At 46.6% G+C, this 72,089-nt stretch overlaps 2 protein-coding genes across 2 annotated transcripts; one reads left to right on the plus strand and one right to left on the minus strand.

The window, feature by feature from the left end:
* Positions 1-2,415: 2,415 nt before the first annotated feature.
* On the minus strand, positions 2,416-54,767 carry mib2 (MIB E3 ubiquitin protein ligase 2). The gene is made up of 19 exons (XM_083638630.1): positions 54,671-54,767; positions 35,621-36,010; positions 33,102-33,273; positions 29,457-29,563; positions 24,677-24,871; positions 22,601-22,743; positions 20,792-20,899; positions 20,586-20,690; positions 18,733-18,895; positions 17,409-17,542; positions 16,599-16,747; positions 15,794-15,950; positions 13,463-13,617; positions 11,548-11,674; positions 8,512-8,796; positions 7,909-8,087; positions 6,234-6,418; positions 4,929-4,994; positions 2,416-4,559 (listed from the first exon to the last, which is right to left on the minus strand). Exons 2-19 carry the CDS (start codon positions 35,841-35,843, stop codon positions 4,318-4,320), a joined length of 2,895 nt encoding a protein of 964 aa, XP_083494756.1. The 5' UTR covers positions 35,844-36,010; positions 54,671-54,767; the 3' UTR covers positions 2,416-4,317.
* Positions 54,768-65,575: 10,808 nt separating this feature from the next.
* Positions 65,576-70,908, plus strand: lhfpl4b (LHFPL tetraspan subfamily member 4b; the record flags this gene model as incomplete). Its single annotated transcript, XM_083639148.1, has 8 exons — positions 65,576-65,695; positions 65,923-66,021; positions 66,262-66,410; positions 66,588-66,643; positions 67,774-67,853; positions 68,118-68,265; positions 70,394-70,440; positions 70,800-70,908. The coding sequence occupies 7 exons, from the start codon at positions 65,576-65,578 to the stop codon at positions 70,420-70,422; spliced, it is 681 nt and encodes a 226-aa protein (XP_083495274.1). The 3' UTR covers positions 70,423-70,440; positions 70,800-70,908.
* Positions 70,909-72,089: the final 1,181 nt, after the last annotated feature.

Consider the following 72,089-nt stretch of genomic DNA (forward strand, 5'->3'; position numbering starts at 1 on the left):
CAGAAGATAAGGAGATTCAGTACAGCTAGGACGGTTATGAGACTAGTCTCATGACATTGTCTTACATGCTGAACTTCTAGGACCAGTAACTCCCATCTTTTTGCAACTAAACAAACTAGGTTATGAATATAACCTCTGTTTTATGAATAATATGAATGAGGTGACTCACTTTTGGGAGCGCATCCCTCCGCGACCCTGACAGAAGCGCTATATCACTACGCCCAATCCTGATTGGCTATCGTCCACCACTCAAATATGGGGGTACCCGGCCCATAGCAAGGTGGAGTCTTTCTCATTTTGATAAGCCATTCTTCTTGCCCGCCCAGCAACAATGGTTGTCTGGTGAGTCACCCCATTCATAAAACCGGGGTTATATTCATAACCTAAAGATTTTTTAAATAATATTCGTTGAGGTGACTCTGTAATGCCAGACAAGCTTATCGCACCGACCGAGGAAAAGTCATACTGTTCTTACTGTGACCCCAGAACCCTCTATGCGCCATGACGCAGCGGGTTCAGGCAGAGTGCAGAACCTCAAAGCTCCTTCATGCCGAGGCGGGTTAGGATGACGGAGGCCACCTGACCCTGTAAATGCAGACACCACCTGATTTGAACAGAGGCAGGTCACGAATGATTCATTCTCTGTCGATAGGCCGGCTATGAAGGAACCAGCTGCAGAGACAACCCCGAAAGTCTACGCTTTCCTCCACGCTTATCACAAAGTCTACAGCCACATGTCGACGGGAAGCATTTTCTTCAGGTCAGAGTGCTTCAGATATCATGTCCAGATAAGCAGGGCGCCTCTCCAAAAGTTGCACTTTTCTCTGCTTGAGGCGCCAAGAGCACTCCGCCCCAAAAACACTAGCTGTCGAGAGCCAGGTGTGGTGCTGGGAACAGCAGTGCTCTTAGCGCAGAAAGGCGCTGGCAGCTCAATGAAACGCCTCCTGTCGACACAGCCGCTCCGCTAAACAACTCGCTTAACAAAATATCCCCGGGAGCGCCTTCTGTGAAGTCTCCTCTCCCCTAGGTCTGCTCTGGAGCATTCCCAGGCGGCCGGGGAAGGCCCGTTTGGAAGCTGACAGGAGGGGCTGGTGAATGAGCAGTGTCTCCCCTGAGCGGCAGCTGGGGCTTACAGAGCCAGCCAGCTGGAGGGGGGAGGGGGGCCTCAGTTGCCTGAGACTGTTTTTATACTGCAGCTGCCATCTTCTCCCTTGCCTTTCGGACTCACAGCGTCGTGCACGTTGACACCCGGCTGGGCGTTGCTAGTTCAACCAAGAAAACTGTTCTGTTAACTCGATGGTTAAGTTGTCAGTCACAGGCAGCCAATTAGCATCTGGAACCAGAGGACAATGCAGTTATCCAGCCCCGGTCCCACAGGCTGGAGGGAGGGGCTCCTGGAGGGTTTCCCGGGGGAAGGTGTGCTGTCACCAGTGTCTCCTTCAGAGAGTGAGAGGGAGACTTCCTCTCCCTCGGCTCCTGGACAGGCTGGGTAAGAGAGGAGTCTGCCTGTATGAGTCGGTGTTCTCCACCCGTCTACGACTTGATGGTTGCCGGTGGAGAGGGGGCTGAGTTTGTCGTCTAGCATGAGGTTATTAGTCGTGGGAAAAAACTAGCCGATACAGGAAAATATGCTCGACACTAAAGCTGCACGGGTAGCTCGGCAACCCAAGTGTCGGTTAACCGAGAACTAAGCTAATCCGATTGTGTAGGCGATAGTACTAGTAAAGCTTCCGACTAGCAACGCCATTAGCTGCCGCTAAAGCTACGAAGTCGTTGAGTTAGTTCAGTAAAACTGGGAGGACTGACTAACTGGGTGTTAGCAGAGCAGAGATGGCCGATGCTAGCTCATTTGGCATCGTCATAGGGACATCAACCTCAGGCTGGACTTCATCTTTCCCCCAGACTCAGAATCTACTGGTTGGGGTCTGCCACTGAACCCCTAGCCTGGGGTAGCTAGGAGATAGGGCTCTAAGGGCGAGAAGAATATGAGCTCTCTTAAATGGGGTGCTCGCCCCCTAGTGAGGCAGAGTGATATGATATGCTTTCAGCAGCCAATCAGGATTGGGCATATTGATATAGTGCTTCTGTCAGGGATGAGCTCCAGTAAGTGAGTCACCGAAATGAAAATGATGAAATAAAACCGATATTTATGTGCAACGTTTTGAACGTAACTACAGTAGGGCGTGCATTCCCCATGCACATCCTCATGCGATTTTGGCACTGATGTAGTCGTACTTTCCTCAAAGTAAACCTCGCCATAAAGAAACTCCTCCATCTCTTTAAATATCTTGTACGACCTCTCCCACATTAAAAAAGGCAGAGTGAGACAGGATTATTACATTTACCCCCCCCCCCCCCCCGACATTCAAATGTACATCTCCACATTGGTTCATCCCAAAATTTGGGATCTACAAAAAAAAAAAAAAAAAAAAAATTGTTTATATTATAGAAAAAAATTAAATAAAGATTAAAATAGATCAGATGTTTTTTCCTCATATGCAGAAGCCCTTCAAGAAAACACACCAACACATTACAAAGGATGGAAGATGAGTCCAGATGAGAAGAAGGAGGGCATCTTGTGAACGGGCTCAACGATGACGGCAGACAGTAGCCTGCTAAACCAGACAGGGGGACTACAGGTGCCACAACGATATTTTTTTTGCCCTTTATAATTCAACATGGTACAATACATCTGTTGGCTAAATAACAGAATGTGAGTATCTTCCTTTAGGCTGGTGAACCCTCGCCTGGTATCCAGCCCCTATGAATCGTTCTCATATACAGTAGGTCTGGAAGCCAGCCTATCCACTGGCTGTTGTTCCGGACAAATACTGTCCGAGATGCCCGATTGGCTGGTCATAGGCTGCGGGACTAATCTACTGATGATGCGTTACAGAGCGCAACAATAACGCGTGTGTACAGTATAATCTATGTTAACAACCAACGTGTTTGTCAGGTCCGCGGCTTTTCCCGGAATTGCGCTACTTTTGTAATGTTGCCACATGTTCAATTCCAGTGGGCTAGTTTTGCTCACACAGACCTGGCAACCCCGACCAACATGGCGGCAGCACTGGGCGTCGCCGGTTGGATGAGAGCAGAGAGCAAAGAGTTTGATGACTGACAGCTAACAGCAACAACAGAAATACATGACAGAATGAGTGGCGGATAGGCTTGAGTCCAGACCCTAATGAAGGATTCAGAGGGATGGGTTACCAGGCGAGGTGAACCCGGCGTTAGTGAATCAAATCACTTTTCTTTTTGTAACAGAGGAAAAGTTTTGTGCGATGATTCCTTATTCAATTTTCCTTATTATTAATAATTCCTTATTAATGAACCTCCTTTTCAGTGAACATCCAGCAACACAGCCTGACAGCTCTAAAATAGGGGAGACCGGGGTGCTCTTCAACATTTTGTGGATATCACACAAGTGCTTTCAATGATTTGATACCCTGAGTAGAGGACGTAGGCTTGGGGTGAAGTTCAGTAGAAACAAAAGCCGTTTTGCCAAGCAAAATACCAAAGTGAAAAAAGAAAGAACAAAGTCAAAACACCTTTCACACATAAATAAAACTCTGTACTAATTACTGGTACGTTAAAAACCACAAATGTAACCGAAAAGAAAACGAATCACCCATGACAACACAAGTCACTTTCAGCTTCACAATATGCATATACTCATGCATATATATAGTGTGTTTTTCTCTTTGCATACAAGCCAGTGGTTGGGGGACGATATAGAGCCTTTAGTTACCAGAGACTAACACTGATTACAAAGATCAACACAAATGAGAGAGAGCAAAGAGAATTCACAGGATATACCGCGGGAGGGAGGGACACACCGGACTGTTTCTGCAGCCTCGCAAAACAGGCAGAAAAGGATGGAGAAGGGGTAACAGACATCCACTTAAAGCAGCAAAGATAGGAGGGGTAAGAAGGTGGTTTTTTTCGGGGGTGTGGGGAAGGGTATGCTGGGGTCAGCCCCCCCTTTTCCCTTCACAGACACTTCCTTCCTCCAGGCGGCGACACTGTTTGCCTCGCAACTTTCGACGGCGTCCCGTGGAAATGAGATGCCACAAAAATAACGAGAGGCTCAACAATGTAACGTAGAAGCAAATGCTGTAACGCGGGCTCTCTCGCAACGTAACGGTGACGCAGCAATGTAACGGTGATGCGGCGGTGTGTGGCGAAGCAACCGATGGGTCGAGCGAGCGCGGGGGGGGGGGGGGGGGGGGGGGGGGACAAGCATGCCACTAAGTCATTCAACGGTACCGGCGACCCCGGCCTCCCCCGTTCCCCTCACCGGGATGCTCTCAGAGGTCAGACGAACAGCTGTATGCGCTCGCGGATGGTCTGGCGGCAGAGGGGGCAGGTCTTGAGTGCTTGGCTGCAGTCGATGCAGGAGGCGTGGCCACACTGGAACACCAGCTTGATGTGGTTGTCGATGCAGATGGGGCAGGTGATGCGCTCCTCCATCTGACGGTACCGCGACTGCAGCTGCTCCAGCAGGTTGTGCTGCTCCGAGTTCTCGGTGCCGGGGCTGCAGTCCACCTCCGTCTGGTCTGGGGGGGGGGGGGGGGGGGGATCATGCATGTGAATATAATTAATCAAAGCTACATAATATTATATTGATGTCGAATTGACAAGAAGACATCTCTACATATCTTGTGTTTCTTTTTAGATTATTTTCTGGGGATTTCTTTGCCTAAACAGCCCTCATATTGTCCTCGGGTCAATTTGACCAGAAATGAAAAGTGTTTCCATCAGAAATCTGATGGATTTTCTTCAATCAAACTGCCCGAAAATCACATGGGTGGTTCAATACTGTGCCCTTCACATATAACATTAATTTGAACTAATTTTGCGTAGCGCGCGAGATGCCTAGTAGTAATAATAATAATAATAATAATAATAATAATAGGTGCTGTTACCTTGTCTGATCTTCTTGGTGATTGTGACCTGGCATTTGATGCATTTCTTCATTCGATGGGCACACTCTGTTAGGAGAAGGCTCAGGTCACAAACACAAACTGGACACATTTCCTTCTAAAGTATTGCAGCATGCAGATCCAACACACCTCCATATAAGCCACACCCACCTCCTGGATACACATAGAAAAAGAGAAAAGCCAGCACTCCAAATGTCTTTTCTGTTGATTTATTTCCTCATGTACCTGGGCAGCAGCAACGAACGTTTCAGTCAAAGACCTTCCTCAGCGTTGTCGCTGAGGAAGGTCTTTGACTGAAACGTTCGTTGCTGCTGCCCAGGTACATGAGGAAATAAATCAACAGAAAAGACATTTGGAGTGCTGGCTTTTCTCTTTTTCATATCTCGTGCTTGCCCTGCACCCAGTGAGTTTTTAAATATTTTCGAGTGTGCTTGCAACCTGACTTTCTACTTTGGATACACATAGAAACACACCTCCATATAAGCCACACCCACCTCCCATGTCTCTGGATACACATAGAAACATACCTCCATATAAGCCACACCCACCTCCCATGTCTCTGGATACACATAGAAACACTTGCACAATTGTGAAAAGTGTCTAGTAGAGCAGTGATTAATCGATAGGTTGTCAACTATTAATCAATTGCTAACTATATTGATAGTGATTGATTGATCATAGATTATTTGATCAATATTTGATCAAGCTAAAACAACAAAAACAAAACAAACAAAACAAAAATTCTCTTATCCCAGCTTTTTAAACGTGAATATTTTCTGGTGTCTTTACTCATCTATGACAGTCAACTGAATATCTTTGGGTTGTGGACAAAACAAGACATTTGAGGACGTCATCTTCGGCAACACTGAACAACATTTTCCGACATTTTCTGACATTTCATAGACCAAACAACTAATCGATTAATCGAGAAGATAATCAACAGATCACATCGACAATGAAAATAAGCGTTAGTTGCAGCCCTAGAGTCGAGCGATTTTATTGATTTATTTTTGTCGCTGCCCACCTTTATTTTTGGAGCAGAGGCAGAACATGTGCCTCCCAATTTAAACCAATGCCAGACAGAATATAAAACATGGAACCAGAATAGAATGCGCACAATGAAAACTGCCCCCAAGGTTGGTTCCGCCTTTATTTTTGGCATAATGTGTCACTTCAAAAATCTCTGCTGCTTTTTTCAATCCCTATTTTGGTTCTCTTTTCTTTCTGCACACTCACACACCTGTAAACATTCTATTTGCCTACTGATAAGTGTTGGAGCGGACCCACCTTCGCAGGCCACGCTGTGCTGGCAGGGACAGAAGAGGACGAGCAGGGCGAGTTCAGAGCAGATGAGACACTCGCCCGGCCCGGGGAGGGCCAGGTTGGTCATGGTGTTGGGCGTGGTGTGGACCCGCCGCAGGCTGGAGCTGCTCAGGCCCTGCCCGGACGTGATGGCCTTGAGACGCTGCAACCTGACGGGAGAAACCACACAGCTGAGACCTCAGTAACAGTAGCAGTACCATCATGGAAAGATACTCTATTAAAGGGGCACGGTGGCGCAGTGGTAAGCGCTGTCGCCTCACAGCTAGAAGGTCCTGGGTTCGATTCCCACCTGGGACGCTGTGAGCGCTGAAGGAGTGTGTGCCCGTCCGCATGTCCTCGAGTGCCCACCGCCCGGGTGGGGTCGTCAAAAAGGGCCTTTCTGTGTGGAGTTTGCATGTTCTCCCCGTGCCTCCCGGGGGTTTCCTTCATATAGGAACCCCTTCACCAAAACATGCAATATCCTGGTCGCTGAAGTGGTGCCTCCTCTGGTCATTAGGGGAGCCTGTTCGGAAGGAGGGGAACTTGTTGGAATAGCGTGATCCTCCCACGTGCTATGTCCTCCTGAAGCTTCCCCTGTCAGGTGAAAAGAAGTGGCTGGCTAACTGCCCATGTCTCGGAGGAAGCATGGGGCCAGTTTTGGCTCTCCCCAGATCGGCAGAGGGTGGAGCAGCAACCAGGACAAATAAATTAAAATTGGCACTAAGAATGGGATAAAAAATCGGGGGGGGGTTACTCTATTACAAGTTAAAAAGAAAAGAAGTCCTCCTTTTCAAAGTTTAGAGCTTGGTGCAATTTTTTTTTAATTCATTAATATTTTGGGCTCATGATTAGTACCCCAGACTCGCAGACGCACCTCGCCCGCTCAACTGTTGAGCAATTGTGGGCCACGCCAATCTTCACCTTATTATAGTAGTGAGATGTGGTCTCCAACCTGCACCGCGCTCTGTAAAAGTATAGAAGTATTATCAGTAACATGTACTTAAGTATGAAAAGTTAAAGTGGTCATTCTGTCTGAGTGTTAAATCAGTCAAGCATTGGCAGATAAGAGAACAAGATTTCCCATTGAAACGTATTGGAGGAAAAGTAGAAAATGGAAATATCAGTACCTCAGAATTCCTTACCACTAACACAAGTCATGAAGGACTTCGTTATGGCATTTGTGCCTTTATTGACCAAAGACTGCATGGCAAAGCTGAGACGTTTCTAATGAGCCAGTATCTAGCAACAATAGATGATGCCCACATGAAGATCATGTATGACAGGTCCAGTACAGCTGATGCTGTTGATGATGCAAGGCTGGACATATTTGCTCCTCGAGGGCAAAACAATGAGGCATGGTAGGTAGAACTGAGCACTGCCAGTTGAACGGGTGAGCACGCTCAGCGGGTGAGGACAGGCGAGCACGCGCAGCGGGTGAGGCAGTGAGGGATGAGCACACGCAGCGGGTGAGGCAGTGAGGGACACTAGAATGGAGAACACGAGATTTCTAGTTGCATCAACTCTCAACTTCAAAAAGCTCTCTGCTCTGCCTAAACAGACACCAGGTGTAACATTGTTTCCAGCCACTATAAGAACAGAGCTGGCGGTTGGAAAACAGAATGGTGTGGTATCACCGAACAGAAAACCCAGCCAGCCTTACCTGTGCTTCTCAGAGAAGCTCTTGAGGAGCTGCAGCACGCTGCTGTCTGACACCAGGTCCAGGGGACTCTTGCCCTTGTGGTTGGCGTAGTTGACGTCAGCCCCTTCCTGCGCCAGGAAGCAGGCGATGGCCGCGCCCACGCTCAGCTCTGTGTTCCCCAGGAGACCAGAGCTGCTCAGCTGTGAGGGGAGAGACGACCGCCACCATGAAGAAAGGGAGATGAAGTCAGGGGTTAGGACAAACAAGATTAGTGACAATTGGTTAAGGTGAGAGTAAAATATCAGGGTAAGCCAATCAGAGGCGGACTAGGGCGGGTCCTGCCCCTGCATTTCGGAAATTGCGGGAGGGGAATGTGAGAATCGATGGGGCAGTTTTGTTTGGTCGCATTGAGGCCTTATAAATCTGGATTTACTTCAACTTCCCACCTTCATTTTGTAAGTACGCCCCTTCCCTCATTATTCTGCCCCCTCTTCCAGTTGAGCATTTTATTTCTACTTGAGTCATTCAATCCCACCAATACCCAGAATGTGGTAGAAATGGCTTCCTCTGCCTGGAGGTCAGGGTTCTCCACACCTTCTTAAACAGAAACACCTCGCTCCTCACCCTGCAGTAGAGCGTGGACGGCTCGGAGGAGGAGCCCTCTCCGCTCTCTGTCTCGGTGCTCGCGGTGGCGGTGGGGGGCGGGGGCGGGGCCGGGCTGAGCGTGGCGTTGGCCAGCTGGGCGCGGCTGAGGGCCGTGTGCATGGCCGTGTCGCCGTCCTCGTCCTCCATGTTGACGTCGGCGCCAGCAGACACCAGCAGCTGCACCAGCTCCACGTGGCCCTGCGTCACCGCCAGCTGCAGCGCCGTCTGGTTGCGGTTGTTGCGGATGTTGAGCTCGCAGCGTCCCTGTGTGATGAGAGGGGAGGGAGAGCGAGGGCAGGAGGGAGAGAAGTGAGGGGAGGGAGAGGGAGAGCGAGGGCAGGAGGGAGAGAAGTGTGTGAGGGGAGGGAGAGGGAGAGCGAGGACAGGAGGGAGAGAAGTGTGTGATGAGAGGGGAGGGAGAGGGAGAGCGAGGGCAGGAGGGAGAGAAGTGAGGGGAGGGAGAGCGAGGGCAGGAGGGAGAGAAGTGAGGGGAGGGAGAGCGAGGGCAGGAGGGAGAGAAGTGAGGGGAGGGAGAGCGAGGGCAGGAGGGAGAGAAGTGAGGGGAGGGAGAGCGAGGACAGGAGGGAGAGAAGTGAGGAGAGGGAGAGCGAGGGCAGGAGGGAGAGAAGTGTGTGAGGGGAGGGAGAGGCAGAGCGAGGGCAGGAGGGAGAGAAGTGAGGGGAGGGAGAGCGAGGGCAGGAGGGAGAGAAGTGAGGGGAGGGAGAGCGAGGGCAGGAGGGAGAGAAGTGTGTGAGGGGAGGGAGAGGGAGAGGGAGAGCGAGGGCAGGAGGGAGAGAAGTGGGGAAACAGTGTTTTCATTTATTTAACCAGATAAAACAATTGAGATTTGATTTGATTTATTAGAATCTCCATTAGCTTATGCAAAGCATAAGCTACTCTTCCTGGGGTCCACATAGAACATTAAACATCATACATTTACAAACAAGACAATCATATAGGCAAAAATAATACAACACAAAAAAAAAAAATAGAGAGTTCCGCTCTATATCCAAGATACAAAATGTCTTTTACAATTGTGACCAGAAGGCAGCAAAGTTGCATGTCGAGTTATACACGTTGGTAACAGCAGTGTTTCCTCAAGGATTTGTTACTTCAGTTACATAATTACTCTCCTAGGAGGACATTTGCATATCCATCTTAACACATTAAGTGCCAGAGACGACCTAACTCGTCTTACATAATCCAGCGCTTAAGTGCCAAGGACGAGCTAACTCGTCTTACATAAACATTTTTTTTTTTGACGGTGGGACATCAATCAACCCCTTTTACATCTTCGAGATAACTATTTGGAGCAAGAGCATGTGTGTAATCTATTTTACCGACCACTAAGTGGCGACAGATACAGAGAGAAGCCACAGCCACGGGACCCGTAGCAGCCGCCTCCCGCGGAAATGGCTTGGCGATTTTACAGTCAGAAGCCCGGACACACACACAGAACGGACAGAGATCTCTTCCCCCCAGAGCCGCGCAGCAACGCGCGAACACACACACACACACACACACACACACACACACACACACACACACACACACACACACACACCGCGGGAGCAAGCCATTCAAGGAAATGGCTTGGCGATTTTACAGTAATCCATTTCAGACTCGTCCCCGCACGCAGGCAAGCAGGCAGGCAGGCACGCAGACAGACAGGCAGGCAGCACAACGCGCTTCTGACACGCCCGCTGTTAGGAGGAAGGAGGAGAAGACACACGGAGGGAGGAGTTTGAATGAGAGGGGTGTTTCCTGTTGTTATGGAGGAAATTACTGTTCAAAACTATTGTTTAGAATGTCTGACGGTCTTACTGATGCCAAAAATGAATGGTTAAAGTGACTGTTTCACAAAAAGCCATTTATCTCTGAATAAATTTCCAGACGCTGAAACCATGCTGTACTCAACGGCTAATATCTACATAACTACTAACTCTGCAAACTAACTCTTTTAGACAGAGAAAGCACACATTCTATTAGTTATTTTTAGATGATTGGTGTTCATGAATTCTTAACAGAAAAGAATCCTCGGGCTGTTCTAAAATGAGCCAGAATCGTCAAAAACACCCCTGGCACAACTTACCTACAGGAATGAAAACATGGCTGGCATTCAATGTGTTAAGATACACTACCAGTCAAAAGGTTTGACACCATATATCTCTTCCCTTTTTACCAAATAGTAAAGACATCAAAACTACAAAATAACACAGCATTGACTTATGCTGTGACCAAAAGAGTTAAACAAATCAAAGCTATTTTATATTTTATATTATTTAATTAAAGTAGTGATGCTTTGGAAAGAAATTCATAGGCAATAACTTCACTATTTATATTTGTCCAATTTCAAGTATTTAAGTATAAGCCATTAGGTAAAAATTGCTTTGAGGGAATGAAAAACAAAGTACATTCAAACAGGTGTCCAAACCTTTGAATGGTAACGTTTATTGTAACATTACGGGTCCCCATTCCTTGGTATAAGGCATTTTCAAATCAAACCAGTCAACTGTTAGTCAGTCTCATCAACACTTAAGCTCTCAGACTCGTGTAATAGTGACTTAATGCCATTTTTCATGACATTTCATCTTATTTTGAAGCAGCGGCGGCCAGGATTTAGCCGCTACTAAATGCATTTAGTGGAAACAGTGGAAACCAAGACCAATTTGAGACGAGTCTGCAGGTCATTCCAAGACCAAGGCCCGAAATAAAATAGACTCCTTTTTCCAGCCTCAGTCCGCACAGGTGGCACCTGTTGGATCTGAGGTTGTATGAGTTATTAACAGATACAAACTTACCATAATGTACAAAGGCAACCTACCCAAAATGGCCTTGTACTTTAAAATATACCAATGTTGTTTCGTTGTTATATAAAGTACACAAAATATAAATAATATAAATACAAAATGCAGGGTGTCCAAATCACAGAGATAATTCGTGTTTTTTGTTGCAATTTCTAAGCAGCCAGCCAGACATCAACAGACTGACTGCCCTGTCCTGTCCTGGGCTCACCTCCTTGACGAGGAGCTCGGCCACGTGGCGGTGGTTGTTGAGGGCGGCCAGGTGCAGCGCTGAGAAGCCATCCTCCTTCTTAACGTCCACCAGCTGCCGCGCCCGGCCCAGGATCTTCTCTGTGGCCCTGCCATCAGGACAAGCAACACAGTCTGAGTGAACAACTCTTCATCTCATGGCTCAGATCAACAAGTAATAAAATTAGCTTAGTTTTTTTGTTATTATCGATGATTGTCATTCTTGCTTTTACTTTATTTATTTTTATTTTATTTAAAAAAATGTTAAACTATCAATCAAAAAGATTATAGTGGACCCAAAGCTTATTACCATCTGAAACAGTTCACTGGCAAATGCTGATGAATGCAGCCCAGTGTAATATTGATCAATTCTACACTAAATCAATGAAAGATAATGCAATCAATCAAACTGAATCCTATCTGAGGTGGAAAATTGACTGGTCTGTATCTTATTTTTAAGCAGTGTAACCGCTTCTATAAACAACTTTGTGTGTAGGAGCACAAGAATGATAATATATAAATATATATTTTTTGATAACTTTGGATGGAAACCTAACTACTAGCCGGTAGTCCTCATTCAAACATATGGGAGAGACTCCCACACACACGCCCATAACAACTGTTTCAGATGCACACATACTTAGACAGTGTGTGATAGAGAAAATTTACATCACATTAGCCTTTATTTGGACAATCACTAGTTATTAATATATTCATATACATTTCCATTTTAGTTACATATAGTTATGACACAGACAGACTTCATATTTAGATGACCTGTGTACATACACAGATAGACATCATATTTGGATGACCTGTGTACATACACAGACGGACATATTTAGATAACTTGTACCTTACATTTGCAGCTCCTCTCTATCTCACACTGTGCCCTGTCACCGTGCCACGGTGCCCTCTACAGCAGTGGTTCTCAAATGGGGGTCCGCGGACCCCCAGGGGTCCGTGGCACTTTGCCAGGGGGTCCGCAAAAAGTTTTCAGGTAAAAAAATAAATAATAATAATAATAAATTAATAAAAAAAAAAAAAAAACGTATTCCTTCTCAAACTACTTCCTACATGGTGCTAGTCTATCAAAATATCTTGGCTGTCATTGGTTGTGTTGCATAGTGGTTTTCTGTAGGCTACTGTTGACAAATTGTGATATTGTAAGTCGCTTTGGACAAAACAAAAGCGTCTGCTAAATGACGTAATGTAAATGTAATGTAATAAAAATAAAAAATAAATGTTTGTGTGCAAAATCTTCATAGTTCAACGAAAAGTTTATGCTTTAAATCTAAAATGGTTCATGGATTACATTCTAATAACAAACCTACTGTATCAAATTAAAAGTCAAGCACGTTACCGTGGAAACAATTAAGCTTAGCCCAAAATCACAAATCAGAATGAGGGGGTCCCCGGTATATTTTCTATCTTGTAAGGGGTCCTTGGCTGAAAAACATTTGAGAACCTCTGCTCTACAGGGCCAGAATAACAGATAGGTTGAGTCTACAGAGTAGCCTTCAAGTGTGCATCAAGACTGATGTAATCTGATGTGTGTCCTATAAGTATCATTGATTTTCCGTTCAATGTATGTAAGCCTGTGCATCCATCCGTGAATATACAAGAGTGCATCTCTTGGCCAAGATCTATGTCAAATACATCATATCAGACGACTTCTTCTGACTCCTGGCTCCATCATTTAATTTCAACTGGTTTCCTTCAAGTGGTTCACTGTTTACCTTTTGGCTGTGGAATTTCATTCTCTAACAGTGTGCAAACTGTCACAAAACCCTGGAGATTGGACGAGAGATTGGACTATGGGCGCTTGGCGAGCAGTTGGATGTGGGGAAGACACCTGTGGCAGCCATGGCTATGGGCCGTGTGTGAAGCCCACTCACAGTTTGTTGCCTTTGAGCGAGGCATGGTGCAGCAGGTTGAAGCCACGGTTGTTCTGCTGGGTGAAGTCGATGTTGGGCACGGCCGTCAGGATCTCCATGATGTTACGGAAGTCTTTGGCGATGGCGTCGTGGAGCGGCGTGTCCCCGTACGAGTCCTAACGGGGTGGGGGAGAGGAAACAGAGAGGGAGGGGTTAAGTTATAGCCTGGGTAGTCTCGGTTTCCAGATGTTTGGTGAGCGGCGCCAACAGCGCCACCTAACCACCAAACGTCTGGGAATTTACTGTTCCAAATCTGGTTCAGAGCCCGGCGAGAGCGGCCGGCAGCAGACACGCCTACATTTATTATTAGAATTTTATTTGGTAGCGGCAATGCAATGTTTCATAGTTCCAATATAGAGCAAGACACTGATGTGCTGCAAAGAGAGTTTATACCTGTTGTTTATTTTACAATAATCTTTCCTACCCGGAAGTGGTCCGCTTGCTACTGTGAGTCATCAGCAGGCTCTGTAAATTAGCCTCGGGAGTCAAGCTTATCGCTGGGGGAAAGACCTCTAGCCGCCGGGGCCGGATGAAACACGTCCTATTAACAGGTTATGTTTGTTTCTAAGTGATTAATATGTTTCTCCGCAAACGCGACAGCACCGGTTCTGCATGAGCGTCACTGCTCCCAGAAAGCGGGAGTGAAACGGATTAAGACTGAGAGCTGAGTCTATCTCACATTTTGTTTCATTCTGCGGGACCGTCTGGCCTTCAGAAATTACAAAGTGCACCGGCCAATCAGGGACCTGCCTCGTAACCGGCCAATCAGGGACGCCAAATAGTAATGGCTGCTCCCATGGCTCTCCGTCTCGAGCAGTAATGTCAACGTTTGTCAAGTTTACACTGACATAAGTGCAGTTATTGCAGAAATAGACCCAATAACAATGAAACAAGAACAGGAGTATGTACCAGTGGAGTGTCTTGGCGGAAAAGATATTTTCACCGTTCTTCCGAGTGGATTTGGGACACTGATTGGCTGAAGGACTGGATTAGGCGACGCTGATTGGCTGAAGGAGTTGTCTGTCAGGGCATGTACTCGCACCCATTGAAATTACTGTGGACTGATATGTAGAGCGAAACATAATGTGAGATCACGAATCAGGATGGTTTGAACCAGACTAGGTCAGTTCTACCACAACAGTCTGATGATGGTAGAGCCATGGAATGGCCTTAATGGGGCTGAGAGCTGAACTCAAGTAAGCAGAACACTCACAGTCCAAACACTCACAGTCCAAACACTCACAGTACAAACGCTCACAGTCCAAACACTCACAGTCCAAACACTCACAGTACAATCACTATAGTGTTTGGAGTGTTTGTACTGTGAGTGTTCTGCACAAAGTCAAATATGTGACTGCTTGAGCGGACAGTGTTTTAGTTGCGTATGACATAGCCAATGACTGTGAATTATTAGGCTGATGTATGAGTTTGGACCTGATTACCAATAGAGGTCTTCATGGGTCTACTCGGACCCAGGACCCAGCAGGGCCCTACCCATTACATTACATTACATTACATTACGGCATTTGACAGATGCTTTTATCCAAAGCGACTTACAATAACACATTTTTGTCAGCAATAGAGCAATCAACTATGCGACACAGTCTATGACAACTACAACTTCTGAAGGAACAGTGGTACAAGTTTAGTTCAGGTTAGTTTTAGTTTTTTTAGTTTTTTAATATAGAGAGAAAGAAGTACCCGAGACCCATCCACATTTTTTATGGTCAATTGGGTCCAGATCAGGTCCTATTCTCTCACCATGGGCCCCAGGTCTGTTTATCATTATGTGTAATACCCGAGTGGATCAGAAAAGACCCGTGAGCAGTGCTGATCACCAGCGAAATGCATGAAAACACAGCGCGTGCTGCACAGACCTGTGTCCAGGCCAATTAGCTGCTTGTTTGTGTTGTGAGGCTTGTCACAAACTGCACCGCAAAGTGCATTTGTTGCCACAAGATGGCACTAAATGAATGGATCATTGAATCTGATAATGTCAATGAGGTGAAGGGTCAAAAGCGAAAGGGTAGAGGTCGCTCATAGGCTGCTATAGACTAACGTAACGTTATACTAAAGTAATGCTACCGTTATAATTTAAAATGGCAAACAATGAAGTTATCATCGCGTCTCTTATGCTAACGCTTCATGGCAACAAAACTGCTAATCTGATTTAATTAATTAAAAGTACATGCATCATTTATGTGATCTGCGACAGCAAAGGATGAGTGGATTAACCGCCATGTTAGCCATGGCTTTTCTATCAGCGCTCTCACCAGGAGGGGGCGCTCTCACCTGGAGGTTGACATCGGCGGAGTATTCGGACAGCACTCGCACGACGTCTGTGAAGCCCTTGTTGACGGCGATGTGGAGAGCCGTGCACATGGAGTTGTTCAGCAGGTTGACGTTGGCCCCTTTGCTCAAAAGTAGCCGGGCAATCTCTGCCTGATTGCTACACACACACACACACACACACACACACACACACACACACACGCACACACACACACGCACGCATACACACACACACACACACACACACACACACACACACACACACACACACACACACACACACACACACACACACACATCATCCTCATTGTCTCTCTTTCCGACTGTTTGAACCTCTTGATTGACAGCACAGCGGTGTTTTGAATCACGTCAATTTAAACCAGTATGTGAAATGAGCTAAAAGTATTTTGCATGCTAAAGCTGGGAAGCTAACCGGTGGGAACTACACACAGCTCTAGGGGTTGCGCGACAACTTGATGCGCACAATTTTTTTTTTTTTTTTTTTGTAATAGGCCCTAATAATTTGGCATAAGATAATAGCTATATTAATACTGTGACATCATTCAAGTTGGTGCACGGGCAGCAGGCACGTGTGCTGAGCTCCACCTACATGTTCAGTAACTCTGGACTCAGACTCAGGTAATGGGGACTTGTCTCGGATTCTTCTTTGGTGACTCAGACTCAAACACTGGGGAATCTAGACTCGAGATATACTGACTTAACTACAACACTGGTGTGTGTTTGTGTGTGCGTATGCGTAGGGGTGTGTATGTGTGTGTGTGTGTGTGTGTGTGTGTGTTCTGACCCGAAGGCGGTGTAGTGCAGAGCTGTGTCTCCGTCCTCGTCCTTGGCCTGGACGGAGCTGTTGGCCTGCAGCAGAGCCTTCACCACCTCCATGTGCCCCTGGTGAGCCGCCACCTGCAGCGCCGTCTTACCCTGGTTCTTTATATCCACCTGCCACACACACACACACACACACACACACACACACACTTGCCTAGGTCCACACCTTTGACTCCGCCCACTCTGCCGAGTGGACTGCGTCTGCTCTGGCATCGTGACACGCAACAGCAATTTCTCGGTTGAAAAAAGAAACGTTCAGCCCAATGAGCGCAGAGGGTGGCTAACGATTAGCCAATCAGCACCACGGGCGGGACTAATGCCGTTGTCAAGCGTTTGTTTCTTTATAACGGTGTGTCCCGTGATGTGCGGTGTTTTACTGCCCGTTTTACACAGACCTTGTAAGCAGAGGACGTACCAGCGTTAGCTAGTTTGCTTGCTAGCTGGTGATAGCGGTGCTGTGTTTGTGTTTACCCTTGTCAGGTAACGTTAGTGTTAGTGTAACAGCATATTTGTGTTCACGTGTGGAAGGAAAGATCTTCTAAAGCAGTGCTTGTGTGGACGCAATTATTATGGAGGGGAAAAAAAACGTTTTCAAAAATACGTGTGTGTAAAGTACGTGTGGACTAGGCCTGAGATTGTGCATTATCTCCGTCTTGACCTTGTCTTCAAAATTTGAAATTGCCAAAATGTGGGCCAGCAGGCAGACAGGCAGCAGACTGCGGCAGGCAGGCAGGCAGGCAGGCAGGCACAGGGAGGGCAGGGCTGCACTCACCTTGTCGGGATACTTCTGCACCAGCTCGCGCACTTTGCTGGCACTGCCGTGAGCCGCCTCGATCACCAGCCGGCTGGGGTTATCCTGCTCTGTGGACTGAGACAGCAGCTTCTCCAGCACAGAGATCACCGTGCCTGGACAGAGGGACAGATAGGCAGACAGACAGACAGGCAGGCAGGCAGACAGAGGGACAGACAAGAGGGACAGACAGGCAGGCAGACAGAGGGACAGACAAGAGGAACAGACAGAGGGACAGACAGGCAGGCAGACAGAGGGACAGACAAGAGGAGCAGGCAGACAGAGGGACAGACAAGAGGAACAGACAGAGGGACAGACAGAGGGGCAGACAGACAGAGGGACAGACAGGCAGGCAGACAGAGGGACAGACAAGAGGAACAGACAGAGGGACAGACAGACAGACAGACAGAGGGGCAGACAGACAGACAGACAGACAGAGGGACAGACAGGCAGGCAGACAGAGGGACAGACAAGAGGAACAGACAGGCAGGCAGACAGACAGAGGGACAGACAGAGAGAGGGACAGACAGGCAGGCAGACAGGCAGAGGGACAGATAGGCAGACAGAGAGAGGGACAGACAGGCAGAGGGACAGACAGAGGGACAGACAGGCAGAGGGACAGACAGACAGAGGGATAGACAGGCAGGCAGACAGAGGGACAGACAGACAGACAGAGTGAGAGTGAGGGGGGAAAGAGGAGAGAGAGAAAATAAGATAGATTTAGTTGATGCTAACAACATGCATGGAAATGGTGTTGCAGAGCCTTCCCACGCAGCACCACCACGGCTCCCACACCTTCTCAAACATCAAACATCAAGGAGTTTTCAAGGACTTTCCAGCAGCCACACAAACCCTGCTAGCTCAATGCAGAACAAGTGGAATGAGTCAAAATGTCCCCCCAACACAGTCACCCACCCACACAGCCCTGAGATGAATAGAATGCATGACATGACATGAGAAAGCATCATGACAAACACCCGCTGAGCTGCTGAAGACTCACTGCCAACATGCAGGTGCCATGCTAAAGGAAGAGCAGCATGCAGGATGGTGCCATGCTAAACTTCCATTTCTATTCTTGCACAAAATATATAAATTCAAGCACTTTGAATGACCCGTGTTTTATTTATGTCTATTTTCAAAAAGTTTCAAGGCTTTAATTTCTCTCACTCAAATTCACAAAGTTTCAAGGAAACTCTGAAAAATGTTGTTTTTTACATGCGTGCACGGCAGAGACAGAGGGCAGAAGGGAAAGCAGAATAGTCCGGCCGGAGTGCGAGTGAGCCCTCCCTGATCCGAGAGGCCTTACTTCCGGACTCGTTGGGGTTCTCGGCCGTCATGAGGTTGGCGTCCACCTCCAGCTGCTGGACCGAGAGGCAGGCCGGGTTGAACGTCCACGTCTGGCCGCCGAACGCCACCCGCAGGTCACCGTCAGCATACACCTTCAGCACCTTCCCCACCTGGCCCAGGGCCTGAGCACACAGGGAGGAGAGTTAAAGAGCACCATGCAGGTTGGAGACCACATGGCATCAATATGTGGGAGTGGCATACAGCAATGGGCTTTTTTTGGGGGGGGAGGGGGCTAGGGTGAATCGCTTGATCCTCCCACGTGCTATGCCCTGCCGGTGAAACTCCTCGCTGTCAGGTGAAAAGAAGTGGCTGGTGACTGCACATGTATCGGAGGGAGCAACCGGCGGAGTAGAGGTGGAGCAACGACCATGACAGCAGGGGGAACTGGCCAAGTCCAATTCCCCCTGCTGTTCTCTCCAAAACAGCTGAAAACAGCAAGGAGACTGGCTTTATTTCAGAAGAGGCTGAAGGCAGCAAGACAAAAGACTGCTGAAAATAACAGGAGTGTTTGGGAAATCCTAACATTACACACAAGAGGGTAAGCTAACCTTAGCTAACCTAAGTCAGTTTATATAGACTAAGTCTGCACCTTGACCTTTTGATTTGAACCCTTGAACAAGTCTAATATGCACTTGGATTGTATTGACTGAATTTAATTTGTATTGATCTGACGCCTATATTCCTTTGTGGTGTTGGATACATTGTAATCAGGGATCTTGCTTTATCAGTGTCATTTATTGTATTTATTGTCTTGTTTTTTGTATTGTTTTTGGATGTGTACAAAGTACAGCTTGTTTGCAGTATTCATGCCTTAAATTGCCCCTTGCGGGACTAATAAAGTTTTTTGAATTGAATTGAATTGAATTAACCTGGTACTGTAGGTACATCAAAATGATGTCATCAAAATCTTAAATTTGGAAGCCTTATCTAAAATATGCCCGGTAAAAATAATGAAATTCGTGGCTGGAGGCCCAAAAATGGCACCTTTTTTTTGCTGTGTTTCAATGGGAAATTGCGTTTAATTAATAATTAATTAAATGGCTGAAAAGCTGTAAAGTTAAAAACTATAACTTTAACTAAAATGTCCATGACTTAAGTCCAAAATATCTGGAGGAAGTAATAAAAAAAAGCTTTTTGTAAAAAGTGGATGGGGGTCCAAAACACTTTTTTGCAGTTTCTAATAGGAAATTTAATTTACCATTTTGGTCCCTAAGATGTTGACAGTGCAATGTTTTTTTCCCCGGGCCAGAAATGACCTATAGGTACTCAAGTGTGCAAATCCTTGACATAAGCCCAAACCCCCCTTCCCCGCCCCCACAGCCATTTATGACCGTTTATAACACGTTTATAACAATATGAACAAATGGTCAAGACCCAAAATGGTCTAAGGATCCACAAGGGTATAGATAAGTAATCAGGGCACATTCACGGAAATGGCCCTAAAGGGCTCATTATACTCGAGCAAGCTCCGTGGGGTGGAGCTCCGCGAGTCTCCGTGAGTCACCGTGCGGACATCGCGCTGGGGCAGATGCTTTTATACTCAGAAGTGATCAGCCAAGTGATCAGCATGTATTGTACAATGGTAAAATAGTGAGAACAGGCCGTGAAAAGTCGCCCGTGTGGCTCTTAATTCAGTGGGACGACTGCTAAATTAAGGCGAGTGACACACTTAACAAGAAGATAACCTGAAGATAATCAGAGCTTGGCATGAGTTGAGGTGTAACTTGCACCAAAACTAGGGGAAAGGTTTGATAACCATGGAGAGTTAGCATCGTCAGGCTACCAGCTAGCGTCAGACTAAGATGAGCATACAGGAGCCATGCTGTCTGTCCACTCTCCATGGCCAGTCTGCAGTCTCTTGACACTCTCCACGTCCTCCAATACGCGTACTAGTTCGCCCACTCCAAAACTGTTCACCTAGAGGGGAAAAGAGACAGATTGAATGTTTTAACAGTATCCGACTAATGCTAATAAACCTCAGGCTATGCTACGGCAGTGAAGTATCTGGAGCTGCGTACCTTGGTGAGGGCCCCAGGGTGGAAAGTCCAGCGGATGTTGTTGCTGTACTGGACTCTGACATCGCCCCGGTCAGTGATTCTGTGGACCGTCCCAATCCGACAGATGTACTGCAAACACAAAGAGGCCATTTAGCCGGGGCCGATGTCCATCTGAGCCCGTTACATAAAGCTACTGTTAGCATAAAGTTACTGTTAACCAGGTTCAACAGGCAATAGGGTGTGTGTGTGATGAATGTGAGGCCATGTTTGTCTGCAAAAAGAGTTTGCAGTCACTCAAACAAGAGGCAAACTTAATGTGGTTCTCAACGGTCTGTCTCTTATAAAAGCCACTTTCAGATATGGACTCAGGATGATCTCAGGGTAGCTCAGGAAAATCATTCCCTGGGAAATACCTGGAGGCATTGTTGCTTTCACACATGTGGAACACCTCCGGTGTAGAGTAGAGAGGGGGGCGGGGCTGGGGCATGACGTAGTGTGCTGTGGGGTTTATGTGAGAGTCGAGACAGACTTTTAATTAAAAAAATCAATGTAGACGACATCAGAGAGATAGAAAGCAATTCTCCACTCCATGAAAAAAAAAACTTTAGCGCTTTATTCTAGTGATAGGTCCAGATATCCAGCAGGACGACCCTCGCCAAAAAGGCTCTATTTTGAAGGTGTGGTGCGTGAAGATTTGCAGAAATTGAGCAAAGCCAGCGTTTCAATCAAGCAACACGTCGCCTGTTGGCTGACACACGGAGCAGGTTCCAGCTTCATTTGGAAAAACTGAAACTGCATGTCTGTTTCTCAGACAGGCTCCGTAGTGAGGAGGGGCAGGGGCAGACACACACACAAGCTATGGTGCTCCAACCTGGCACTATGACTACCCCTAGCCTATAGGGGTGTCAAAATTTATCGTATAATCGATGCATCACGATGCGGACGTGTGAATCGAATCGAAGACAGATGAATCGTTGAATCGTTTACGTTTAAATTTCTGTTGAGATTCAGATTTTAAAGCACTTTCTAAGTAAAAAAGGGCCTTCATATTTATCTGACTGCTTGTATTAATTGATGAAAAAGGAGCCATGTGCAGTAATAATACAGAAAATTGAGGATTTGATACTTGGAGCTGCAATACTTTGAGCTGTATCGAGATGCATCCTGATGCATCGTGGAATCAAATTAAATCAAATCTTTGACAGATGAATCGTAATCGAATCGAATCGTGAGGCCAGTGAAGATTCACAGCCCTACTAACCTAGTCACAGATCCGGGTCAAAGCAGTGTCGCGGGAGTGCGCATACCACGGCCAATTGTGTTCATACATACACCTCCACCTGGGCACCATCTAGATGAGGGGTTTTCAAAGTGTCCCTCCAGGGGAGGAAACCTGATCTAGAGAACTCCAGGGCATGTCTGAAAGGGGCTACACATGGCTAATCTATAGAGACACTGCATGAAATAGGCCACACCCATCACGGGGGAAATCGCTCCGTTCACTCCCATAGACCAGCATCATTTTCCTTGAATTAAACATAGCTAAAAGCTGTTGTGTGTGTGTGCTGCGCAGACAACAAATGTAAAAAATCGCCAGTTAAAGTTTTTTTGTACTCCTGAGCAAAACAAGGAAGCCATTGAGAATTGGCGAGAAGAAAAATGTGGATCTAGCTGTCAACACGTAACCATGCACGCGACATAGGAGAACGCCAGGATTGGAGGGGGGGTTTCTGTTTCCCCCCGTTTTGGGCGTGGTTTCTGAATGATGACACGCTCCGCAGTGTCTCTATGCTGTGCTTCATCTAAGAGGGGAGGAGTTCAATTCAATACCTCTGCCATTTTGGGGTTCCACCCTCCATGGCCTTCCTGCATCTGTCGGAGAATGTCCACCTCCAGGAGACACTTGACCTTGTCGCCCTGCTGGAACGAGTGGCTCTCGGCGCTCTCCTGCCGCTGCAGCTCGGCGTGTTCTCCTGGACGGACAGAAGGTCACGCATACATCAGCTTCAACAACCAGGTCCAACTGAGATGCTTTCAGCCACACATGGAGCACGAACCAACAGAGTGTCTTAGGGCGTGTGTGTGTGTGTGTGTGTGTGTGTGTGTGTGTGTGTGTGTGTGTCGACATAGCGTTTGTCAGCGTCTTTTTGGAGTGGAAAAGGTGCTGCTGCCTGGAGCGCTTTTTGTGAGGAGAAGCAGATGATAACGCCTGCTGCTAGCTTACCAGCTGACCAGCCGCACTAACCACCTGGGGCCGGTTGCACCAACTGGTCTTACACTGGTCTTAAGCTAAGTTGGTCGTAACTTTACGACCTACAGCTACGCCGGTTGCACCAAGACGACTTAAGCCTTATTTTCACTAAGACCAGGCGTAACTCCTACGCCTCGTCAGGAGGAGGCGTAGAGCCTGCCTGTAACAGAGATCTCCGCGGAGACCTTTTTGACCGTCATCGTCGTAACATCGCCAGTTCGCCGTCTTTGAAAGCACGACGTTAGATTATAACTAACTACTTGTGTGGCTTAGCCTTCCCAAATGTTGGCGTTAATTCTTTTAGAATTTAATACATAGAATTGGGAACGTTACATTCAATTTCATTCAGACTCCCTGACACTAATGGCCGCCGCCATTTTCCCCCGGGGCTTCCACAGGAGGAGGGGGGTGGGAGGAGGGAGGGTGTAGTGACGCACATACAGTAGTGGGTGACGGCGCGAGGCACATGTGGGCCAATCAGAGGGCATTCCCCGACAATTCACATGAACGCGCATTGCTATGACCAGCGTAGTTAAGACCAGAGTAAGCCGTGTTGGTGCAACAGGCGTAAGTCCATGGTCTTAACTAAGACCGACGTAGGAGTTACGACCAGGCATAGTTAAGACCAGTTGGTGCAACCGGCCCCTGGTTAACGGAACGTTACATCGTTATCGCTTCTAGCAGTAACGTTACTAACAATACAGTGTTGTAGGACAAGCAAGGCTTACCAGATGGCAGATATTTACAATACATGTCCGGTATAATCCATACTGCCTTATTATATATATATATATATATATATATATATATATATATATATATATATATATATATATATATATATATATATACTGTGTATGTATATATATATATATATATATATATATATATATATATATATATATATTATATATATAATCCATACTGCCTTTATGATCAGTGTTACAGTAACGTATAATCCATACTGCCTTTATGATCAGTGTTACAGTAACGTTAATTCAATGATTAGCCTACAACGTCCTATTTCTCCATCGCCCGGCTGGAAAAAGTGGTTCACAGCAGCCAGCGCTTTTCTGAACAGTTTAAAGAAAAATTCCGTTTTTTTATAAGCTACCCAAGTCAACCCAGAACAGCAATTTCTCAGACTGATGCAGTTGAAGCGTTTTCTGAAAATCGTGTTACACACACACGCGCGCGCACACACACACACACACACACACACACACACACACACACACACACACACACACACTTATGCTTCAAAAGTCATAACAGTGTTCCTCATTTTTGAAGATTATCCTGCTGAACACAAACTTCGCAGTTTCATAACAATTTGTTACCCACCACAGACCTTATTTCATGCATTTAACCGAAATTCCCATACAGAAATGCCATTGCCTTTTCCCCCTACGAACCAGCAGCACAGGGACTTCTGGGTAAGCTTACAAAAATACGTCATCCCCGCGGTACTCTATGGTCATGTGACATGCATTTTCAGGCGTGTTAGTATGGACAGAGATTTTTTTATCTGGACCGCAGCTGAAACGTGCGGATGGAGATCTCTTTCCTTTTTAAAACACCGGTTTAGAAGGAAAACAAGATGTGGGTGTAGCCTTAGGAACGTGTGCTTTGAAACAGGAATCGTGTCCTCTTACCGAGCTTTGGCAGGTGGTCTTTGTAGTAGAAGCCTCCTTGGACGTCCGACACGTATTTGAGGTCCACCTTGCCCTTGTGGCCCATTCGGTAGACGTTGGTGGTGCCGTTGGACCAGGTGACACTTGCCACGCTGCGACCTGACTCGGTGTCCCAGCCACGAATGTCCACTACCTTCCCAACCTTACCCTCCCCGCCTACGCACACACATAATGCAAGAGGACACAATGCAGGAATACTGAAGAAAGGAACATCATCAGGAAGAAATATCAGTTAATTTTGTGAATGAATCCATAGTCCCATAGTAAAAAAAACAAAACAAAAAACATCACATGCACAAGATGGAGGTCTGAATGAATGGAAGACAGTGAATATGAGATATGAGACAAGCAAGATGACAGAAACAGAAGTGTGTGTGAGAGAGGAGAAGATTTCCCTGCAGGCACACAGGCTGCAAAGTGTCAATGTCATCCAATTACATTTTCTAGAGCTACTTAAAGCCCCAATATGTAACAATTTGACTGTAATATAACAGCTTCTAAATGATTTTGATGCTACCCTGACTTTTAATAGGGTCTATCATTCCCAATCTCTGCCCCCAAATTCCTGTTCCTGCACGATGTAACTTGGACGGAACATCAAAGTTACCTGGATGTAACTCCTTTTCCTGTTGCAGCTCTAAACTAATTTGGTGCTTTTATTGTGAAGAATGTATAGGAAGTGAAATGTGTTTGATCTGAGTGCATCGCTCTGAGTTAGCAATATTGATTATCGATGCTATTCTTCAATAAAACAAGTCGACGCAATAACATTTGGGGATATTTGGAGCTATTTTCCCTCCAGTGAATCAGGTAACAGCGCAGGAAGATTAGCAAAGTAGAGCGTACAAGCAGAAACAGTCAAATAAGGCTGTTATCTGAACATACAAATAGGGAACTAAGTACCATAATTAGCACCCTGTAATTACCACTTCTGGCAGCAGAGGCCGCTGTTGCTGCTGCTCAGCAGATTTCCACGTCGGGGCTTTAAGTCACTCTACAAATTCAATGCTGAAACCACAAAACAAGTGAAACTGAAATAGCTCTGTGCTTTATTATACACAGAGCTGAGGTGGGTTGGAGGATTTATCTCTGAGTCAAAACACCAAACAAAACACACTTCCCCAAGTGTTCAACTATAACAATTAAAGTACAAAATAAGCATCATTGTTCACTAAACATTCGCAAACCACCTTACTACCGTGCATATCCCAAGATGGCTTCAAGTTGGCACCAATTTGTAGTGAATATCAATCAGCTGAGAAAACCTTGGTTATCAGAACATGACAACGTTTCCTCAGTGCCCGACCACACCAACTAAATGAGTGACCCACAAGAGCAGAGGGTGGGCTGGGGGTTTCTGAGCATGCCCAGAACGTCTCGTGTGCACTTACCGCATACAGTACCCCATTCAGGCCCGATGAGACTTTAACAAACCCCAGGGCCTTCATTTCAAAGACACCAAAAGGACATTTTGACTCATTCACTCTAGCCCAGAAAAGGGAGTGATGCTATTCTCAGAGACAACGATGACCCAGGACACAACACACAACATTTTATCCTTCCCTTGAGCAAACGTTCAAGGGCTTTTATTTAGCCCACTGATGTGTCAAAATTGTTTTCAACATCGGGGAAGACTATTTGTATCAGACAGAAGGCTATTTGCATCTGACAGAAGACTATTTGTATCAGACAGAAGGCTATTTGTATCTGACAGAAGACTATTTGTATCTGACAGAAGGCTATTTGTATCTGACAGAAGGCTATTTGTATCTGACAGAAGGCTATTTGTATCTGACAGAGGGCTATTTGTATCTGACAGAAGGCTATTTGTATCTGACAGAAGGCTCAGAAGGCTATTTGTATCTGACAGAAGGCTCAGAAGGCTATTTGTATCTGACAGAAGACTATTTGTATCTGACAGAAGGCTATTTTATCTGACAGAAGGCTATTTGTGCCTGACAGAAGACTATTTGCATCTGACAGAAGACTATTTGCATCTGACAGAAGGCTATTTGTATCTGACAGAAGACTATTTGCATCTGACAGAAGGCTATTTGTATCTGACAGAAGGCTATTTTGTATCTGACAGAAGGCTATTTGTATCTGACAGAAGGCTATTTGTATCTGACAGAAGACTATTTGCATCTGACAGAAGGCTATTTGTATCTGACAGAAGACTATTTGTATCTGACAGAAGGCTATCTGACAGAAGACTATTTGTATCTGACAGAAGGCTATTTGTATCTGACAGAAGGCTATTTGTGCCTGACAGAAGACTATTTGCATCTGACAGAAGGCTATTTGCGTCTGACAGAAGACTATTTGTATCTGACAGAAGACTATTTGTATCTGACAGAAGGCTATTTGTATCTGACAGAAGGCTATTTGTATCTGACAGAAGGCTCAGAAGGCTATTTGTATCTGACAGAAGGCTCAGAAGGCTATTTGTATCTGACAGAAGACTATTTGTATATGACAGAAGGCTATTTGTATCTGACAGAAGGCTATTTGTATCTGACAGAAGGCTATTTGTATCTGACAGAAGGTTCAGAAGGCTATTTGTATCTGACAGAAGACTATTTGTATCTGACAGAAGGCTATTTGTATCTGACAGATGGCTATTTGTGCCTGACAGAAGACTATTTGCATCTGGCAGAAGACTATTTGCGTCTGACAGAAGACTATTTGCATCTGACAGAAGGCTATTTGTATCTGACAGAAGACTATTTGCATCTGACAGAAGGCTATTTGTATCTGACAGAAGGCTATTTGTATCTGACAGAAGGCTATTTGTATCTGACAGAAGGCTATTTGTATCTGACAGAAGGTTATTTGTATCTGACAGAAGACTATTTGTATCTGACAGAAGGCTATTTGTATCTGACAGAAGACTATTTGCATCTGACAGAAGGCTATTTGCATCTGACAGAAGGCTATTTGTATCTGACAGAAGGCTATTTGTATCTGACAGAAGACTATTTGTATCTGACAGAAGGCTATTTGTATCTGACAGAAGGCTATCTGACAGAAGACTATTTGTATCTGACAGAAGGCTATTTGTATCTAACAGAAGGCTATTTGTGCCTGACAGAAGACTATTTGCATCTGACAGAAGGCTATTTATGTCTGACAGAAGACTATTTGTATCTGACAGAAGACTATTTGTATCTGACAGAAGGCTATTTGTATCTGACAGAAGGCTATCTGACAGAAGACTATTTGCATCGGACAGAAGGCTATTTGTATCTGACAGAAGGCTATTTGTATCTGACAGAAGGCTATTTGTATCTGACAGAAGGCTATTTGTATCTGACAGAAGGGGCATGTTTCAAAACAGCAACATTGTAAAAAATGTATTGCCATTTAGTTCCTGATGATTTGCAATAGTGAAACAGATTCCCTTGACCGTTGGTTTGTAACGTAACGTGAACCTGTCTATCTTTGCTTATGCAGTTTTGCGAAGCTGTTCTGTAATTTAAGCTGTTCTGAAATTGTTTTGTTTCTGCTTTTTTTTAACCCTAACACTTTTACTGTAATTGATATGTCTAATGACATTATTGTTGTTTTAAACGTCTTGTTTCTTGATTTTAGGCTGAACAAAGTCACTTTGAAAACACACATACATACATGCACACACACACACACACACACACACACACACACACACACATCTGTGGAACAGACTCAAGTGAGTCACTGGCAATGTAAGTGCATGCAGACACACCAATTAACAGGACGTTTGACGGGTTAACGAGATGTGAGGTTGGAGTGTTCTGGGTGGTGAATGCAGTGCACTTTGAAGAGGTAACGAAGGTAGGGGGGGGAGATGTGAGGTTGGAGTGTTCTGGGTGGTGAATGCAGTGCACCTTGAAGAGGTAAAGAAGGTAGGGGGGGCTGAGATGTGAGGTTGGAGTGTTCTGGGTGGTGAATGCAGTGCACCTTGAAGAGGTAAAGAAGGTGGGGGGGGGGGGGATGTGAGGTTGGAGTGTTCTGGGTGGTGAATGCAGTGCACCTTGAAGAGGTAAAGAAGGTAGGGGGGGGGGGATGTGAGGTTGGAGTGTTCTGGGTGGTGAATGCAGTGCACTTTGAAGAGGTAAAGAAGGTAGGGGGGGAGATGTGAGGTTGGAGTGTTCTGGGTGGTGAATGCAGTGCACTTTGAAGAGGTAAAGAAGGTAGGGGGGGAGATGTGAGGTTGGAGTGTTCTGGGTGGTGAATGCAGTGCACCTTGAAGAGGTAAAGAAGGTAGGGGGGGCTGAGATGTGAGGTTGGAGTGTTCTGGGTGGTGAATGCAGTGCACTTTGAAGAGGTAACGAAGGTAGGGGGGGGGAGATGTGAGGTTGGAGTGTTCTGGGTGGTGAATGCAGTGCACCTTGAAGAGGTAAAGAAGGTAGGAGGGGCTGAGATGTGAGGTTGGAGTGTTCTGGCTGGTGAATGCAGTGCACTTTGAAGAGGTAAAGAAGGTAGGGGGGGGGATGTGAGGTTGGAGTGTTCTGGGTGGTGAATGCAGTGCACCTTGAAGAGGTAAAGAAGGTAGGGGGGGGAGATGTGAGGTTGGAGTGTTCTGGGTGGTGAATGCAGTGCACCTTGAAGAGGTAAAGAAGGTAGGGGGGGGGGAGATGTGAGGTTGGAGTGTTCTGGGTGGTGAATGCAGTGCACCTTGAAGAGGTAAAGAAGGTAGGGGGGGCTGAGTTGGCAGCTAGCCAGGTTAGTGTTCTGAACAGTCCCCCTCTCCCCAACTCACCATCTTGGTTGCCCCAGTCCCAGTCAGGTCCACGGACCACTTTTACCCCCTGGTAGATGCCTTTGAGGATGATGCGTGGGAGGTTCTGCCTCGGTGCCAAGCTCACTCTGTGATGCAAAAACATGGCAATTTTTTTTATTGATGTATCATGATTCTTACTCTCACGATTCTGAATCAATTTACAACTGGCCCGCGATGGAATTGAGTTTGACACCCCTGCTTTAGAATGTCCTAGACAAAATAACAAAGATACACACCTGCTTTAGAATGTCCTAGAGACAAAATAACAAAGATACACACCTGCTCTAGAATGTCCTAGACCAAATAACACAGATATGTAAAACAGTGATGGAATTGAATGTGACACCCTTGGTCTAGGACATTTGAGCCTAGAATGTCCTAGACCAAATAACACAGATATGTAAAACAGTGATGGAATTGAGTTTGACACCCCTGCTTTAGAATGTCCTAGAGACAAAATAACAAAGATACACACCTGCTCTAGAATGTCCTAGACAAAATAACAAAGATACACACCTGCTCTAGAATGTCCTAGACAAAATAACAACAATTATGTAAACAGTGATGGAATTGAATGTGACACCCTTGGTTCTAGGACATTTGAGTCTAGAATGTCCTAGACCAAATAACACAGATAATGTATGTAAAACAGTGATGGAATTGAGTTTGACACCCCTGCTTTAGAATGTCCTAGACAAAATAACAAAGATACACACCTGCTTTAGAATGTCCTAGAGACAAAATAACAAAGATACACACCTGCTCTAAAATGTCCTAGACCAAATAACACAGATATGTAAAACAGTGATGGAATTGAGTTTGACACCCCTCTTTATGTTATTTTGTCTAGACAAAATAGCACAACATAAATAACATACAGATAAGTAAACAGTGATTGAAAACCAGTCAGTGCAGATTCTTCTCTGGAAAAGCACAAGAAAACAAAGTAAACGTTGAGGATCCAGTGAATCAGTAAACACACAGCCTGGCCTACATTAGCCACTAAGTGGCACACAGGAAAACACTTAACAGCTTTGGCTCTGAGACATGTAAAGCCATCCACATGGCCCTAAGGCTGGAGAAAACACAAGTGTAAAACACAGCCTGGCAGTAGAACCTGAGGAGCTGAGAGGAGTCTCTTAAGAGGTGGAGAGATGGCCTACATGTGATTGTGTACTCGACTCGTCGAAATTAGGACAAGGTCTTTCTTCTGAAAGGATTTCAGAGCCGTGAGCAGCTTGGAATATCTCCAAACAGAAAACACATGGAGGAGACCATCTATGCTTGGCCACTGTTATCAATCTACTGTCAAAGCTTAAACCACACCGACACCCCAGCAGCCCAGACTCCAACCACAGTCAGACAATCCATCCTCAGATGCCGACGTGCCTTATGGTAAAGATTTGATCAGAACTCAGAAGCAGACGTGCCTTATGGTAAAGATTTGATCAGAACTCAGAAGCAGACGTGCCTTATGGTAAAGATTTGATCAGACCTCAGAAGCGGAGCGGACGTACCTTATGGTAAAGATTTGAACAGACCTTGGTGGTGCAAAGGAGCTGCCTATTCCCATGCTCTCTCCATGAAGTCAAACCCCAGCTTCCATTTGGACCGGATGTCTTTTTTCGTCTCAACTGAAAATGGTCTCAGCTCCAGGGCGATCCAAAGAGAAGGGGCCTGGCGTGAGCACTCTTCCTCGGGGAGCCTCCGATCGGCTTTGCTACTCCCACACGTCTCTCTAGCGGCCGGGGGCTTTGCCTAGCTGTCCAGAAACGCGTGATGCTAGGCCTGGCTATGATCCTCTGTCATCGGTCAGACATTTGTCACGTTCCTGGGTTCGTACCGCGGGGAACCGGCGGTGCCCTTGCATCTTAGTGACTTAGCCGACTAGTGGTAAATCCCGACGCAGGACTGTCTGAGCTGAGCAAGGAGCGTGTGGAGGTCAGGTGTGTGTCTAAAAACAGGGCTTTGGGGCTAATCCCTCGACAGTAGAGTGATCAGAAAGCAGGCCGTCAGAGGGCAAAGCTAAGAGTGTGTGTGTGTGTGTGTGTGTGTGTCTGTGTGTGTGTGTGCGTGTGTGTGCTATGTGTGTGAGTGTGTGTGTGTGTGTGTGTGTGTGTGTGTGTTATGTGTGTCTGTGTGTGTGTGTGTGCGTGTGTGTGCTATGTGTGTGTGTGTGTGTGTGTGTGTGTGTGTGTGTTATGTGTGTCTGTGTGTGTGTGTGTGTGTGTGTGTGTGTGTGTGTGTGTGTGTGTGTGTCTGTGTGTGTCTGTGTGTGTCTGTATGTGTGTGTGTGTGTGTGTGTGTGTGTGTGTGTGTGTGTGTGTGTGTGTCTGTGTGTGTGTGTGTGTGTGTGTGTGTGTGTGTGTGTGTGTGTGTGTGTGCGTGTGCGTGTGTGTGTGTGTATGTGTGTATATCCCTGCCTGCAGGTATGCGTGACCGTAGGCACACATTCAATATGTCCTTATCTGCCGGTGCCTGCTCCTGTGAGGATAAGGGTATAAACAGGCCTAGAACCTGACACACATAAATGATATATATACAGTCGCTACATACAGTCGCTACATACAGCTCATATCAGTTTTCAGTGTGTGTCAATGCATTCAGCACGCAGTCATCACACTTTAGAGAGGAAACAAGATGATGGCGTTGTGATAAGGTCGATGAGAACAATGCTGTCTAGAGCGTGGAGGCGCAGGTTTCTCGGATATCATGAAGGGGACGCCTGGGTTTGTGGCGTGTTGTTGTTGTTGTTGTTGTTGTTGTTGGGTCCAGCTACTCGGAGCACGAGAGCCACAACAGTTTTTTTGAGAGATCAAGAGTTCCTAATCCTGCCTGAACCAAATGTCTCCTCTCCTCGCAGAGCAGATCAGGGTCAGAGAATCAGACGTATTGACAATAACAGCAGGGAGGGGTGACAGTCAGTCACCAAGCGTCAACAACTCCTACACTTCTCAACCAAGCAAGATGGGACAAACACAACCACTATTTGTTTGCAATGCACCGACAAACTCGCCCAGGATAAATACATGAAATCTATACATTTATCCATATCCATACATCTAGAGATAGTTGCTGTATTCTTTGTATTCTTTCCCATGTTCAGTGCCCAGATCATAACTAATCTGGAAAGTAAAACATATAACCAATAGTTATAATCATAATAATAGGAATAATAATAATTAAGATGTGTATTTTGAAATGTTTGTCTCAATGTGTTAGAATGCATGAGAAGAATAAAATACATTTCCATCTAGGCTATTTAATGTGCTTGTGGTAAACACTGTCAACATGCAAATCTGTAGAGACAAGACTCAAGTCTAGTTTTAAAACACACATCACTCCACTTGTCGTCTCAATCAACCAACCCAGTCCCCACGGCCCCTCCCACAATCTCACCCCCCCCCCTTTTCAATTGTAATTTTCAAATGCTTCCGGCGCCTACCCGTCTGTACTACTAAACGGAAAGGGGAACTCAGAGAAAATAACGAGCGATGATAGGTGGGGATGTCCCGGATGTCCCGCCTTATTTCTCCAACCACCTGCATCGGGTTTGTTTACATCTGCCATCAGATGAATGGGAGCGCTCAGACAGGCAGGAGGGGGGGGGGGGGGGGTACTCACGGCTGGGAGTGGGCCGTCTCGTAGCGCTCGAACGCGTGGCCCAGGTCGTGCTTGTTGTTCATGTAACACTGGGTGCACAGGTCGTAGTCGAAGCACACCTTGCACTTCCAGCGCATTCCCATGATGCCGTGCTTCTTGCAGCTGTCGCAGATGATGTTGGAGTGACGCACCCCTATGGGGGGGAGGGGGGGAGGGAAGGGGGGAGCAGGGGGGGGGGCAGGGAGGGAAGGGGGGGAGCAGGGAGGGGGGAGCAGGGCAGGGGGGGTTTGCAGGGAGGGGGGGAGCAGGTTGGGCAGGGAGGGGGGGGGAGCAGGGAGGGGGGAGCAGGGGGGGGGCAGGGGGGGGGGAGGGAAGGGGGGGAGCAGGGAGGGGGGGAGGGGAGGGGGGTATAGGGGGAGGGGGTCAAACATGGACATCAATTCAACAAGCTGAACACTTTAAGCTTTTCATATTTCAGCTGGGACACTGCGCCTGCTCATTGTTCTTCTATTATAAAAGAATAAAAGGCTTGAAGCGATATCGTCCATTTCATTGATACTGGGAGCCTTGCTAGCCTAATCTCAAAAATCAAAGATGGCAGGTCTGCGCTTCAACAGTAGTTAAAGTGTGTAGTAAATACTGTTTATTAGCTCTTCTGTATTATTTATGTCTCATTAAATCAGTCATACACACTTCTATCTGTGGACATGTTGCCACAGCAAAATACTATCATAATAGTATCATATAAGTAATAATATAAGACCCAAGGAATCAATTGGTACCAACCATGTCATACTAGTCCCTGCATGACTCAGCTCCAAAATACCTCAAAGAACTCCTCCCCTCCTACTGTCCCTCCCGTTCCCTTCGATCCAGCAGCCATGGACTCCTGGCTCTCCCCAGGACCAGGCTCTACACTGTAGCCCTTTTCCCACATGCGTACCGGAAAATTACCTGTAAGTCAATATCGGACATTTCCCTGAATTTCCCTTCACACCTCAGCGTTCGCATGTGAGAATCTAAGTCGTCAAATAGCCGGTATGTTGGGGGGTGGGGTGGGGTGCGGCGGAGCGGGCGGGGGGCGGGGGGCGGAGGAGAGTGGCCTGGGGTCTGTGCTGCAGGCCACTGAGGCCAGTCAGAAAAAAACAACAAACAAACATGGAGCCGGCGTCCACTCTTTTGATAATATTGCTGACGCGCTTTTTCCTCAAACGTAGACAGCGACGCAGACAAATTAAGGCGAAAATGGAAAGGGATATACGTGCGAACAGAAACAGATTCATGTTCGCAGTCTTCTCCGCTCAACATCGTGCAGAATATGAAGATAGACTAAAAACCGGGGACAGATCATGACAGTGTTATGTACCTCTGCGCTGCTGCGTGAGACTAGAGCCGTCTGGAAGCGAGAGAGACCAGGAGGGAATTTATTTTGGGAAGATGCTCTGAACAATTTTGACGACGTGGAATGGAAGCGTCATTTTCGCATGTCCCGGTGTACTTTCGACTACGTGCTGAGTCTGGTCCGACCCGCACGCAAGATCACCCGGTGGCGAAAACCACTGGAAGCGCGTTTGCGACTGGCAATAGTCCTTTGGTGGTACGCAACACCAGGGGAATATCGAACAATCAGCTGTGTATTTGGTGTTGGACTGTCTACTGTGTGCAACCTGGTCCGCGAAGTCACAGCCCACTGATAGCGGAAAATGACTGGACCCCTTTCTCACCTGTCTGTCTATCGCGGCATACCGCTCTTCTGACTTGCTCAAAACTGGTGAAATGGCCGCGACGACGGGGTCGCGCTTATACCGGCACGGCGCCTTTCCCACATGCAGGCATTTGACCACGTTCCGGTCATTTTGCGGTACAAAGCGCATGTGGGAAAAGGGCTAGAGAGAGACAGACCCTTGTCCTGGCTCTCCCCAGGACCAGGCTCTACACTGTGAGAGACAGACCCTTGTCCTGGCTCTCCCCAGGACCAGGCTCTACACTGTGAGAGACAGACCCTTGTCCTGGCTCTCCCCAGGACCAGGCTCTGCATTGTGGGACAGACAGAGCCTTGTCCTGGCTCTCCCCAGGACCAGGCTCTGCACTGTGAGAGACAGAGCCTTGTCCTGGCTGTCCCCAGGACCAGGCTCTGCATTGTGGGACAGACAGAGCCTTGTCCTGGCTGTCCCCAGGACCAGGCTCTGCACTGTGAGAGACAGAGCCTTGTCCTCTGCTGCTCCCCGTATCTGGAATAACCTTCCTCCCTCGCAGTCAAAGCAGTGGATACTAACAACTCTTTTAAACTGCTTCTCAAATCGCCATTCTGTTGCCATTTATGGGAAATGCATGCCTCATATGAATTTTAGAGCAAACAAAACAAAACAAAACAAAGTAATCCCTTAAAGTAATCTATTATTAAAGACAGTAACTGTATTCAGAATACCATCAATTTAAACTGCAACTGTAATGGAATACAGTTACTCACATTTAGTATTTTGAATACTGCCTTATTCTGAATACATGTACTGCGTTACTCCCCGACCCGGACTACTCACCGATCTGTGCATTGTCGTAGAGCAGCAGGTCGTAGGCTCCCTGGTAGCCCGTGCGGTAGTTGGTGCGCGTGCCGCTGTCCCACTGCACCACCACCGTCTTGTCGGGCGTGGTGGTGCTGCCCTGCCGCCCGATCTCCACCACGGTGCCCACGTGGCCCTCTGCGTCGTCCTGGTTCCCCCACTTCCAGTCCAGGCCGCGCACCACGCGCATGCCCACCTCCATGCCTGCTGTGCCGGGGGCCGCAGGCCGTGCCGGCCGGGGCCGGGGCCGGGGCCGTGCCGCGCTGCCGCCGCCGCTGCTGCGCCTCCGGGGCCTCGGGGGGGCGGGGCCCGCCCGGCCCGACGACAGGGACGGCACCAGGGGCGTGTCCGGGAACAGGTCAGGGGTGACTGGAGGGGGGGGGAGAAGACAAGGTTACAGCTTTGATGCAATCTGGGGGGGAGGGATGGGGAGGGATCGGGTCATTGCAGCCAAGCCCCAACCTAGAGATAAGATAACAAAATAATGTTAAAGGCCCATTCCGTAACTTCTGACGCTTACTGACACCGGTGGCTGTTAAGAGTAACTGCAGGCAGCATGTGCTCGAGCTGGCGTGCGTGCACCGTACTCGCACGCGCCCAGCAGCTGCCTCCTGGCTAAAACAATGACAGAAGAGGTGTTGGTTGCTTTGTAACTTGAGCTGATAAAAGTCACTTGAAAACGACAACTTGGACAATGTATCGGCCAGATCAGCCTCGAGACGGCCGGGAAGGATTCTGGACTAAGTATTAGTCCTAAGTAAGACTTCTTCTTCTTCTGTCGTATGTCCTTAGACCTTCAGCTCCGTTGCAGCAAGCCAGTCCAGTGTGTCATTGTCTAGGTCAATTAGCCCACGATCACCATTCGGTGGCCGGTATTTGGGGCAGCTGGTCATCACATGTTCCACAGTCTGTGATGGGTCCCCACATTCGCAGTGGGCACTGTCTGTGAGACCCCACTTCTGCATTGATGCAGCGAAACGACCCACACCTGTCCTCAGGCGGTTGAGGGTTGTCCACTCCTTACGGGGGAGGTGCTGGCCAGGAACGTCTGTGGGATCGTTGATGTAGTGGTGAAGCCTGGATGGTTCTGCTGCCTTCCACTGGTCCCTCCATCTTGCCTTTACCCATCCAGCCTTGGAGGTGTCAGCTGGTGTTGTGCGGAGCAGTTCCTGGGCCTGGGTGGCAAAGGGGCGCCGGGACTTGAGGCGTGTTCGCTGTGGTGTCTCTGTGACGACCTTGTGGAGGAGGTGGGATTCACTCATCTGTGCTTTCCGAGCAAGGGCCAGCGTGGCTGCTTCTCGTCTAATCTCTGGTGGGGCGATTCCAGCGAGGACAGGTAGTTGGTTTGTTGGAGTGGCTCGTAGACATCCAGAGACAGTCCGTAGGGCGGTGTTGAGGGCAGCATCCAGCTTCTTGACATGGGGGCTACGGCTCCAGACTGGGGCACAGTACTCAGCTGCGGGGAACACCCACACCACACTAAGTAAGACGTTATTGTGGCATGTTTGGTCGTGTTTTGGCTTGCGTTGGCTGCGGGGAAGTGGATACTAATGTTAGCAATAGCATGAGCCAGGAGCTAACCGCCTGCAATTCACCTTATGTTCCAACACACGGGTCAGCCAGTTACTTCCTATTGTGTTGACACTTCCTGTGACAGTACAATACTAGTGACCAGATAAAACAAAAGGTGTTTTGAACAGGAAGTCATAACACAACTGGGCCAAGTGGGCGGGGCTACATAAGGTGAATAGGGCCTATTACAGTCTATGCCTGGGGCTGATGTGAGCTGGATGCACTGCAGTCAAACAATGTTCCATAAGCATAACGGTAGTAACGTTAGGCATATTTACGACTGTTACATTATCCACACAAGGCGGTAATGTTATTTGCGGAGCTTCTGGGTGATAAATCGATTATCTATATTAGTTAGCCGCGTTAGCAAGCATGCTAACGTTATCGAATACTCTAGCTGCTGTGAAGCTGGCTATTAAGGAGCTAACTGCCTGCTTCCCTTGGGCTGATGTGAGCTGGATGTGCCAGCCTCTGCCAGGCTCGTGTGAAGACTAAGACAGTCAGGATCAGCTGCTCTCTGCCAGGCTGTGAAGACTAAGACAGTCAGGATCAGCTGCTCTCTGCCAGGCTGTGAAGACTAAGACAGTCAGGATCAGCTGCTCTCTGCCAGGCTGTGAAGACTAAGACAGTCAGGATCAGCTGCTCTCTGCCAGGCTGTGAAGACTAAGACAGTCAGGATCAGCTGCTCTCTGCCAGGCTGTGAAGACTAAGACAGTCAGGATCAGCTGCTCTCTGCCAGGCTGTGAGGACTAAGACAGTCAGGATCAGCTGCTCTCTGCCAGGCTGTGAAGACTAAGACAGTCAGGATCAGCTGCTCTCTGCCAGGCTCCAACAACAGATGGGCTGGCTTCCGTCACACACACTGCTGAGGGCCAACGTCAAGCTCCTTCACACAGACAAACAGACTAGCACGACCAACCAACCGTACATTCACACACACACACACACACACACACCCCCGCAGGCCGCATACAAACATGGATAGTATCCTTTCATGAAAATATCTAAGTAACACTATATTACTTAAGTAACACTATATTACTTAAATAACACTATATTACTTACCAGACAACCATGGATTCACTAAGCACAAATGACATATTTCTAATTGATTATACCCAAAAGAGTAGTGATGTAACGATACACTCAACTCACGATTCCATTCACGATCCTTTAATTATAGAGAGCTGCAGGAATGAGTCCGGAAGTAGACTTCCGGGTTCGTGAGTCTGCGGGATTTTACAGAATCTTCACACATTGATTATTGATTTTTAACTCTCTCACGATGTATTGTCACCTCTCTACAAAGGCTCCGCACACAGATCAAAGGCATACCGAGCAATTCCAAAATGGAAAATATGCAGTCGTTAGTATTATTATTGACAGTTAGTATTATTATTGTGAAGAAGCTAAGCCTAACTGGGCAGTAAGCCCTGACATATGGTCTGACCAGCCAATATCCTCAATAACACGAGTCTGTTTGCATGTGATGTGTACAGTATGTTCATATCACTGTCATGAGTCCTACATGCTGAACAATCTACAGTGTCGTCCACACATCAGGTTTCACATCTCCATATCAGACACGAGCCTGCTGGAACTGGTGTCTGTCAGAAACATCTGGTGGGCCAGGAAGGTTCAGGAGAAAATCAATATGGCGGCTCATCTTGAGTAAACAACACACTGGCAAAGGCCTGGCCACACAGGCCTGGAACACGTCACTCCAGTCCTATTCCACGATTCCAACTACTCTGTATTTCAATTTAAAAAACAACCTCATCAGCAAAATCCCAAGGCGATAAAATGTGGGAACCAATTCCACAGGAGGTCCAACACTCATGTGGAGAGTGTGGAGACAGAGTGTGGACACTCTGAGTGTGGAGAGTGTGGAGACAGAGTGTGGACACAGTCTCACGCTCAACTCATCCACCATATGTCAAAGGACACAGTCCACACTCTCTCTGGAGCCTTTTGGAACTCTCCCCACAGCAAACCACATACTCCTATGATCTTCAGTATACTCAGTCCCTATGATCTTCAGTATACTCAGTCCCTATGATCTTCAGTATACTCACTCCCTATGATCTACAGTATACTCAGTCCATATGATCTTCAGTACTGTATACTCAGTCCCTATGATCTTCAGTATACTCAGTCCCTATGATCTTCAGTACTGTATACTCAGTCCCTATGATCTTCAGTATACTCACTCCCTATGATCTTCAGTATACTCAGTCCCTATGATCTTCAGTATACTCAGTCCCTATGATGTTCAGTATACTCACTCCCTATGATCTTCAGTATACTCAGTCCCTATGATCTTCAGTATACTCACTCCCTATGATCTTCAGTCCACTCTTGAACATGGCTGTTGGCTTCCAGTGTGGTGTCACACCAGGCGCCTCTGTGAGCACTGCTCTCCTGCCTGGCTGGTTGGACAGACCATCTGAGTGCTCCTCCTGCCTGCAAGCCTCTCCGGCACGCTCTCACTATTTGTTCTGCGCTGAACTTTGCTCTTTGTTTTGGAACGAGGAGGCCACCCCTCGACTTTTTGTTCTTTTTTTGTCGACCAAATGTTGCTCAAGCACTGGACGTACCTGACGCCTCACCTGACACCAACTGACAAGAGCAGCGGCCATCTTTACGAAAGCTCTGTCTTTGTTAGAGGTGAACACGTTTAAACTTTGATTAAGCGGGGGATTATCATGTCCACAAACTTGTACCACTAACCTAAACTTGTACCACTGTTCCTTCAGAAGTTGTAGTTGTCATAGACTGTACTCCATAGTTGATTGCTCTATTGCGGACAAAAATGTGTTATTGTAAGTCGCTTTGGATAAAAGCGTCTGCCAAATGACGTAATGTAATGTAATGTATGTCACTTAAACAGCTTTGATTATTTCAAGTGTTTGCTAAAGTTAGGCTTTTGATTGAAGGGGCCAGATTCACACCAGCGGTCAAGAGTCAAACGTCAATTCAGATGTCAATATTGAGTCACATGTTGGTGTTTGCATTTGAAGTGATTAACTCAAGGTTGTACTAACGTCACTTGGAACAAGCAAAACATTCAGCCTGGAGATAATTTCAATCAGAACTTCAATGATGACAATCTAATGTAATATCTTGGCAGGACAACCATCGTGCCTACATTAGTCTTATCTTATCCTTGCCTGTATGATTAGCAACTGTTAAACAGTGATCCTCCCAGTACCACATACTGTAGTACAGTACCCTTACTTAAAGAGGACATGAAACATTTGACCATGTGACTCTAGTTCATTTGCATTTCTCCTCAGGCAAGACAGGACACTGCTTTCGAGTCTGAAATGTACCTAGATTTGCTAGAAAGATGAACAACATTTCACCTCTTCGCCAATTAGGGCACTGGTAGATGATGTCAGGTTGACGGTACAGTTACAGTACAGGATTTTGAATGTTTTGATGAATCAAAACAACCACAATCCAAGTCAAAATCCTTAGTAGCAACACTTAACTCGCCTGAACTCCACTAGTACTACTGTACTGTACTCCACTACAGTACTGTATTGTACTGTACTGTATTGTATTGTATTGTACTGTACTGTACTGTACTGTATTGTACTGTGCTGTACTGTGCTGTATTGTATTGTACTGTACTGTGCTGTATTGTACTGTGCTGTATTGTATTGTATTGTACTGTACTGTATTGTATTGTATTGTACTGTACTGTGCTGTATTGTATTGTATTGTACTGTACTGTGCTGTATTGTACTGTACTGTACTGTATTGTATTGTATTGTACTGCACTGTACTGTGCTGTATTGTACTGTACTGTACTGTATTGTATTGTATTGTACTGTACTGTGCTGTATTGTATTGTATTGTATTGTACTGTATTGTATTGTATTGTACTGTACTGTATTGTACTGTACTGTACTGTATTGTATTGTATTGTATTGTACTGTGCTGTATTGTACTGTACTGTACTGTATTGTATTGTATTGTACTGTTGTACTGTGCTGTATTGTATTGTATTGTATTATACTGTTGTACGGTGCTGTACTGTATTGTATTGTATTGTATTGTACTGTTGTACTGTGCTGTATTGTATTGTATTGTATTGTACTGTTGTACTGTGCTGTAATGTATTGTATTGTATTGTATTGTACTGTTGTACTGTGCTGTATTGTATTGTATTGTATTGTATTGAACTGTACTGTGCTGTGCTGTACTGTACTGTGCTATACTGTGCTGTACTGTACTGTACTGTACTGTACTTAGTTGGTGAAAAGCTGAAATGTTGTTCATCTTTCTATCAAATCTAAGTACTTTTCAGACTTGAAAGCAGTGTCCTGTCTTGTCTGAGGTGAAATGCAAATGAACTAGTCATATGATCTAATGTTTCATGTCCTCTTTAATCTTGTTTTAGCTGCTTCTACCAGCTCAAACACCTCTAACCTGGATAGTAAATCACATGTGATGAGACTGCCTGCACCAAAGAATCTCCACCCACACATCAAATGCCCAAACGACACCTGCCTGACTGTCATAGATCCACAGTGTGGAGACTAGGCATGGGTCGATTTCCGGTTTTACCGGTTCGGTTCGGTGTACGAGCCCAAACCGGTTTGATCACGTGCGAACCGAAAAAACCTAAAAAAAAAAAAAAAAAAAAAAAAAAAAATTGCCAGTCCATTCTGATTGCACTATTGTTCGTATTAGCCTCTTCTCAAGTTGCACTAGTAGGCAAAAGTCTTATTTTGTTTATTATGTTGATGTTTGAAGAAAAGTTAAGCTGAATAGTTATGAGAAATAAAAACAGTGTGTTGTTACAGTTAAAAGGTTCTGCTTATTTGTATTCAGTGTTCGTGCTGGTTGGCAGCATACCAGCTTAGAGGTGCATTATCGCCACCAACTGCAGCCGCTTTGATACGGTTTTTTGGGGAATATCGAACCGGTTTCAAAATGTTCAAACCGACCCATGCCTTGACAATACCAGCTTAGAGGTGTATTATCGCTATCAGGTGGACTGAAGTTGCACTACAGACAGTTATGGGCCACACTCGGGAGCCCTGCTTAACACATTCACTGCCAGACGTTTTTTTTTTTACTGTAGGTAGGTTCTGCCAGAGGGTTTTTTTGAGGATTCTGGCTCATCTTTCAAGACCCGAGGATTCTTTTCTGCTAAGATTTTGTGAACACACAATATCTCAAAAGAACTAATAGAATGTGTGCTTTCTCTGTCTAAAAGAGTTAGTTTGTAGAGTTAGTAGTTATGTAAGCATTAGCAGTTGAATACAGCATGGTTTCAGCGTCAGAAAAATTATTCAGAGATAAACGGCTTTTTGTGAAATTCGATAGAACAGTCACTTTAACCATTCATTTTTGGCATCAGTAAGACGTCAGACATCTAAACAATAGTTTTGAACAGTAATTTCCTCCATAACAGCAGGAAACCCCCCTCTGCTTCCAACTCCTCCCTCCGTGGGCGTTCTTCTTGGCTGCAGCGGCCGTGTCACAAGCTTGTCACCAGTCTCACTGCTTTGCTGCTGCTGCTGCCTGTCTGCGCGGCCGCTCTTTGAGGAAGTCTGGATGGACTCGCTCGCTTCTTGGAGTTTTGGTTGAGAGCTTTGATGAAGCTTTTGCGATTCTGGTCATATTTATGCTGCGTGTTTCAAAGTGTGTTCCACCCGTAATCTATTATGCAAATTTGCAATCCCGCATCGCCAGCAATCAGCGCGAAAACGAAAGCGTTTTCGCCAATCCATTTTCATGAGAATGGCTTCGTCACACTGCTTTTTGCTTGCCTTCCTCTAGTCAGGAAAGCACTGTCGCCACTTAGTGGGTCGGTGGAATGGGTTGTACACGTTGTACACGTCCAATACTTATATAAGAGATGTAAAAGGGTTAGATGCACATCCCACCGTCAAAAAAACAAAATCGACGTCATTGGCAGTGAACGTGTTAAAAAAAAAAAAAAAAAAAAAAAAAAAAAAAAAAAAAAATTACAAAACAAATCGGTATACCGGTTCGATCCGGTTTAGACGGCAATATCGAACCGGTTTTAAATTTTTCAAACCGACCCAGCCCTAGTGGAGACCACACCTGCCTGACTGTCATAGATCCACAGTGTGGAGACCACACCTGCCTGACTGTAACATATCCACAGTGTGGAGACCACACCTGCCTGACTGTAACATATCCACAGTGTGGAGACCACACCAGCCTGTCATAGATCCACAGTGTGGAGAGACCACACCTGCCTGACTGTAACATATCCACAGTGTGGAGACCACACCAGCCTGTCATAGATCCACAGTGTGGAGAGACCACACCTGCCTGACTGTAACATATCCACAGTGAGGAGACCACACCTGCCTGACTGTCATAGATCCACAGTGTGGAGACCACACCTGCCTGACTGTAACATATCCACAGTGTGGAGACCACACCTGCCTGACTGTAACATATCCACAGTGTGGAGACCACACCAGCCTGTCATAGATCCACAGTGTGGAGAGACCACACCTGCCTGACTGTAACATATCCACAGTGAGGAGACCACACCTGCCTGACTGTCATAGATCCACAGTGTGGAGACCACACCTGCCTGACTGTCATATATCCACAGTGAGGAGACCACACCTGCCTGACTGTCATATATCCACAGTGAGGAGACCACACCTGCCTGACTGTCATATATCCACAGTGTGGAGACCACACCTGCCTGACTGTCATATATCCACAGTGTGGAGACCACACCTGCCTGACTGTCATATATCCACAGTGAGGAGACCACACCTGCCTGACTGTCATATATCCACAGTGAGGAGACCACACCTGCCTGACTGTCATATATCCACAGTGAGGAGACCACACCTGCCTGACTGTCATATATCCACAGTGTGGAGACCACACCTGCCTGACTGTCATATATCCACAGTGTGGAGACCACACCTGCCTGTCTGTAACATATCCACAGTGTGGAGACCACACCTGCCTGTCTGTAACATATCCACAGTGTGGAGACCACACCTGCCTGACTGTCATATATCCACAGTGAGGAGACCACACCTGCCTGACTGTCATATATCCACAGTGAGGAGACCACACCTGCCTGACTGTCATATATCCACAGTGAGGAGACCACACCTGCCTGTCTGTAACATATCCACAGTGTGGAGACCACACCTGCCTGACTGTAACATATCCACAGTGTGAAGACCACACCTGCCTGACTGTCATATATCCACAGTGAGGAGACCACACCTGCCTGACTGTCATATATCCACAGTGAGGAGACCACACCTGCCTGTCTGTAACATATCCACAGTGTGGAGACCACACCTGCCTGACTGTCATATATCCACAGTGAGGAGACCACACCTGCCTGTCTGTAACATATCCACAGTGTGGAGACCACACCTGCCTGACTGTCATATATCCACAGTGTGGAGACCACACCTGCCTGACTGTAACAGATCCACAGTGTGGAGACCACACCTGCCTGACTGTAACAGATCCACAGTGTGGAGACCACACCTGCCTGACTGTCATATATCCACAGTGTGGAGACCACACCTGCCTGACTGTCATATATCCACAGTGAGGAGACCACACCTGCCTGACTGTCATATATCCACAGTGTGGAAACCACACCTGCCTGACTGTCATATATCCACAGTGAGGAGACCACACCTGCCTGACTGTAACAGATCCACAGTGTGGAGACCACACCTGCCTGACTGTAACAGATCCACAGTGTGGAGACCACACCTGCCTGTCTGTAACATATCCACAGTGTGGAGACCACACCTGCCTGACTGTCATATATCCACAGTGTGGAGACCACACCTGCCTGACTGTCATATATCCACAGTGTGGAGACCACACCTGCCTGACTGTCATATATCCACAGTGTGGAGACCACACCTGCCTGACTGTCATATATCCACAGTGTGGAGACCACACCTGCCTGTCTGTAACATATCCACAGTGTGGAGACCACACCTGCCTGACTGTCATATATCCACAGTGTGGAGACCACACCTGCCTGACTGTCATATATCCACAGTGAGGAGACCACACCTGCCTGACTGTAACATATCCACAGTGTGGAGACCACACCTGCCTGACTGTCATATATCCACAGTGTGGAGACCACACCTGCCTGACTGTCATATATCCACAGTGAGGAGACCACACCTGCCTGACTGTCATATATCCACAGTGTGGAGACCACACCTGCCTGACTGTAACATATCCACAGTGTGGAGACCACACCTGCCTGACTGTCATATATCCACAGTGTGGAGACCACACCTGCCTGACTGTCATATATCCACAGTGTGGAGACCACACCTGCCTGACTGTCATATATCCACAGTGTGGAGACCACACCTGCCTGACTGTCATATATCCACAGTGTGGAGACCACACCTGCCTGACTGTAACATATCCACAGTGTGGAGACCACACCTGCCTGACTGTCATATATCCACAGTGTGGAGACCACACCTGCCTGACTGTCATATATCCACAGTGAGGAGACCACACCTGCCTGACTGTCATATATCCACAGTGTGGAAACCACACCTGCCTGACTGTCATATATCCACAGTGAGGAGACCACACCTGCCTGACTGTAACAGATCCACAGTGTGGAGACCACACCTGCCTGACTGTAACAGATCCACAGTGTGGAGACCACACCTGCCTGTCTGTAACATATCCACAGTGTGGAGACCACACCTGCCTGACTGTCATATATCCACAGTGTGGAGACCACACCTGCCTGACTGTCATATATCCACAGTGTGGAGACCACACCTGCCTGTCTGTAACATATCCACAGTGTGGAGACCACACCTGCCTGACTGTCATATATCCACAGTGTGGAGACCACACCTGCCTGACTGTCATATATCCACAGTGTGGAGACCACACCTGCCTGACTGTCATATATCCACAGTGTGGAGACCACACCTGCCTGTCTGTAACATATCCACAGTGTGGAGACCACACCTGCCTGACTGTCATATATCCACAGTGTGGAGACCACACCTGCCTGTCTGTAACATATCCACAGTGAGGAGACCACACCTGCCTGACTGTCATATATCCACAGTGTGGAGACCACACCTGCCTGTCTGTAACATATCCACAGTGTGGAGACCACACCTGCCTGACTGTCATATATCCACAGTGTGGAGACCACACCTGCCTGACTGTCATATATCCACAGTGAGGAGACCACACCTGCCTGACTGTAACATATCCACAGTGTGGAGACCACACCTGCCTGACTGTCATATATCCACAGTGTGGAGACCACACCTGCCTGACTGTCATATATCCACAGTGAGGAGACCACACCTGCCTGACTGTCATATATCCACAGTGTGGAGACCACACCTGCCTGACTGTAACATATCCACAGTGTGGAGACCACACCTGCCTGACTGTCATATATCCACAGTGTGGAGACCACACCTGCCTGACTGTCATATATCCACAGTGTGGAGACCACACCTGCCTGACTGTCATATATCCACAGTGTGGAGACCACACCTGCCTGACTGTCATATATCCACAGTGTGGAGACCACACCTGCCTGACTGTAACATATCCACAGTGTGGAGACCACACCTGCCTGACTGTCATATATCCACAGTGTGGAGACCACACCTGCCTGACTGTCATATATCCACAGTGAGGAGACCACACCTGCCTGTCTGTAACATATCCACAGTGTGGAGACCACACCTGCCTGACTGTCATATATCCACAGTGTGGAGACCACACCTGCCTGACTGTCATATATCCACAGTGTGGAGAACACACCTGCCTGTCATATATCCACAGTGTGGAGACCACACCTGCCTGACTGTAACATATCCACAGTGTGGAGATCACACCTGCCTGACTGTCATATATCCACAGTGTGGAGAGACCACACCTGCCTGACTGTCATATATCCAGAGTGTGGAGGATTACTGCGAGGCAGGTCAAAAGAAACCTGTTACACAACAGCTGTAGCAGCAGGGCCAGCCGGATGCCTGCCTGCATGCCTAGCACGTCGACTGGCTTTACTACAGTTTTCAATGACATGTGGCACGTCTACTGGCTTTACAACGACATGTGGCAGGACTGGAGCAGCATAGCCGTGCACTGCTTGCACACTGATGATGATGCATCTGTTGTACCTCTCTGGGAAGTAAAACAGCAAATCGGCCAAACTTGAGAGTTCACGCAACAAACCAGTGAAGAAGATGAGGAACAGCCACGACTAGACTGGGCAATATATCGATATTATATGAATATTGTGACATGAGACTATCGTCTTTTTGGATACTAGGCATCTCGCGTGCTGCGCAGGCTCGCCACCTCGCCTGTCCTTGCCCGCAGCTCGGCTGCTGTGTGGCCTTGCCTGCCCTATTGACGCGCGTCTCCCTCAAGGCTGCATTACAGTAAAATTATGTCATTTCATTTTCTGAACTTCTGCATCTGAATCCATTTTATTGGCACAATATGCAAGATTACATAGAAGGAATTGGTCTTATTCATATTGAGTCTTCCAGACTGGTCGTCATTACATCCACATTACTGAGGATTATTTATCACAAATCTCATTGTGTGAATATTTTGTGTCATCCCTATATTATAATATTGTTGCAATATGGATATCGAGGTATTTTTTGGTCAGAAATATTGTCCATATCGCCCAGCCCTACATCTCACATGTGGCTTTGACTTACAACTGAACATTTATGTCCATGTCGCAGAAAATACCAAGATATATTGTGTATCGCATTCAGCCTAAAAATACAGAGATATGATTTTTGTCCATATTGCCCAGTCCTACAGCTACAGCTACAGCTACAGCTAGCCACGACTGTGATATTGCCTGATTTCATCAACAGACCATGTCTTCATTCAGCAGGTTTACCTGTTGGAAGAGCGGCGTGCAGCCGGGTGAACGTAGAGGCCAACTAAAACAACACTGAAGAGGGAATCAGCCTGAGACGGTGGAAGACAAACAAGCTACCAGCGCTCCCACCAGCTAACAAACACATCCTGAGGGGCCGAAGGATCTGCTGCTCTCCCTGAACGACCCAGCAAGGAGAGGGCGAGGAGGAGGCGGGCAGCCAGCACGCTATTCCAGAGAGGCGGTGTGGGCTGGCGGGCGGCGTCACAGGGCAGCCTGGCTGTAGTGTCTCAGAGCTGGGAGGAGGAGAGGAGAGAGCACCGCTGCTCCTGGAGGATGCAGCCAGTACTGTAGTGTCTCAGAGCTGGGAGGAGGAGGAGAGGAGAGAGCACCGCTGCTCCTGGAGGATGCAGCCAGTACTGTAGTGTCTCAGAGCTGGGAGGAGAGGAGAGAGCACCGCTGCTCCTGGAGGATGCAGCCAGTACTGTAGTGTCTCAGAGCTGGGAGGAGGAGGAGAGGAGAGAGCGCCGCTGCTCCTGGAGGATGCAGCCAGTACTGTAGTGTCTCAGAGCTGGGAGGAGGAGAGGAGAGAGCACCGCTGCTCCTGGAGGATGCAGCCAGTACTGTAGTGTCTCAGAGCTGGGAGGAGGAGAGGAGAGAGCACCGCTGCTCCTGGAGGATGCAGCCAGTACTGTAGTGTCTCAGATCTGGGAGGAGGAGGAGAGGAGAGAGCGCCGCTGCTCCTGGAGGATGCAGCCAGTACTGTAGTGTCTCAGATCTGGGAGGAGGAGGAGAGGAGAGAGCGCCGCTGCTCCTGGAGGATGCAGCCAGTACTGTAGTGTCTCAGAGCTGGGAGGAGGAGAGGAGAGAGCACCGCTGCTCCTGGAGGATGCAGCCAGTACTGTAGTGTCTCAGAGCTGGGAGGAGGAGGAGAGGAGAGAGCACCGCTGCTCCTGGAGGATGCAGCCAGTACTGTAGTGTCTCAGAGCTGGGAGGAGGAGGAGAGGAGAGAGCACCGCTGCTCCTGGAGGATGCAGCCAGTACTGTAGTGTCTCAGAGCTGGGAGGAGGAGGAGAGGAGAGAGCACCGCTGCTCCTGGAGGATGCAGCCAGTACTGAGTCCTTTGTGCAGCATAGCAGCACGGATTAGGGGAACGAGGCTGGCTGACAAACGCTGCATCTGCTCCATTCCGGCTCCTTCCTCTCCTGTAAACAGGCCAATGGTAGGCTTGGGTTCGCAGACAGGCAGACAGACAGACAGGCAGGCAGGCAGGGCTCCTCAAAGGCTATTTTCCATGAGGGGAAGGTGGAGATGGAGAAAGATGGTGACACGCGTGAGGCAGAGGCGCTGTGTCATGATGTCCAAACACGCTCACAAACACACAGCATCCATCTCTCTCCACAGAGCACTGTACAGCCTCCTTTTCACAGCCTGCGGCCACACCATTCGTTCTGCTGCCAGAGAACAGGCGAGGGGAGGGGGAGGGGGAGGGGAGGGGAGGGGCGGTGTGTTTAGAGGGGGGAGGGTTGGAGGGTGGAGTGGTGGAGGGGGGGTCCTGGAGGAGGAGGAGGAGGAGAGGGGTGGGGATGGCAGAGGTTTTGATGAATGGGCACCTGCCATGGTTCCTATTTTCAATCGCAGGCTGGTTTGTGCAACTGCTGTCGGTGAGCTGGCAACACCAAGCCGCAACCTGTGTGTGTGTGTGTGTGTGTGTGTGTGTGTGTGTGTGTGTGTGTGTGTGTGTGTGTGTGTGTGTGTGTTCCCTAGCCTTGAACAATCCTCTTTAATGTGGCCACAGCTGTGGGAGACATGAACAATATGGTTCCCAGCCCAGCCAACAGCATTCTGCTGATGCTGGCACACACACACACACACACACACACACACACACACACACACACGGCATCGTGAATGGCACACACATGAATGTACAGCTGGCACCGCGAAACGGCCAATGAAAGAGGAGTGAATGTTGGGGGGCGGGGTTTGGAGGTGGTGTTGGTGGTGGATGGTCACAGTGCAGACAGACTCCTATAATGAAGTGTGCCTCTCTGCTCTCTGTGCTGTCCAGCTCCTACAGAAGACACTGTGCTGTCCAGCTCATACAGAAGACACTGTGCTGTCCAGCTCATACAGAAGACACTGTGCTGTCCAGCTCCTACAGAAGACACTGTGCTGTCCAGCTCCTACAGAAGACACTGTGCTGTCCAGCTCCTACAGAAGACACTGTGCTGTCCAGCTCCTACAGAAGACACTGTGCTGTCCAGCTCCTACAGAAGACACTGTGCTGTCCACTGTCCAGCTCATACAGAAGACACTGTGCTGTCCACTGTCCAGCTCATACAGAAGACACTGTGCTGTCCAGCTCATACAGAAGACACTGTGCTGTCCAGCTCCTACAGAAGACACTGTGCTGTCCAGCTCCTACAGAAGACACTGTGCTGTCCAGCTCCTACAGAAGACACTGTGCTGTCCACTGTCCAGCTCATACAGAAGACACTGTGCTGTCCACTGTCCAGCTCATACAGAAGACACTGTGCTGTCCAGCTCCTACAGAAGACACTGTGCTGTCCAGCTCATACAGAAGACACTGTGTTGTCCACTGTCCAGCTCATACAGAAGACACTGTGCTGTCCAGCTCATACAGAAGACACTGTGCTGTCCAGCTCATACAGAAGACACCGTGCCGTCCACTGTCCAGCTCATACAGAAGACACTGTGCTGACCACTGTCCAGCTCCTACAGAAGACACTGGGCTGTCCAGCTCCTACAGAAGACACTGTGCTGTTCACTGTCCAGCTCATACAGAAGACACTGTGCTGTCCAGCTCCTACAAAAGAGATGCGTCCACGGTCCATTCACACGACTCTTCCTTCTGAGGGACAATGACACACGCTAGGGCTGGGACCATATGCTTATCTCCCAATTCCATACTATCACCATCATGTTCATCTATCTATTACACTATTACAAGTAGGGCTGGGTTCAAAAAATCGATTCTCCGATTTTTAATCGATTTTCATTTTAATCCTTGATTATCGATTCATATGTCCAGAGATCGATTTTTTTTTTATTAAAAAAAAAAAAAAAAAAAAAATTACTAAACAGGCTAAAATATTGTGCTGTGTGTGGTAGTTGAAACATAGTTTCAAGTTGACGTTTAATTATGTTTGTAGTTGCAACAAAAACATAAATACTGTAGGCTACATGAATGGAAATGTTTGATCATTATTAATATCTACTTTTAGAAATTATACAGGCTGAAATCAAATCACTGTGCATAATTGTGAAAGTGTCTTTATTGACAGATGAAAAGGCTGTTATTTACCCTTTGTCACCACGTGGTGAGTAAATATATGTGTAACTAAAACCATTAAAATTGACAACAGGTCTGCAACTTTTTTTCCCCATGTATCTACTTGGCTGGTTGGAAACCCCTGTGTTACATAACTGGACAGTCATGTAATTCAGGGTACAGCTCAAAAACCACGTTTTGGTATCACTAACCAAATCAATATTGAAAATTGATCGAATCGGAATCGAATCGAATCGAATCGAAATTAATCGATTCGCAACCTTGTGAATCGGAATCGAATCGATTCTTGAAATTTGAACCAATACCCAGCTCTAATTACAAGCCCTTCTCTACCATGGTCATGGCATGGTATCTCCAGACACATGTAGGCATGGTATCTCCAGACACATGTAGGTATGGTATCTCCAGACACATGTAGGCATGAGGCAGCTGAACTAGGGTCTTTGGCTCTTGATCCCCAACAAATGAGCAGCAAGGCGACAGGTGTAGAGGGGCAGGCCTCACGTACTTCATATAATATCCTGTCAAGTTACCATCACAGTCTATGGTTACCAAGTTACCATCACAGTCTATGGTTACCAAGTTACCATAGATCTCAAGAGTAAACCTGTAAGTTAGCATGGCTCATAATGTCGAATACGAGGGCTGTCCCGAATTTAGAGCGTCGATGCTCACAAAAAAAAAGAAAAACTCTGGGTAGTGTTGTGCGCGTTCTCGGCTGTGGCGATCACGCTGAGGAACAAACAAACATGTTGTAGGTTACTCACAGAGTTGAAAGTACTCTCAGCTCAGCACCGCTCCGCGGCCCATAGTAGACTTCCTTCCAGGCTTCTCCTGACAAAACGCTCCTCATCTGCTCCTCAACTGCTCTGAGTCCGATGTGCGGATATTATTATTTGTCATGAAATGTTGTGAATTTATTCAGGTGAGCTCAGTGTAACGTTAGCGCATTTTACCTCTGCTCTCTGAGCTGATCGATCGTCTGACACCAGGCCAGAGATAAAACCACTCAGAAATCCTCCTATTTTAGGATGAAAAGGGTGACTGTCACTTAAATTTGACTAGTTTACATAAGTGACTAACATTATACTAACAAACACGTTCCAACATTAATGTTCATGTTAGTATCTCTGTGCAAAAGGTAGACAGGGACACGCACATCCAAAGGTTGGCCACACTGGGCCTGGGTGCTGGATCAAAAAGGATACTCACAGTGAAAAAATAATGGTCCGCACACCAAAGGAGCTCCCGTTAGGTTTCTTTATTTAATAATTATGCACACAGCGTGACGTTTCGGGCCACACTGGCCCTTCCTCAAGACGCGTCTTGAGGAAGGGCCAGAGTTTCAAAGGAAAAGTCATCAGCCACCGCCAGGGTGTCTGATCATTTTGACTAATCTCCCAAGACCCACAGAATATTTTCTTCTAGGATTATGTAAACACTGAATATCTCAAAAGAAAGAAGAGAGCCTCTACTTTCAGAAAAAAAAAAGATTGATTCTACCTTCATCCGTTCTTTAGTTACTGACACATGAATGTAGGTAGTGTTCCCTGAAAACGTCCGTCTGTCCACAAAAAGCTGAGAAAAATTGATTTTTGTAAATGAAGTCATCTTCACGGGTCCTGAGCCGAATAAATGTTTCTGATGGCGGATACTGGCCGGTGTTACGATCAACTATGATCCCCAGAATTATTTGGTTTCCCCTTCCGGTCAAACACGCCCGTGGGCACAGCTTTCACTGTAACACCGGTGTGAGAGAGAGATTCACCCCGCTCTTGAGAGAGGGGAGCCGGGGCCGCGCGTTCGTTTTGTGCGGGGAGGCGACTGGTTGTCTGTGTATGGAGGTGAGGAGAAAATCTGCCGGCTGAAATTTACACGGTGTCAAGAGTTTAGGAACTGGATTACTCATTCCTGAGGACAAGCGACTTGCGGACGTGTTGTCAGCGCCTGCAGCTTGTTGAAAAGAAAATCCTGCACGTTTGAGTGACAGGCTGCCGTGTTATGCTGCGTTATGTTATGGAGCTTTTCTGAAAAAGAGATAGTTGCTTTTCTCTGCTTCCTGGTTTTGTTAGACAATCGTGGTCACTTCTGTACAACTTTACACGTGCTGTAATGTTTCACAAGGTGACAAAGACAGCCATCTATCACATGACGTGAAAACACCCATTGACGTTCCATTACGGCAATGGCGGGGAAGCGTCGTCTCTTAAATGATGTTCTATGATGCCAATGGCGGAGAATGAGTTAATGTACACAGGCACTTCCCTAATGGTGTTTTTGACCTTAGAGTAGACATGAGCAAAATACGGCACCAGAACCAGAACCAGAACCATCTCAATCTGCTCAAAGGAAAACAAATATATCTATAAAAGACAGCATTATATGAATACATCTCAAGGCGAATGGTTAAAATGAGTCTGTGATCACTTAAAAAATGCCTTGATTGAGTCCATATTTATTACATAATGTAATGGGCTTCATCAGTGACCTATGCAGTGGTGCGCATCAGACCATTGGCAAGATGTAGGCCTATGTAGCCTAATTTAAAAGTTGATAGTGCATTTAAGTGGGTTGTTTCATGTAAGTCAATCTTTTCATTGTAACCTCAGAGTACCAGATTGACACAAGGACCCTTCATTTACCTCTGACCTATGGGGGGGGGGGGGGGGGGGGGGGGGGGGTTGTCCAGGGGGATCAGGTGAAAACGAGACATTATGACAGAAAATAGGCAATACAATACCCCATTAGCCAGCTAGCCGACGTCACTAGCTAGCTAAATAATTGCCCCGTCCCCATAAATGATATAGTAACACATTACTTACTGTACGTTATGTTACCTCGTCCGAACATCTTGTCGATCTCTACGTACATTACTGATCGGGAAAGGTAACGTTGTAAACATGACTGAAGACCTTTTGCGAATCGTTTGCAACTCGTACATTCGGCATAGCCTACAGCTGATCGACCTAGCAGCATGCAGTAAAATGTCACATTTTAGAATGGGTTGACGTTCGTGCAGTCTCTGGGATTAACAGGGAAATCAATGATGAAAGTTGACATTTTATTGAAATAAAGTGCTGCTTCGTTGAATCGTATGTCACGCTACGCCGAATTATACCCAGGATAGCATTTAAATGGACGGATTCATTTTAATCTGTCTTTAGCTAGCTAGCGTTAACTAATGGTTGGCCATTAGCTCCTTCAAACAGCTTGTGTGATGGTGTGAGCGACTTACCGAACCGGTTGTGATGAACACCTTTCACTCTGTACTACAACACAGTCCCGTCTGCTGCAGCGACCGCGCTGACATGTTTAGAACAGCTTGTTTTGTTTAGAACACAAAGTATTTAATTTACTAGGCTGGGAGGTTCTGCAGCCCGGAGCCATGACAACACGCCCATACATTACGTCACTGCTAATGCTGCCTTCAGGTTCCCATCGGAACCATTCAAGCAGGAAGGCCTGCCAAAATACCCCTCTCAAGGTGTAGAGGTACAGGTGCTGTGCTGATTTCATCTATTTATTTATTTATTTATTTATTTATTTATTTATTTATTTATTTATTTATTTATTTATTTATTTATTTATTTATGTTCATGTAGAAGTACATCTGTGAGTAAAAGTAAAAGGTAATCTATCTTATTTTTTTTAAATGTAGGCCTATTCAAAGTGACAGCCCCTGATTTTTTTGTTGCAAAAAAGATATAACATTGTTACTTTCACATGCAATGCAAAACGACGAGCCTCCGCTACTCTGTTCTTCACTTCTGCTTTTATTCTGCTGACTGAGTTTTTCACTGCTGCTGTTGACCGGCCATGAACAACCTGATTTAATGTTGTATAATAAAGTATAATACTCCATTAAAAAATAAGCTACTGGTTTATTAGATGGGGTGGTAATAGGGATGAAAACCAAAATTTTGGAATATGATTACATCTATTTCATTGGTAATGACGGTGTCATATATGGGTCATATTTTGTATTGGAAGTGGGTACCAAGAAACCCCCAATAGGCCATATTGTGACTAGCATTTTCGTTTACTTCCGTTCCCACGGCAGGGGCACTACACACTTTTTTCTCCATAAAAGAGATCTATAGGTAGAAAGTACAAATAAAAAAGTTCTACTCGTGTTATCCTGCAGTATTTTTATAATCAGTGGTCAAAGACGGCACTATTTCTTACTAGGCGTACTAATCTGTGCAAGGGGAGTGGTGTGGTTTTGGTCACGTGGACCAATCGCGTAGCCGCTTTATTCCCTTGCCGTAATAACATTAGAGCCATAGCGACCACCAGTTCAAGCAGCGAAGAGGGGAAAAAGAAACCAAAACAGCGGAAAAAAGTGTGTAAAAGCCGGGAATCAAAGGACTCCAAACGATGCTATATGCACTTTTTGTCAGTACAGAATGAGGACGTGCAGGATTTTACCCAGACAAGGTGGGACACTTACAGGTCTGTCGTCAAACAGTGGCTTTGTCTGGACGGCGATAGTAAAGTTATCGCTGAAACTTTTAAACATTGCGTGGACGTGGATTTTGACCATGTTCCCGAGGACGCTGGATTTCACGCGACGTGTTACCGTCGCTTTATTTGTAAAAGACGTTTGGGTTTGGCTGAGAAACGCTGCACACAGATGGTGCAGGGGGAAGAAGAAGAAGAACCAGATGCAGCCGCAGCCTCGGACAGCATCGGCCCCGACGGAGCCACGTCTGAAACCCCCCGAAAGAAACTTCGGTCTCGGACAGGTTTGCCCGTCCGTTCTGCTGGCCCTGTCCTTCCAGCCATCTGCATCATTTGTAAAAAGGTGGACAAATATATTACTGTTGGTGGAAAACGGAAGAAGGATCAACTTTCACAAGCAGAGACAGTGTCTGCAGGTAAGCGACCCCCCCCCTCTCTCTCTCTATCTCACACACACACACACACACACACACACACACACACACACACACGGGACTGAAAAACATGGAACAAGGAAGTGTGCAGATAGACAGGCAGAAAAGGCGGTGGTCTTGTGATGTAGTTGATTTATATACTGTATTATATTATATTACTTATCATTGATAAAAAAAATGTGTATAGAACAGAGACTGAAACACCAAGGGGGGGCAGGTCACAAGTGCCAGCTGGCCCATTGTTCACTGTGTTATTTACAGCCCCCAAACCAACACACACACACACACACACACACACACACACACACACACACACACACACACACACACACACACACACACCCACCCACAGAGAGAGGGAGCATTTTCTTTTATTGCCTTGATCTCCTTGCCCCCCCCCCCCACCTCTTTTTTCTTGTAATAACAATACAATGGATAAAAGATACAAAAACAAATGTCACCCACTTTTTTTTATTATAAAATGTGTGATTTGACAGTAAAGCTGATTATAACTTTTTTTGTTTTCAGGCCAGTTGCGGAAGGCTGCTGAGAAGAAGGAAGACTCTAGCGTTCTTTTGCATATCAAAGACAAAGACTGTGTGTCTCTGGAAGTGCGTTACCACAGGTCCTGTTACAGAGAATACACAAGGTCCTTGTCAAAGTCTACAGCAACACATACTGCAACCACAGATGAAGTGTGAGTTATTACATTGCATTAACACTGCACATTTCAAAAGTAAGGCTTTGACCTACAACAAATGCTATTTTGTCTGTCTTTAGATACAATGTTGACAGCAGACCTCTTTGCACATGTTAAGTATTTTTTTGTCTGCGTGGGTGTGTTTTCAGAAATGAACAACCCTTTGCTGCCAGCTACAAGATATTCTGCGAACGAGTCATCCGTCAAAGGATTATCGATAAACAAGAAATCCTGAAAATGAACCAACTAAGGAAGAAATTCATAGACATCGTTAAGAAGAATGAGGATATTGATGCTTCAGACTACAGGTAACTGTGTCCTTGACAGTTCAGTAAACAAAAAAGAACCTCTTTCATACTGAAAAGTTTCCATTTTATTGATTTATTCGCTCACAAGAAAGGCTGACTAAATGTATTTGTTTCTCATTGTGAAAAAAATCCCTTTATTTATACATTTGTGCTCGTCTTTTTCTATATTTTCATTTTGCAGGCAGGATAAACTGAAAAAGCGGTTGGCCCGTGATTTCCCGCTACAACACTATCCACAGACTAAAAGACAAGGGCCACAGAACTTGCTTCAGGATGAAAGTGTTCCATTGCAGGTGGAAACGTACAGGTTGAACACTGTGTCTGCTGCCAAAACAGAACTGGCATATGTTTTAGTGAAGAACACAGATGCTGAAGCATGTACAGTACCAGGATGGACAGGTTTCCACACAATGCTACAAAGTGATGCCACTCTACCTAAGTCAGCACTGTATTATCTTCCAGTCATTGAGGCTTCACCGACAGAGATGTCAACCGTTAACACTATTCTGAGGCGAAGTGTTGAACTTGCTGATCAGCTAGAACTGGACCATGTAGTGTTAGTTTTTGACCAAGCTATATATGCCAAAGCTCAGCAAATCCGCTGGAAAGATGATGAGTTGACAAAGCGTATTGTGGTTAGACTAGGTGAGTTTCATACATGCATGTCCTTCCTAGGCATTTTAGGAAAAAGATTTGGTGATGCATGACTGCAAGACATACTCATCGAGTCTGAAGTCGTTGCCCAAGGATCCATCAATGGTGTGATCAGTGGTCATCATTACAACCGCAGCATGAGGGCACACAAACTTATGTATGAGAGTCTGCAACGTGCCAGATTCAGCACATTCCTAGACTCATTAACACCAGAGGAGAGAGATGAGTGCATGGCTGTCATCACTGAGATCAAAGACGCTTTCCCAGACAGAACAATGGATGTTTTGTGTGCAAATGAGAACTTTGACAAAATGTGTTCAAAGTATGCCGTCTTTGTGGAAACGAGTGCAGAAAACCCAACGTTTGCCTTCTGGAGTTCATACATTGACATGGTACAAATACTACTGCTGTTTGTGAGAGCAACACGTGAATCAGACTGGCAGCTTCACCTGTCAACAGTGCGCCTGATGATGGCATGGTTTTTTGCTTATGACCGTGTAAACTATGCTAGGTATTTGCCTTCATACTGGCTGGAAATGGTCAATTTGCCTCTCACACATCCTTCTTGTCACAAAGACCTCAGTGTAAAAGGCCAGTGGACTGTCCAACGTCAAAGTGCCCATGGATTTGCCTCCATTGCTTGTGACCAGGCTATTGAGCAAACATGCAATAGAGATTCCAAGACAAAGGGTGGCTGGACAGGGATAACACTGAATCGGGCTGCAGTGTCTCGCTGGATATTGTCACAACATGAAAGAGCTGCCATAGCTAGACAATGTGAGTCAATGGCTGGTAAATCTCCTGAAACACGGAGACGAAAAGATCTGGACCAAACACGGATTCATGCCGATGAAAATGCTGTGACCAGAATAAGTTCCACCATAGATTATGCTGAACCCATTTGACATACACCAAGATGGCATTGTTTGTCTTAGCTCAGGGACAGTAGCAGCTGAAGATGTCAAGAATGATTTGCTTGCAGCACAAGAAAGAGGTGAAGAAGCTGTCAAAGTCTTTTTGGACCAAAGACTGTTGTCAAAATCAGTCGACATTTTTGCCCCCATCAAGGCACAAAAACTGAAGACCTTCAGTGACCAGGCAAAGACAAAGAAGAAATCTGCAGCAGGCAAAGATGTGATTCTGCGTGCTGACAAGAAACTGTTCTCCAGACTACTCATTGTTGGTCAAACTAGAAAGATAGACCTGAGGGAAGTTCTGTCCTACTCCTTGGGAACGGTTTCATATCCTTTAGCCAGTACTGACGGGTCACTAGCTAAAACAAACAAATCAGCTCTGATGAATATATTGGAGAACAAAGACAAAGACTGCTTAGTTCAACAAGTTCCGTCAGATGGAGCTATTCTCTTCGATGGCATGGCAGTCATTCAAGCCATTCGTTCCAAACCGGCTACCTTTGGAGAATTGGCTGAAAACGTACTACAGTATGTGCTCAAATTAGCTCTGCAGCACAAGTGTACACGGATAGACTTTGTCATTGACCAGTATCCAAAAATTAGCATTAAGAACCTAGAGCGGTCACGTAGGGCTGGGGTCGGTACACAACGGGTGCAAATCTATGGACGGGATCAAAAGGCACCAACGCAATGGAAAAAGTTTCTATCAGATGGAACAAACAAAGCAGAACTGGCAGAATTCCTCTATGTTGCATGGCGAGATGCTGACCTCACCATTTTGGGCAGGGACCTCAGCTTGTACATAGCACATGGAGAACTGTGTCACTGTGTTTCTGTAAAAGAGGGTTCACAAACTGTCACTGCTGTTCAAGAACTGACATGTGACCATGAGGAATATGACACTAGGGTATTTGTACATGCACAGCATGCTGCACAAGAACACCAAACTGTAGTCATCAAAAGCCCCGATACTGACGTGGCAGTGATTGCTGTAAGTCTGCAGAGAGATTTACAGTGTAGCTTGTATTTCTTCACAGGAGTAGGCAACAGAACGAGGATCATTGATGTGGCTAAGGTGTCAGCAGCTCTTGGCACCAGTGTTTGTTCTGCACTCATTGGCATCCATACCTTCACAGGTTGTGACTCGACCAGTGCCTTTCATGGCAAGGGCAAAGGGAAGACATTTTCTCTTGCTTGCCAGAAAGAAGAATACCTGACTGGGTTCACAAATCTTGGCAGCAGTTTTAACCTTGACCAGTCAACTTTCAACACACTGAGCAAATATGTGTGCCACCTGTATGGCCACTCATCTGCCAAAAACGTGAACGATGCAAGGTACAAATCATTTTATACGGCATCATCAGCTTTGCCAGAACTGTCCATTCCCCCAACAAGTGATGCTCTCCACCAACATTGCAAAAGGGCAAACTACCAAGCAGCAGTGATGAGACGTTCTCTGACTAGTAGGATGTGTGCTCCTTCACCCATTGGCAATGGATGGGGCATGGAGGATGGGGAGTTAACAGTAACATGGATGACTAGAAATCCTGCCCCTGATAGTGTGTTGCAGGTAGTCCACTGTAATTGTAAAAAAAGCAAATGTGAAACTGGAAGATGTGCATGCATGTCTGCAAAACTGTCTTGCACTGATTTATGTCACTGCCAGGACTGTGAAAATGTGTCAAAGGAAACAGAAGAAAGAGGTACATGGGATGATGACTCTGATGAAAGTGATAGGGATGAGTAACCCAACATGTTACTATGTAGGCCTACTACTTGTTTTGTTCAAGAATTATTAAATTGTTAAAGAATTGTCACACTGCCTACATCCAGTTAAATGCAATGCATAAATGCAAACAGCACAGACTACTTACACAGCCAACAGAAGGTTTTATTGTGATGCATTTGTATGCTATTTTGTATTTTCATATATTTCCTTGGCGGGGGGGGGGGGGGGTGTACAAATGACATGCTGTGACACTTTGTGGTACTTGAATAAATGTTTCATACCATATGTTGTAATAATTCTGACCTCTAGTACTTTAATTTTTAGTCTTGTCCATTTTTTGCATTATTCCAATTTAGGGGGCGTGGTAACATTTTGATAGATTTTCTGCCATTTTGGTCCAAGGTGCCCTGATTTTCTTTTCTACCTTTCATTACACAGTAGGTTGAGACATTTTCTATGTATGAAACATAAGCTTTTGGCACAATTTACTGTGGAGGTTTCATTGTACTGTGTGGCAAACACTTAAGTTGAAGCATATTCTTTAACAAATATGCTACATTTCATGATCTAAATTCACATATGAGTAAACTAAAGGCACCAATACTTGTTTCAGATGTTAAGTATATGCATTTTAGCATTTATGACATTTGAGAAAGATTTTGTGTTGCCAAAAACACATTTTACAAGCAAAAACAGCAGCACAAGATTTTCGTTTTTTTGTTATAAACTGTTTATACATTTCTGGCTTGTGACAAAATACTGCAGGATATTATGAGTAGAACTTTTAACCCAAAGTCCAGAAGGGTATTGTCTATGAAAAAATGCATTGAATGAGTAGTGCCCATGACATGGGAACGAAACTCATTTTCTAAGCACTTTTTCATGGGTCCCAACACGGCCTACAACCCGCACCCCAAAAAATGAAATCTGCATTATATTCAGGGGTTAAATTGATCCAGGGCCCAATATACCATTAGGCAAATCCAAGGTGGATAGGCAACTGCCTGGAGCCCCCAACTAAAAGGGGCCTCAGACAGCTATATTGTGATGTTTAAATGAAACACATAAAATTATGTCACTATTCTAACTCATGAAGCAATAGAGAAGGAGCCAGCACTCAGAGAATCCTTTTGAGGGTTTTTATTCCTGTTGCACCACAACGTACGCGTTTCAGCGTTAGCCTTCGTCAGCGTTGTTCTAACTCATTAAACCTCGAAATTACATACAAAATGTCCCCAAAACAATGCCAGTGTGGCTGGACAACTGAACATTTGCCTCAAGTTGGTGGCTCCTAAATTCACGCACGAGCCCTGGAACCGCTACAAGCAATTCCTCCTCTTCCTTGAGCAAAGGCATGATGTAGGCTATCAAGTGTGCCGTTTGCCTACAAAGAGAGTAGGTTTGGCTGCCTCTCCAGGGCAGCAGCAGTACTACAACTATGACCATCTGGCAGAGTTCCTGAGCCAGAATCCTCAACAACAACCACCTAGGCTGCCTAGTCAGAGAAGTGATGGAGCTTCCCTACCTCAGAGTACTACGCCATCCGGTGGATGATGCTGGGAACGGCAAAAAAACAAAAACAATTCTGCTCTGAAAATAGGGTGTCATACAGTAACGTAAATAAATGTGATGCGTGTTATCTAGCTATGTAGCTACAAAAATAAAATGAACTAACACCATATAAAACCATCCTTCTATGGGGGACAAAGTGGAAAAACCACTGGAGGAACCACCGGAAACACAACTGGGGTGGTGGGTTTTAGGGTGGATAATCATTCCCTGTAGTAATGGGTACCAGGCTCTCTCTCCTTTGAGAGAGCCTGGTGACGCGAGGTTCACCTCAGAGTGGTCCTCATGGTGTTTGCCTGCCTGGGTGTGCACTTGGTGGTGGAGCTCCTCTATGCCAGGACGACCATAGAGAAAGATGTGATGACTTCACAAGGTTCACGAAGCCTGAGTATCCTGGGGTGTATGATGATCTATTCTCTGGTGTAAGGACCTACAAGCTGACCGATCTACAGTAATACTGCCTGCGCCACCTTTCAGACAGAGGAGGAACAGAGGAGGAACTATGGGATTGATGAGGAGGCCATCCAAATGGAAAGCATGTGAGTGAAATGTAAGCACAGACATCAATCAATCAATCAATCATTCAGTTTAATACATGTCCCAGAAGGGCACTTTGGCAGTAGTGGTTATTACAACATCATTACTAGTTTGAGAGTAGTAATAAAGGCACACTTCAGAATTGTAGTAACACTTATTACTAGTTTGAAAAGTAATAAAGGCACACTTCAATATTATACAATACATATCCATTTGTTGCAATATGTACAGATTCCAAAAGACCATCTGCTGACCTTCAGCCGGGTCGCCGCGTGTGCAGCGCAACCGAATGCACTAAGCAGGTCAATCATCTTGCAGAAGAGCCAGGAGCTGAGGGGCTGGAGAGATTCCCTCCTTCAGGGGTTTCAAGGCAGTAGGCCAAGTTAAAAGGGAGGTCAAACTCAAGTGGAGTAAATGTACAAAGGAGAAGTTTGAGAAGGGGGGCAGAGCAGAAACAGGACATGGCTCAGAGAAATGAGAGGAAGAGACTGAACATGCTGGACACACTGCAATCTAGTGGTTCCCCTTCACTGACAGTGGGGAAGTGGAGAAGTTCCTCGTGACTCTGGGTGACAGTGCAAAGCAGCAGAGGATGAGGCTGGAGGTTCAGTTTCAGAGAGAGGTCCATGCTTCCAATCCTAAATCCTAAAGCGGTACAATATTAACTTTTCATTTCAAACTATTTGGGGGGATGGGTAATGTTTCTTTGGAAAGGGCTGGTGCAATATCACATAATCGTGGTCTATGTTTTTTTTTATGTATACGGATAGTGGCATTGAATGTTAAATGTAGTTTGATTGGACTGTGTGCTTGTGTGTATATGAGTCGATGTGTTATGACACCACCTACTGTTGTTCTCTGGAATGCCCAAGACAAATTTCTCCTAAGGGAGACAATAAAGGCTAATCTCATCTAATCTAATCTAAATCTGAACCTATCTTCTGTTGGCAAAGCTGAACTTTATTTCACTTCCAAATCCAGGTGACACTGCCCAGTGCCCAGTGGGAGGAGGAGGAAGAAAACTGTGAAGGAGTTTGGAGATGCCCTCATGTCCTACCTGGGCAGGAGGAGTGAACGCCAATTCCTTGGCAATTAAATCCCCTGTCTAATAGCATATACTTTTTACTAAATTCACACAAAACTGTGACAGTTCACACAAATTTAACATAACTATAAATGAGGAATTCAAAGCATGTACTTAATTATCCTCACTCCTTTATCTATTAGCATACAGTATCAGCATTGATTAGTGATGACATTATTATTATTAGACATGCAAATAAATAAATAAAAGATTGTTCACAAGTCGCAAACCTCAAGGCCAAGTCAAGTCTCAAGTCTTTGAGGACGTCTCAAGTCAAGTCTCAAATCACTGTGTGTGTGTGACTTAAGTGCGACTCAAGTCAAAGTCCCCATCTCTGCCAGGTTCTCCTTAGGACCGTGACCTTCATGGGTAATGTATAGATATTGAACATAGAACACAGGGGAACACAGTGTCCTTGATCTGACCACCAGGGGGAACCAGAGTTTCAGTATGTGTGTTCTTGGTTGCAGGGTCCCTCAGTCTCCCTGCAGGGGGGAGCTGTGAGGAACATGTGAATGTGATGTGATGTGACACCAATGTGTGACACCAACAGTGTGGATTCTACATGAGCATAAAGCAAAAAAAAGCACAATACTCTACTTTCTAATAGAGATTTCTACAAGCTATAATAGCCAGTGTTAGAAACCACCCGGGAATAAACGAATAAAAAGATAGGATTAGCCTATATTTACCCAGGCTGTCTCTCTATTTTGCTGCCTCTCCATCCTGCGCTCCGCCCTGCAGGCAGAGAGAGGGGGGGCAGAGAGAGTGAGAGAGAGAGAGCGAGAGAGAGAGAGAGAGAGCGAGAGAGAGAGAGAGAGAGAGAGAGCGAGAGAGAGAGAGAGAGAGAGAGAGAGAGAGAGTCGCATCTCCATCGTTCCAGCAGGCTCTCCAGTCAGTCAGGTATGTGGTTGTTTTTCTCTCTTCATGCCTTCTAGATGTCAGTAGATGATTCTCGCATGGTTTTGGAGACATTTTGGATTCCGTCACGTCGCATCTTGTGATCCAGCACTGAGCGATATGACGTCACAGACCTATTAGGCTACAGACATTAACAGACATGCAGTCTACAAATACTGCGTTATGCGACGGATCCTTTTTCATGTGTAAACAAACGGTGTGTGTGTGTGTGTGTGTGTGTGTGTGTGCGTGCGTGTGTGCGTGCGTGTCGTCTGATGCTGCTGCTGATGCAGGCAGTGATTCCCAAGGACCCCTATTGACTTAGGTCCATGCACCTTTAATGAGATTTGTCTCTAAGAAGATTATTTTCTGTAGGCCCTTTTCACAGCAACCGTTTTGAGGCGGTAAAGCAGAAAGTAAAGCAGGCCAATATGAGGACCCTGGCACTGGAACATGGAATGGGACCATCATTAATGGAATTGGCTACACCTGCTTTACTTTCTTCTTTACCAGCTCAAAACAGTTGCTGTGAAAAGGGTCTATAGCAGAGGTTTTCAAAGTGGGGGGCGGGCCTCCCCAGTGGTGCTCCAAACAGTTCCAGGAGAGGCTCAGTGAATGCAAGTGAACAAATATGACACTAGAATATTGATCAAAAGCTGATCATGTAGAATAGCCTAAATGTGTGTGATTTGGTTGAAGAGATAGTTCAGAGATACAGTCGTTTTGCGGAATTTGACAGTTTTTCCCACTTTCCCAGATAAATGCCTTCAGACAGACATGTTTATGTATTTGGTGTAGTCATGCCCCCATCTCTCTCCCTCCCTCTCTCTCTCTCTGTCTCTCTGCAGTCATGTCGGTGTCGCCCGCCCTGGCAGACCTGTCTCGTCTGTACCAGACAGAGTTTGTGCGCAGCGCCCGGGCGGTGGGCGTGCTCTGGGCCGTCTGCTCACTCTGCTTCGCCATCATCCAGGTGAGAGTCCTGTCTGTCTGTCTGTCTGCCTGTATGTCTGTCTGTCTGCGTGTCTGTCTGTCTGTCATTCTGTCTGGCTCTGCCTGCCTGTCTGCCTGTCTGTCTGTCTGTCTGTCTGTCTGCCTGTCTATCTGTCGGTCTGTCTGTCTCTATCTACCTGACTCTCTCTGCCTGCCTGTCTGTCTGTCTGTCTGTCTGACTCTCTCTGCCTGTCTGTCTCTCTCTAGGTGGTCATCCTGGTGCAGCCATCCTGGATCGGCACCGCTGCTGTCCACCACCAGGGGGCCGGTCCCGTCCCACCCAGCGGCACCCTGGGACTGTTCGAGGTGGGCACTCTCTCTCTTTGGGTCTAAGCACATGGTGCACGTGCATTCAGGGCGTGTCCACTTTTGCTATATGACGCCCAATCAGGGAGCAACATAAGGTGCAAAGGGGTTGTATTATATCCCTTAATTAATCATAGGTGTGTTTTGGGCGTAACCTGCGTGTGCGTGTGTGTGTGTGTGTGTGCGTGTGTACGCGCGTGCACACGTGTGTGTGTGTGTGTGTGCATGTGTGTGACACAGGTGTGTGTGGACTCAGACTGGCCGGTCCCGGCCTGTAGGGGGGGTCTGTCCAGTCTCGCTCCCCTCCCGGCGTTCCAGTCTGTGGCCGTGCTGGTGGGCGTGTCTCTGTGGGCCGTGTGGAGCAGCGTGTTCTGTCTCACTCTCTTCAGGTCTGTCTGTCTGGCTGTCTGTCTGTCTGTCTGGCTGTCTGTCTGGCTGTCTGTCTGTCTGTCTGTCTGTCTGTCTGGCTGTCTGTCTGTCTGTCTGTCTGTCTGGCTGGCTGGCTGTCTGTCTGTCTGTCTGTCTGCCTGTCTGTTTCTCAGCATCTTCTGCCTCACTCCCTTCAGGTTCTGCCATGCCGCCACCGTGTACAAGACCTGCGCCTGGCTGCAGCTCACTGCAGGTTAGTTACATGTACTGTAACTGCTGGAATCCGCTTATAGTGACCACGATTATAGTGATCATGATTATAGTGATCAAAAAGCTTGGTCCCAAATCATTCCTATACACATGCTTATTCGCTTATAGTGATCAATACTCAATTATCACGGAAGCATGGAGCAGGAGCCTGGCCATCAGGGGCGGACTGGGATCATAATTCAGGCCGGGCATTAGATACCAAGCAGGCCAGGCCGATATGGGCCGTTTGAAGCCCAATTTGGGCCGTTTGAAGCCCAATTTGGGTCGTTTGAAGCCAGATTTGGGCCGTTTGAAGCCCAATTTGGGCCATTTGAAGCTCAATTTGGGCCATTTGTAGCCAGATTTGGGCTGTTTGAAGCCCAATTTGGGCCGTTTGAAGCCCAATTTGGGCAGAGTCCAATTTTACAATGAGATGCACCCACTTTAACCCTGAAGTGTAATTATTACTTCAGACTAACTAATAAAGTAATACACCCACTAGTAAACCAATAGGCGGCGCCTGGCCTGCTGTTCAGTGAGTGGCCTGACTGCGGGCACCATTTTTTTTTTTTTTTTTTTGCAGGCCAGGCCAAGCCAGGCCACCTGGCATTTGCCCGACGTGCCCGATTATGCAGTCCGCGCCTGCTTGCCATGCACACCAGAAGTGCTCTGTTTTGCTTGGCGATGGTCACAACTTGTACTGTCTGCGTGCAGCATGTCTGCGTGCCTGGCTGCTCCCGCCAAAAAGTAAAAACTATGACTGTAGCTGGAGTTCACCCAAAACTAGCAGCTGGTGCGAGCAGCAGTGAGATGTCAACACAGTACATCAAATAAGCACAAGCAAACATCAGATAGGGCGGATCACCGTGTTTAACTAAGCTATATCTGGTTAACGTTACGGCTGAAAATGTCAACAGGAATAAACAATAAACAAGTTTGTGATATTTCCACAATTTAAAATGGCAGGTGTCTACCTGGAAGGGACCTTTGTTGTTAACGCAACGTCACAGTGAGTTGGTCTGTAGGCCTGCTACTACTCCACGTCATATACAGTCACATGTCTGTCTGCTTCTCTCTCTTTCTGTCTCTCTCTATGTCTCTCTCTCTCTCTCTCTCTCTCTCTGTCTCTGCCAGGTTTCTGTCTGGCTCTGGCCTGTCTCTTGTTTCCAGACTCGTGGGAAAGTCCAGAGATGCGAGCGCTGTGCGGAGAGGGGGTGAGTCACAGGAAGTGATGTCACCAAACAGACAGATATTGTGATATGTGACAATATAAATATGGTTATTTTCCACATTTATGCAATCAGTCACACACACACACACGCACGCACACACACGCACACGCACACGCACACACACACACACACACACACACACACACACACACACACACACAGTGATCAGTCATCATCTGATAACTAAGAACGAAGACTCTTATTGAATATTGAAAGGTTGTTGAAGAGTGTCTGATGTGTGGGCAGGTGAGCAGCTTCTACCCGGGGAACTGCTCAGTGCACTGGGCCTACATCCTGGCCATACTGGGAGTCCTGGACGCCGCCATACTGGCCACACTGGCCTTCGTCCTCGCCAACAGACAAGACGCACTGCTGCCTCCAGACAGCAAGGAGGGTGAGGGACACACGCAGACACATGCACACGCACGCACACACACACACACAGACACCCACCCGCACATGCACAGGAATCAGCTTATGAGGCTACACACTAGGAAAGCAGCTGGCCCGGATGGCGTCAGCCCCATGGTGCTCAAAGCCTGTGCCCCACAGCTGTGTGATGTGCTACAGCTGATCTTCAACAAGAGCCTGAGTCTCCAAAGGGTCCCCGTGATGTGGAAAATGTCCTGTATCGTCCCTGTACCTAAAAAGCCAAGACCCAGTGGCTCCAACGACTACAGGCCGGTAGCTTTGACGTCCCACATCATGAAGACCCTGGAGAAACTCGTCCTGGAGCAGCTCAGGCCTATGGTCAAACCATCCCTTGACCCCCTCCAGTTCACCTACCAGCCCCGACTGGGAGTGGAGGACGCTGTCATCTACCTGACCAACCGCGCCTACGCCCACCTTGACAACCCGGCCAGCACTGTGAGAGTCATGTTCTTCGACTTCTCCAGTGCTTTCAACACCATCAGGCCGGCTCTACTGGGTGAGAAGCTGACAGCGATGCGGGTGGATGCCCCCCTGGTGGCCTGGATTGTGGACTACCTGTCTGGCAGACCACAGTATGTGCGCCTGCAGAACTGTGTGTCAGACAGAGTGGTCAGCAATACGGGAGCACCACAGGGGACGGTCTTCTATCCCTTCTTCTTCACCATCTACACCACGGACTTCACCTACCAGACAGAGTCTTGCCACCTTCAGAAGTTCTCTGACGACTATGCGATAGTGGGATGCATCAAATATGGCGACAACGATGAGTATCGGGATGTGGTGGCCAACTTTGTCACATGGTGTGAGCTGAACCACCTGCAGCTCAACGTGTCAAAGACAAAGGAGCTGGTGGTGGACCTGAGGAGGGTCAAGGCTCCGGTGACCCCTGTTTCAATCCACGGGTCAGTGTCAACATAGTGGAGGATTACAAGTACCTTGGAGTGTACATTGACAATAAACTAGACTGGGCTAAGAACTCTGATGCACTCTACAAGAAGGGGCAAAGCCGTCTCTACTTTCTGAGACGGCTGAGGTCCTTCAACGTCTGCCGGACCATGCTGAGGATGTTCTATGAGTGGCTAGTGCCTTCCTGTATGCTATTGTGTGCTGGGGCAGCAGGCTGAAGGCAGCGGATGCCAACAGACTCAACAAACTGATCCGTAAGGCCAGGGACATTGTGGGGCTGGATCTGGGCTCTCTGACTGCGGTGTCAGAGAAGAGAACGTTGTCCAGGCTACGCTCCATCATGAGCAATGACTCGCACCCACTCCACGGCGTGCTAGTCAAACACAGGAGTACGTTCAGTGAGAGACTGATTCCACCTAGATGCAATACGGAGAGGCACAGGAAATCATTCCTGCCTGTGGCCATTGGTCTATTTAATGCCTCTCTTAAAAGAGCACCTCGGAGACGCTCAGTCTCCCTGAGACTGAACCAGCCGATAGGTTAACTGTGCCTGGCTGAGCCACGTGTAATGTATAGGGCAAGCCGACTTAATATAAGTCCAGGGTGCAATAATGATAATTGGCACGGAATGTATACTTACCTTACTCTACGTATTTTGCTTACTAGACATATTCTACTTATTTTTGCTTCTATCGCATTTACCACTGTTATTCTATGCTATGTTGTGTTCCTATTCTGCTTATTTTGCTTAATGTCACATTTACTACTGTTTATTTTATGCTATGTGTGTTCTGTGAGCGAGCTACTGTAACTTGTCCCAATTTCCCCCCGGGGATCATTAAAGTCTTTCTGATTCTGATTCTTATCTGACACGTTAGGGGCTCATAAGGTAATTACGGTAATTGATGACTGCATGCACCATCTTGTGACATACTGCCATCTTGTGGCACTTGTACATTACTACAAACTACAGTTACATTATCACAGGCCATGGTGGCTGGCTTGTCTCCTGTCCCAGCCACCATGTCCTAAAACACCAAACATGCTCACTCTCTCTCGCTCTCTCTCTCCATCTCAATTCAATCCAAATTGGCAGGAATTCATGTCACAACATTGTTGCATCAATCAATGAAGCAAAATAATTTATACATTACACATTAGACTGACTCTCTCTCTCTCTCCAGTCACGGCAGGCCTGCTGATGTCAGCCTAGACCTATCTGCCCTACCAGGTGAGTTTGTGTGGCTCACGGCTCAGGTAGAAGGGCCCCTTAGCAGAATTTTGCTTCGGGCTCCTGTCAGAACCGGCACGTGCCCGAATGAAAGATTCACTGAATCTGTTTCCACTGTACTTACCACTGCATTTACTTTTTATCGATACGCTAACTTTTCCACCTCTCTCAAAGCGTAACAACTTTTTTGTGATATTTTGATTTTTAGGTGTGGACATTTTCAGCCTTTCCACTCAGGTTTTTTATACGCAAATAAAAAATGTGCATGAAAACAGGTGGATGGAAACCCGTCTTCTCTCTCTCTCTCTGTGTCTCTCTCTCTAAACTGAGTCTGATGTGTGTCTGTCTCTCTCTCTCAGCTCCTGCATGGTTCGTCTGCTCTGACTGAAGACAGACGTCTCTGAAGCTGACGGTGTTTCATGGTTCCTGCCTGCTGAGTTCAGTTCACACACAAATATCTGATCCATCTGAACAGGATCCCTTATGTATGACCCTTATGTATCTGCATCTGGTTCTACCTGTTCAGAGAGTCATATGATCTGGATTACAGAGACCCCATTCACACCCGGTATGAAAATGCGATCTTTATCTGGACATGTTATCCAGATAAGGAAAAACGCATGTTAAATTAATGCAAGGTGTAAGGCATTGTGTTCAGAATGTGATCAGATCTAGCCTGGGTAAACCCAGCCCCCAGTGACCTGCTCTCAGGCTCACCCTGCTCACGTGCTCGCATCCCAAAGATAGGAGATGTGATGTGTGATGTGTCACTCCAGCTGAATGTACAGAGATAGGAAGAACCTGAGACGCTTCACTAGCTACTTTCTCCAACATTGGTGATCAAAATAAGCAGATATCTGACCCCCCCTTCCCTCACCACCACCAACACCAACACAAGGTTTATTTATCAATTTAACATATAATATAACATAGGGCAGGGTTTTTTTGATCAGGGAGGAGCTGTTTGTGGTCTATATGGACCTGTTTAGCTTATCAAAATAGCTGTCTTTTTAGCTGGTGGATATTTATCTAGAGTAGAGACACATAATATTCACCTATACTGGTGGTCAACAACAGCTTGAAGCACAACCGAGTGGCAACCTTTTCTGTTGAAATAGGCAGTGGCGTTGGTCCTATGACAGGTATATATGAGATCTGATCTCAATGAGGATAATGCTCAATGAGGATAATGAGAACGCATTAAAAATAGCAGGCGTAAACCAAAAAGCAAGGTCAGATGGTTTATTATTTGGATAACGTGCCCGGATGCAGATCACATTTTGAATACCAGCTGTAAAAGGGGGTCAAAGTCCAAACAAGGTTCTGTGTGGATTCAGCTCTCTGCAGCCATTCAAAATTGTATTTTATATTTTGTACAGTTTGATCATTTTCTAGAATAGGTTATATTTGTATGTGTTTGTGATGTGTGCTCACAGAGTGTACTGTATCTGCATGAAACCTGCCGAGCAGTTAGACAAGCATCAACTGTGTCTGCTATCTGTGTGTGTTCATTTGATTTCACTGTCATTGATTTCACTGTCATGTGGAAGATGTGATGATCATTTGCACATGATAGATCTGTCATTATAATGACAGGATTATCACAGAGTGAGAGTGCAGTTTGTGTGTCTCCCCCCCCTCCTCTCTCT

The sequence above is a fragment of the Poromitra crassiceps genome (genome assembly GCF_964638095.1).
Source record: "Poromitra crassiceps genome assembly, chromosome: 6".
NCBI lineage: Eukaryota > Metazoa > Chordata > Actinopteri > Beryciformes > Melamphaidae > Poromitra > Poromitra crassiceps.

Coding starts and splice junctions, on each gene's coding strand:
- mib2 (XM_083638630.1), bottom strand. CDS start 35,843: ATGGAGGTGGGCATGCGCGTGGTGCGCGGCCTGGACTGGAAGTGGGGG. Junction 24,872..29,456: donor GGACTGGGGCAACCAAGATG/GTGAGTTGGGGA, acceptor GTGTGTGCGTAG/GCGGGGAGGGTAAGGTTGGG. Junction 4,560..4,928: donor CACCAAGAAGATCAGACAAG/GTAACAGCACCT, acceptor CCCCCCCCCCAG/ACCAGACGGAGGTGGACTGC.